The 71,483-nt window shown below is 35.7% G+C and overlaps 8 protein-coding genes and 1 long non-coding RNA gene across 10 annotated transcripts in view; 6 read left to right on the forward strand and 3 right to left on the reverse strand.

Moving 5' to 3' along the window:
- Nucleotides 1-2,198: 2,198 nt before the first annotated feature.
- Nucleotides 2,199-3,173, forward strand: LOC100250473 (pentatricopeptide repeat-containing protein At1g26460, mitochondrial-like). Its single transcript, XM_010658769.3, has 2 exons — nt 2,199-2,794; nt 2,898-3,173. Exons 1-2 carry the CDS (start codon nt 2,333-2,335, stop codon nt 2,970-2,972), a joined length of 537 nt encoding a protein of 178 aa, XP_010657071.1. The 5' UTR covers nt 2,199-2,332; the 3' UTR covers nt 2,973-3,173.
- An 8,062-nt stretch (nt 3,174-11,235) lies between these two features.
- Nucleotides 11,236-11,768, reverse strand: LOC132254815 (uncharacterized). Its single transcript, XR_009467194.1, has 3 exons — nt 11,716-11,768; nt 11,533-11,608; nt 11,236-11,424 (listed from the first exon to the last, which is right to left on the reverse strand). It is a non-coding gene; the product is annotated as an uncharacterized LOC132254815 (long non-coding RNA).
- A 541-nt stretch (nt 11,769-12,309) lies between these two features.
- Nucleotides 12,310-13,531, reverse strand: LOC132254775 (uncharacterized). Its single transcript, XM_059741268.1, has 4 exons — nt 13,442-13,531; nt 13,016-13,286; nt 12,532-12,914; nt 12,310-12,420 (listed from the first exon to the last, which is right to left on the reverse strand). Exons 1-4 carry the CDS (start codon nt 13,529-13,531, stop codon nt 12,310-12,312), a joined length of 855 nt encoding a protein of 284 aa, XP_059597251.1.
- Nucleotides 13,532-21,943: 8,412 nt separating this feature from the next.
- On the forward strand, nt 21,944-24,716 carry LOC100243833 (G-type lectin S-receptor-like serine/threonine-protein kinase SD2-5). The gene has a single exon (XM_002277607.4). The coding sequence runs from the start codon at nt 22,005-22,007 to the stop codon at nt 24,543-24,545; it is 2,541 nt and encodes an 846-aa protein (XP_002277643.1). The 5' UTR covers nt 21,944-22,004; the 3' UTR covers nt 24,546-24,716.
- A 12,474-nt stretch (nt 24,717-37,190) lies between these two features.
- On the forward strand, nt 37,191-43,038 carry LOC100254085 (uncharacterized). 2 transcript variants are annotated; one of them, XM_002277565.4, is made up of 6 exons: nt 37,191-37,509; nt 39,497-39,652; nt 39,766-39,898; nt 40,050-40,089; nt 42,386-42,528; nt 42,651-43,038. In XM_002277565.4, exons 1-5 carry the CDS (start codon nt 37,249-37,251, stop codon nt 42,471-42,473), a joined length of 678 nt encoding a protein of 225 aa, XP_002277601.1. In that variant the 5' UTR covers nt 37,191-37,248; the 3' UTR covers nt 42,474-42,528; nt 42,651-43,038. The 2 variants fall into 2 exon arrangements, with proteins under 2 accessions (XP_002277601.1, XP_059597217.1); XM_059741234.1 differs by having other exon boundaries at nt 37,215-37,509; nt 42,389-42,528.
- A 1,093-nt stretch (nt 43,039-44,131) lies between these two features.
- On the forward strand, nt 44,132-45,577 carry LOC104880832 (putative RING-H2 finger protein ATL71). The gene is made up of 3 exons (XM_010658767.3): nt 44,132-44,367; nt 44,508-44,563; nt 44,931-45,577. The coding sequence occupies exons 1-3, from the start codon at nt 44,296-44,298 to the stop codon at nt 45,373-45,375; spliced, it is 573 nt and encodes a 190-aa protein (XP_010657069.1). The 5' UTR covers nt 44,132-44,295; the 3' UTR covers nt 45,376-45,577.
- Nucleotides 45,578-53,010: 7,433 nt separating this feature from the next.
- On the forward strand, nt 53,011-54,457 carry LOC100853556 (E3 ubiquitin ligase BIG BROTHER-related). The gene is made up of 3 exons (XM_003633231.4): nt 53,011-53,246; nt 53,367-53,434; nt 53,551-54,457. Exons 1-3 carry the CDS (start codon nt 53,142-53,144, stop codon nt 54,050-54,052), a joined length of 675 nt encoding a protein of 224 aa, XP_003633279.1. The 5' UTR covers nt 53,011-53,141; the 3' UTR covers nt 54,053-54,457.
- A 2,854-nt stretch (nt 54,458-57,311) lies between these two features.
- On the forward strand, nt 57,312-59,461 carry LOC104880831 (uncharacterized). Its single transcript, XM_010658766.3, has 3 exons — nt 57,312-57,974; nt 58,158-58,225; nt 58,686-59,461. Exons 1-3 carry the CDS (start codon nt 57,441-57,443, stop codon nt 59,062-59,064), a joined length of 981 nt encoding a protein of 326 aa, XP_010657068.1. The 5' UTR covers nt 57,312-57,440; the 3' UTR covers nt 59,065-59,461.
- A 9,234-nt stretch (nt 59,462-68,695) lies between these two features.
- The window catches only part of LOC100853483 (U-box domain-containing protein 17), a 2,836-nt gene continuing 48 nt past the window's right edge, over nt 68,696-71,483 (reverse strand). The window contains exon 1 of the mRNA XM_059741177.1: nt 68,696-71,483. This exon is cut by the window's right edge and continues 48 nt beyond it. Coding sequence (XP_059597160.1) covers nt 69,009-71,165 — 2,157 coding nt within the window. The 5' untranslated portion in view covers nt 71,166-71,483 and the 3' untranslated portion in view covers nt 68,696-69,008.

Below are 71,483 nucleotides of genomic sequence, written 5' to 3' on the forward strand. Positions count from 1 at the left end.
GATAATAAGGCCACAGAATTATATTCTAAGAACAACCGAAGTTCGTCAAAGTCCAAACACATTGACATCAAGTTCTTGGTTGTGAAAGAAAGAGTTCAGAGTCTTCAAGTATCGATTGAACACATAAGCACAAACTCCATGATTGCGGATCCGCTCACCAAGGGTTTGCCACCCAAAGTATATCATGAGCACGTCACATATATGGGTGTTGTACACATTGATGATGTGCTAGTATAGTGGGAGTTTGTATTCAGATTTTGTGTTTATTTTCTTGATGTGATATTATGTTGTGTTATCTGTACAGATCTTGATTTTAAAGACTATTGTATTTGAATTCTCTGAATTGAAATGATGACTTTCAGAAGCAGTTTAGCATCAAGTGTTGAAAGTGGTATTTGACTATCTTTTAGTTATAAAGTAGGACCAATTGGAAATAGACATATTAAAGATCATATTCTATATAATTTCCATGCTACACATCCATACTTGATCCATGTTGCTAATTTTGTTAATGTTGTGATTGATGATAGGTCAAGTTATAATTATGATTAACGAATGTCGCTTTAATCCTATGTTAGCATAATTAGTAGGCCGGATTGTTTAAGGATATTTTGATAAGATAGCAAAGATGAGCTCAATAAAGTATTATCATGAACATTGTTTGTAATATATATGTGGTCCAAATGGGAGATTAATAGAATAAATGTGGACCGACATTATATTAAACATTGTCCAGGATTAAGCTATCTGTTAACATATAATTTCTGATTTTAATCTTGAGTATGGGCCACCTAATGTGTAGAGCCTAATGCCATCACAGGCTTTAGATGATGGGCCTAAGGCCCGTGAGACCCAATAATCAATGGGTATGGTCCCTAAGGCAGGAGGGTATAAAAGGGTTGAGGTTTGTGTCTTTTCACAATCATCACATCTTTGAACAGTAGAAAACAACCGCTCTCTCTCCCGCTCCCATTGCTTGAGAGAATACAATGTAAGAGGTGATGCCCTCCATTGCTCTTAGAAGATCCATACTGTCTTCATCGAACGCACAAATGGATTCAGGTTAGTACCATTTCTATAGATATTTGTGACATATTTTCTCATGTGATTCAACATCCGATTCTTGTATAATCATAGAATACAATCCAGAGTTTGACATATAAAACTATTTTTTGTTTTCTCATTACAAACATGTTTTCTTATTTATTGATTTATTTTATTTTAAATAATAGAAAACTTCTAATTTCAATTTAAATAATTCTTATATTTGTGAAGCAAATTGACATTAGAAATGCAGTTGAGTTTCCATAAATCTCGTTGCAATAGGATCATTAATACACTAAAAGTTTTTATATGATATGTTTGAATATTCGCTTTCATGTTTTCACATTATTGTATTTATTTATTTATATAAAAAAAATCTTATAAAAAGATTTATTTGACATTATCCATAGTGTAAAGTTCTTATTTAAAAAAATAAGTTTAAAGAAATACAAGTGAAAGTATAGGATTGAATTTTTTAATTTTTCTCAAAATTCTTTTATTAAATTATTTTGGTGTATTTTTACTTAAACTCACATACTTCAACTTAATAGATAGTCAAAGACTTGGTTACAAAAAAAGTAGACTTATATATTTAAAATTTGAGTTGATAAATATTTTTAATATTTTAATTTTTATTTTATTTTTAAAATAATTATCTTAACTCTATGTGGTAACTTTTCGAAAACACTTTTCTCTTAATCAATAAAAAAACAGGAAAATAAGTTTGATAATAAAAAAATTATTTTCAGTTTTCTATTCCACAAAAATATTTTATATTTTTTGTTCTTATTTTTTAAGGGCTGTTTTAAAAAATAATTACATAACCATGTAAAATGATTACAAATAAAACACTAGACATAAAAATTATTTTTAAAACATATTTAAAAAATCTTTAAAATGGATTAAAAATATTTTACGTTTCCAAACAAACTTTTATTTTACAAAAATTAAAGAGCAGTTTAAAAAAATTGTTTTTCAAAATTATTTTTTTAAAAAGCCCTTATTCTTAAAAATAAAAATTAGAATGACTTCAAAGGACATCTTTTAATTAATTTTAGGGAGAATTGTGTTTTGGGCCCAGCTGGGCCCAAAAATTAACAAATGGTCCATCTATGTAACAAAATTAATAGAAAGGCTATGAGATTTTGAGTGACCTATATACCCTTCTAATTTCCAAGTCAGATTGCTGTAAATTAAAAGGGAGAATTGTGTTAAATTTAAAATGCCATGTCACCTTCCCTTCTGTCAGTACTCTCGATGAAACCTCTGAACTGAGCGGAGCTTATCAATGGCGTCCCAAATGGCGATCCTCTCCAGAGCCCGTAAAACCCTCCTCAAAACCCTAAACCACCACAACAATCCCTTTAAAGCTTCCATTTCCACCTTCACATTCCTCTCCCTGGAAGCCCAACTCGCCGAGCCCAGCCTTCCCCCGCCATCTCCCACTCCACTTCCTCCCAACCCCGCCTCAGGGAGCCCGCTCTACAAGTATTTTTTATGGATGGATCTTTACTTTATTTATATCAGGATGCTGCAGACAGGAAAAGAATCTATGGCTGATGATGAGTCATATGAATTGGTTGTTGGTATGCTGTTTTTGACAGACGAGATTGATGCTGCCTTGAGATATGTTGATTTGACTTTGAAATCTGGTTATATGTTGTCAATGAGGGTTTTTGCTGAGTGTGTGAGAAGTTGTGTTAACAAAGGTAGGCTGGATGCTTTGGTGTCTATTATAGAGAGGTGCAAGGTACATGACTAATTAGAATTTTTTTCTAGATCATCTGTGTTAGGAGGAACACTTTCTGGTTATGTTTCTGTTTCTTACCTCGCTTCTCTGGAGTGTGTACCAGACAATGGATCAAAATAAAGCTCTTTCTCCCTCCTGGAACATGTGCATCTTCATTGCAGATATTGCGATGCAATAGGATAATAGCAAGTTAGCTTTTTATGCCCTGTAATTCATGGCCAGATGGATTGCTCGGGGTGAGAATGCAAGAGGTCATGTTCTACTCTCTGTGGATGAGGGGCTTGTTGTATCAACACTTGGAACTGCTGGTAGGACTTACAGTTCTACTCTTGTAGATGCATCATGGGCGATCCTACGAGATCATTGCGTCAAAAGAAGGCACCTCAACTAGAATCTTATCTTACAAAAATATATGCCGATGCAGCATTGGGGGATTTGCAGAGAGCATTCAGCACTCTGCATAAGTTTGAAACCGCTTATAGGAACTCCCCCAAAGAAGCAGAAGAGGATATATTCTCACCTTTTACATCTTTACATCCTTTGGTAATGGCAAGCTCCAAGAAGGGTTTTGAAACTTTGGACACGGTTTGTCTTCTTATCTGTAAAAGTTTCTGTTCTCACAATTCATTTCCTTCTTCTTTTTACTAGGGGGACATCCCTCACATTCATTCCTCATTTCCCTTCGTACACATTCAAATGCCTTGTGGTAGCCCACTTATGTTGCATAGGAACCTAAATTAGGTTTCATTTGCACCCTTTTCACTCAGCCATATCTTTGGAATGTGGTTAACCCGCCCATATGCACTCCTTTAGTTGCATTTATGTGCAATTACTCCAAGTGTACAAGGTCTTTACACCAAGTGTACAAGGCCAATGTACTAAATGTACAAGGGTGTACAAGGGTGTGTACCTTAAGGTAATTCAAGTGATTTTGAAGAACTTAGTCATCAACATTTTCCACTCGTCGTGCACATTCCTAACACATATCGGTTGACAACACACTCCTTCCACGTATATTATTTGATATCTACCATGTTAGTTCATTGTTTTAGCTCCCCCACATTACTTATGCGTAGGAATCGAAACGAGGGTTAAGGTTTTCCACCTTTTCCCTCATCCACGAGAATGGAAACATTGTTTCCCCACCCATATGCACTTGTTTGGTCGTCCCTTCGGTGGATTGCATAACTGTACAAGCCATTTACACTAACTGTACAACCCAAATGTGCTAACTGTACAAGTGTGTACAACCTTACCTATATTGAAGGATTTCAACTTTTTTTGAAAACAATTGTTGCTCATTTCCTTCTTCTTTTTACTAGGGGGACATCCCTCACATTCATTCCTCATTTCCCTTCGTACACATTCAAATGCCTTGTGGTAGCCCACTTATGTTGCATAGGAACCTAAATTGGGTTTCATTTTCACCATTTTCACTCACCCATATCTTTGGAATGTGGTTAACCCGCCCATATGCGCTCCTTTAGTTGCATTTATGTGCAATTGGTCCAAGTGTACAAGGCCTTTACACCAAGTGTACAAGGCCAATGTACTAAATGTACAAGGGTGTACAAGGGTGTGTACCTTAAGGTAATTCAAGTGATTTTGAAGAACTTAGTCATCAACATTTTCCACTCGTCGTGCACATTCCTAACACATATCGGTTGACAACACACTCCTTCCACGTATATTATTTGATATCTACCATGTTAGTTCATTGTTTTAGCTCCCCCACATTACTTATGCGTAGGAACCGAAACGAGGGTTAAGGTTTGCCACCTTTTCCCTCATCCACGAGAATGGAAACATTGTTTCCCCACCCATATGCACTTGTTCGGTCGTCCCTTCGGTGGATTGCATAACTGTACAAGCCATTTACACTAACTGTACAACCCAAACGTGCTAACTGTACAAGTGTGTACAACCTTACCTATATTGAAGGATTTCAACTTTTTTTGAAAACAATCGTTGCTCATTTCCTTCTTCTTTTTACTAGGGGGACATCCCTCACATTCATTCCTCATTTCCCTTCGTACACATTCAAATGCCTTGTGGTAGCCCACTTATGTTGCATAGGAACCTAAATTGGGTTTCATTTTCACCCTTTTCACTCACCCATATCTTTGGAATGTGGTTAACCCGCCCATATGCGCTCCTTTAGTTGCATTTATGTGCAATTGGTCCAAGTGTACAAGGCCTTTACACCAAGTGTACAAGGCCAATGTACTAAATGTACAAGGGTGTACAAGGGTGTGTACCTTAAGGTAATTCAAGTGATTTTGAAGAACTTAGTCATCAACATTTTCCACTCGTCGTGCACATTCCTAACACACATCGGTTGACAACACACTCCTTCCACGTATATTATTTGATATCTACCATGTTAGTTCATTGTTTTAGCTCCCCCACATTACTTATGCGTAGGAACCGAAATGGGGGTTAAGTTTTTCCTCATTTTACCTCATCCACGAGAATGGAAACATTGTTGCCCCACCCATATGCACTGGTTCGGTCGTCCCTTTGGTGGATTGCATAACTGTACAAGTCATTTACACTAACTGTACAACCCAAATGTGCTAACTGTACAAGTGTGTACAACCCTACCTACATTGAAGGATTACAACTTTTTTTGAAAAAAATCGTTGATGGTGGTGTTTACTTATTGTTGGTAAGTGTTATGACAAACAATTTCCGTCTCCTTCTATTCGCCTTGTTATCTTGGGTAACAACACATAATTTCAATAAGCCAATTTGTTGCCTTTATGAAAAACTCTCATTTGATGTTGATGTGAGGACAAATTTCTTTGAGGTTTCTAATTCAACAGCTTCATGCAAAATCAGATAGTTAATTCACATTTTATGGCTTTAGAGGTTTATTTTCTCATAATTTTCATCCTTCCAATATTCTTAAATTATTAGTATGTTGACTTCTTTTGTTTGTAAGACAGATTTATGACTCTGCATCAATGGAAAATTATGTGCACAATATTGAGTGACGGATAATAGGAGAACTTAAACGAGTACATGACCGTGTCATATTGCATCTTTTCATGTTCGTTTTTAGATGAAGCAAATAAATGATCTTTTATCCTTGAACTAATTGTTTTTCCCTTTATGTGTGCAGGTGGGTAGATTCTTGAAGTGGGAGCTTTGTCACGATTAATACAAATACTTCAAAATAAGAGGCTTAACATCATATGAAAGATGAGAAGAGAACAAACAGAGAAGTCTAGATGATCAAGATAGTTTATTTTATAGGAAGCCAATCTATGTTAAGAGTTGGATAATAAGATACCAACCTTCTTTTAAGTTTTTACATTGTAACTATTTTCATCAAATAGTATCATATACGTTTCGGGACATGTAATTATGCATTTCATTCCAATTAAAATTCCAATGTATTGAACTTAAATTTTGGTTATTTTGCAGTTTATCAGCACATGTTTCTTGTTTTTAAATTTTGTTTTCCCTCCGTTTATATTGGTTGTTGGACAAATAATGTCTCATTCTCATTTCATGTCGTTCTCCAAGTTTGCTGAAGAATTTCTTTACTTGCTGATTTTGAAGAACTTACTCATTTACTTTTTCCAATATTCAGGGACATTCCTCACACATATTACTTGAATGGTGCCTCATTGCACGCATTTTATGTGATGGCTACCATGTTAATTAATTTTATTAGCTCCCATACTAATGATGCATATGAAGCAAAACGAGAATTAACTTTTTCATCCTTTTCCCTTATCCATGAGAGTGGAAGCATTGTTTTCCCACCCATATGCACTTGTTTGGTCGTCCCTATTATGGATTTCTCCAACTGTACAAGGCATTTACACTAAGTGTACAAGGCCAATGTGCTAACTGTACAAGGGTGTACAAGGCTACCTAACTTAAGGGTTTTCAAACGATTTTCGAAAAATTCTTTGCTCATTTATTTTTTCAATATTCTTTCAAACCTCCCTTCTTCCTATATTCATCCTCCTTACTTTCGAGTGACATAGTATCTTCTAAATGCCTTGATTTATGTAAGTGTTGTATGTGTGCATAATGTTTTTTGAATTATTACTATTACTTAAGTCTTGACATAATGGACATGTTGATCTATTAGTTATTGTATTTAGAATCTTGAAATTTTATCCGAATGCATTATATAACTGGATATAATTGGAAGGACCCCTTCCATATATGGTTGCATAATTGAAGTAACCCCTAGCCCTAGCCTTTATGTGAGGGCAGTGATAACTTTCGAATGGTGCCTTCCATTATCCCCTTCACCGGCCCTGTCTCAGGCCCTTCGGACATGGATTGAAGGCAAATCAAATTGAAAACTTACAAAGCGATGTCATTTCAATATGCATGATTTCTAGTTCATAATTTAACCCCATTTAATGCAAAACCACAGTCATACACTGTTGACTCCCCAAGAGGCAAGGACCTACTTGAGAGATAATGAGTCGGCCACCTCGACCGGTACACGACCGGTACACGACCGGGAAAGTGTAACCGGTCGACCGGTGACCTACCTGGACGCCCTGTCGCACACACCCTCGCCTGTAACAGCCGATCAGATGGATCAGGCGAAAGATGGAGGTTGTACTATATCATACAAAAATTTTTTGCACCCACATAATTTTTTGACATACTTAATGTTTTGATTTTGGAAACAAATAGTTAAAAAAATTGCACTTGGGCCCATTAAAATGATAATCATTAAAAGTAAACGTATAATTCACATAAGACAAAAGAAATCATATATATATATAGTCAGCTGAAATATAGAGGAAACATAGACATATATATACATAAACATAGACATATATATATATAGTCAAGTGAAATATAGAGTAAACATAGACAACAGACACAAAGATGGCAATGATTTGCATGTACTTATGCTAATCCTATATAGCTATCGCTGCTATCACGACTTAGGAGGTGGTGGTGGAAACACGGATTGGATGTAAGCCATCATGTCCTCATGCTGACTGTCCTGGCGATCAAGCCTCTGGAGGATATGCGCAAAGGTAGCCTGCTGCTGATCCATGCGATCCTCAATACTCTGAAATCTCTGCTGCATAGACTGGAATTGCTCGGTGAAGCCTGTTTGATAATGATCCATGCGATCCTCCATAGAGTGGAATCGCATATCCTTGACAATTGCTAGCTCCTCAATCCGAGCGCCCAGTGAGCTGATCTGAGCACCTAAATCAATCCAAGCCTGACTAGGTCCGTATGGAGCTTTATGAGGTGATGTTTGCGCCTGAGGTGGATTAGTGAATGATGGCTGCGAAGATGTTCTGGCTGTGTGCATTGCCTCAAACGTCATCCCCCCTGATACCGTCGGCCGCAACTGGCAGCCCTCGGACTGCTGTGCAGGTATTTCAACCTCAGTCTGTGTATGCTCATAATCTCTCTGAGGGGCAACCCCACCCTCCATCTCCCCAATCTCCGCCTCCTCCTCAACGGCAGGCTGTGGTACTGGTCGCTCCACTTTCCTAATCCATGCTCCTTCGGGCCCCTTCTCAAACTTCATACGGGCCAACGATTGCTCATCATATGTGTCATAACTACTTGGGGCCTCAAAGTCCTGCTCCTTGCTCAAATCAACCCCCGCATCCTTGAATACTCGTGTCAGAAAACGGCCATAGGGGAGAACACGTGTGGAGCTCTCGCAGCATGCAAGCATGTGCATCATCATCACATATCCAACGTCAATCCGTCTCCCCCTCATAATCGAATCAATGATAAATGCCTCCAGATATGATACCTCATCTCGGTGGCCGCCTCGTGGCAAGAGAATGTATAGGATCATGTGGTGAAGGATGCGAGATCTGACTGTCAGGCTATGTGCTGATGGTTTGCCCATCCCCCGCGCATCAGCAAGGCCGCACATCCTCTGTATCGCCTCTGTAGGCTCGAAACCCGCCACAGTGGGCCAACCCTTAGACTCATATACCCTGAGTCCGACTGGAGCGATGTCTAAAATGCGACATATGCTCTCCGGGTCAAGCTTGATCTGCACACCTCTAACGGTCGAAACAATCGGCCCTCCGTGTCCATATGTCACTCGTGAATAGAATGCCCTCACTAATGTCGGAAATATCGGCTCGAAAATAGTGACTAATGGCAGCCACCCCATACGTGCGAATAGTCCCTCAAAGTCGAAATGCTGTAGTTGGGAGAAATTAATATTTCTCCCTGGAACAACCTTCCTGTGGGAAAACTTCTGCTTGTACCTTTGATATTCCTCCATTGAAGTGAAAAGACCGGTGTCAAACCTTGCCTTTCGGCGGGCCTCCGCCTCACCGGGCTGAGATGGCTCAGCAGGGCGCTTGCCCTGTGCCCTAGAGGCAGCCGTATCTCTCCTAGGCGCCATGAGAGAGTGAAACTGAATGGGACGACGGTGGTAGAGAAATAGAGGAGCAGCTCAAAGTGATAACAAACCGAAGCAAAGGAGATTGGCGCGCTGGAATAGGTGAGAAACCGCCTTTGACGCGCGCTGATCAAGGACCCCTTCCAATACACACGGCCGACCTCCCAAATATCATTCCACACCCTTCAAAACCCACTCCGAAGCCATGAAATAGCTACAATGCCGTTCAAAGTAGGTTTCCCACCAAGCTGAATACCCAAAACCCTTGAAGGCTGACAATGTCAAAATGCCGCGCGGGGGGTATTTCAAAAGACAACCCCACGAATGCCTCGCTCGCTCCACTCGCGGTTGACCCCCTCTGTAAGTAAGAAGCCGAACAGTCGCTTTGGCTTGGAAAGTGTTAGAGTTGCTTTGACTCTTACAATTCCGAGACTCTATAACAATGATATGAAATTGAATTTTCATTTATAATTGATTTAAATTGAATACCTATGACTCTGCAAACATATATATATATATATATATATATATATATATATAAGTGATAATTTAAATTTATAAATAAATAATTAAATAATTTAAGGAAATTTCATATTGAGATATAAAGTTTTCTTAAATTGTTGGAATAGTAGAAGATAATTACATTTTGTAAATTAAACTAGATAAAATAAAAAATTATTGGAAATTTGTTTTTATTTTTTTATTCTTTTGGGGTTGGCTTAATGTTTATTTTCTATTTTAAATCTTATTATTGAATATAATAATATTGATTTAATGGATATTTTGTTTTTATTCTTAAAAAATAACATTTACGACTCCTAAATTTTTAAAAGTAATTAACATGTTACAAACTAAATTGTAAATAACCATTTTAGGATCTTAGACTAACTTAATATTTAGTTTTTAATCAATTTCTTTATATGATATATATATATATATATATATATATATATATATATATATATATATATATATATATATATATATATATTGTGTACAATTTATCTACATACCCTTTTTTTTTTTCATGAAATTTCGGGATAAAATGACATATTTTGACATTTGGAGATGGTAAATTATTGATATTGTTAAAGTAAAACTTAAAGGTTTAAATCCAGATATAATTGAATAGATTTTATTATTTTAAAAAATATACATGAAATAAAATAAAAGTGTTTCATAAATTTTGCTAAATATATAAAGTCTATTTGGTAACTATTTTCAAAAACAATTACGAGAAATGACTTTTGAAAACTAATCTAAGATGTTTTCTAAAACAAGGTCAATTTAAGAACCAAAAATATTTTTAATATTTTTAAATATGATTTAAAAATAATTTGTATGTTTAATGTTTTATTTTTAAAAATAGCTAACCTTTTTTCTCTAGCTATTATATGTTTTATCAATAATTACAGACAAAACATCAATTTTTTCATAGCAAAAACAATGTCAACATATGTTCGACCGGTCGAAGACATGCGCGCTATGTGAAACGACCGGTCGACCGGCCATCTTCAACCGGTTGATCCCCGGTCGCAAGACAGCATTTCATTTTCTCTCTCTCCCAGTAGCTGTGTGTGACCGGTTGAGTAATCATATTGTCCGGTCGATTGGCGATCGATCATAGGTCGAGGTACCGGTCGAGTGCAGTTTCGACACTCTCTCTCTCCCAGTGGCTGGTTGGTACCGGTGGTCAACCGGTCGATATCCGGTCGAATACCGGTCGGAACTATTTTTTACATTCTCTCTCTCCTAGTGGCTGTATGTGACCGATTGAGGATGGTGGCTTCCCGGTCGTGTGTACACCATTGACCGGACGTTACCCGGTCAAATACCTGTCGAGGGTTTAGTAACCGGTCGACCGGATTTGTTTCCCCGGTCGTAAACCCAGTCGATACCCGGCCGCGACAACTGTTATCTTCTTTTTTTTCAAAATGTTTTGTATGAAATTTTTCTTGCTGACGTAGTACCCCTCATACAGTGTGTCCTCCAAATGCAAGTTATCAAAGTGGAAATACTTATGTAAGATAGATGGATAATTTGTTTTTTATTTGTCAAATAGATAAGCCATAATATTCGCAATACATTGTCATGTGTATGTACTTTTTCCTGTATAATGTACAATCAGCTTTAAAAATCCTCGTCACATCCTATTGAAAAGTGTATCTCAAACTGCCATGAATCGATGCCGATGCGCATTATGTGATGAAAGCAATAATCTGCCCAGTAGCTTCAATCTATACTTCTTCATCTTGGCCTGCACTCATTCATGTTTAAAAGACATATAAGGAAAGGTTAAATAAGTTGCCGATGCTATGCAATTTTTATATAAATGATGGCATAGTGAAAGCCTATATGTACATACCACATCGATCGATTTGGAGAGTCCCCCATTGGACCAGTTGTCCATGAATTTCATAATAAAAACGCCGCAGTCATTGCTAACACAAAGAGTAATGTGTAAGAACTTAAAAAGCGTGAAATGGGGAGTATAAAATTTGGAAAATGCTATGAAATCAAATTAAACTTAATTGTGGTAAACACTAACTCATTTGGTTGGCATGGTACGTCTGGCATGACAAAACTGTACATGTTCAAGTCAACAGCAACCATTTCTTTCTTGTCGGCAACAAGCATTAGAACAACCTTGGCCTTAAAGAAGCAAAGTAATTGACATTCAAACTTACAGTATGCTGTACAATGCAACTAATATTAGGGGAGTGGAAGGAACCTTACCAATTTTTGTTGTATTCCAGTCATACAACTCCTTTTTCGTCCAGGCCGAGAATCCAGGAGCTGGATTCGCTTATTATGCAAGTCATAGACATAAAGTGTCCAATGGTTTTTAAAAAGGACCGGTAAGTAGACCTTCATGATGCCACATACAATGGATTAGCAAATATAATGGGTCAAGGAGATCAGATGATGCCACATAAAACATTGGAATGCAAGTCTGACCTGAGTAACATGCTGATACGAACCATCAAAGGCATACATATATGGATCAAAACGCGCAACAATTGCATCGTGCGTCAAATATTTTGCATTGGAAAGAATCACCATGTCCTGTATATCAAATGAACGTAGTTAATGCATGGAAACATGTGCAAACGTGTGGACATGTTATCATAACAAGGGAAATTCAGATGTAAGGGCCATTAAAAGCATTCGTTACAGCTATGTATGGGGAGAGAAATAGTTTTGTCCTTGATTCATCATCGAATTGCAACATTCGGCAAAATGCATCCACGACCTAAAAGAAGAAATGATTAAAATGTAATCGATATTCAGATTGACTAATGAGATGTTACATCACATTAAAATTAAAAATAATGCAAACTAGTGGAAAAATTGAAATATTAACATCATTGCCAATCCAAGAGTCTCCCTGGAAAAACGCGAGGTTGCCTCTGGTTAAACTTGTGTCGTGCATGGAAACAAGCTCTTCGCTGCCAACAAAACCATATATGTTAGGGTAATACGATTTGTTGCATGTGGAAACACTTGAAATTGGAGTAGTATATGATATAACATGCCTGGGGTCCAACTCCCCATCAAATACAGTTGCAGCTGCCGCTTTTAGGTCCATCTTTATGGCAGAATGTCGCGTTTGTGCCTGCGCTATGAATGGTGACAATACATTGGGAGCCATCCGACGGACTCTCCGTTGCCTCCCAATGCTATGGGATCGGGCCACAGTCATAGAACGCAAAGGTAAGGGGTCAAGGACGACAACTTCGTCATCAGCTGTTTGTTTGGAGTATCAACAGATTAGTTAACTGAACCCCAATACAATTTGACATATTTTCTACCACTAATGCAGTAATGAATGTGGCCCAAAATGTTACCAATAATAGGTGGATGGCGAATAGGAGTGTCCGGTACTTGTTCGGTGGAATGGGTTGGCATGTCATATCGGGCAGCGGATGAATCAGGCTCGGCATCAGGAAACTCATCCGCTGCATAGCCCGAGTGAGCAGCAGTAGGTGAATGTACACTTCTTTTTCTTCGACCATCCAATCTTTGGATCAGACCACGCATGATGCCAAGCTGGTGCTGAATGCCCTTTTGATAAGAATTTATTTGGCGTTCAGCTGCGTAGTACTTATCCAAGATTTCCTGTCACATGAGAACGAATTGGCATAGGCAAATTTAATTTCAAACTACTTAAAAGAAAATTGGTTAGAAGTTATTAACAATATAGCGATGATAACCAAATTGTTATGTGATTCAGATGGACTCAATGCATAAAGTAACAAGTAGTTTTAGCATACATTACTACTTGTCGGTCCACTGTCATCCTCGACATGTGTACGGGGCGGTGACGATTCAGCAAACGCCTGCATTATGAGAACATCAGGCATGTTAAGAACATAGAAACATTGGAGGTATTCACATTGCATGTAAATCAATATATAACAAACTTCATGCCGAATCAATGACTACCTCGCCATGTCCAAAACTCCCAAACTCACTTATCTCAGCAGATAAGCGCTCCTTTATCAACTCATCTGACCATGCTGAGAGTAGGGGCACTGTCATCGGAACATGAACGGAAGGAATTTTGAATTTCATTACGTAATGGAGCTGCACAATGGAAATAAACATATGTATAATTCTTACTTGTTGGTACTGATGTTAAAAAAGTCAAAGTTACCAATTAATGAATGTTAAAGCAGGCCAATACCTGGAGGAAAATAATGCAACCATGAACCCAGACGCTGTTCCCTTGCTTAAATCGTCTTATACCCTCCACAAGCTGGTCAACAACAAATTGGCCCCAATTAACATCATTTCTGAAACCATTTTCATGGATGGTATGCCACAAGTTTCGGCATCCATCAATCCTTGAGGTGGGGGCTAATAGCGTCGCACAAGTGTAGTAAATGAAGCATCTACGGAACTCCTCCCCAATTGGTAAGTTGAGGAGTCTCTCCTCACATGTGTTGAGGGTACCGAATGGATGATCAGACGGGGTAGTAGCAATATCTAGAATCCGGCCAGTCGTCGGGAGGCCAAAGACAAGGCCGACATCAGCAGCTGTCAGATCATACCTTATGTGGGATGTAATCTCAATGCGTTTGTACCCAACATTAAAATGGGCAATCAGCCATGTACAGAGATTATGCCGGATCTCCTTGCAATTTAAGTGAAGAAGACCTCCAAATTGAAGGTCTCGAACCACGTCCAATTTCTCAGGAGGGAGCCTGTTGCATAGTTTTAGAAACCGAGAAGATGAACAACGTGTGTATAATCTGGTGGACTGCATTGAAATGGTTGGAGGTCATTAGTAGTTTACAAATGAATTTTATATATGAAAAAATTAACATCAATAGGAATACGTAAGCGTTGTGAATAAAGCAATAAAATTGAATGAACAAACAAACATATTCATGTGGGATCATAATTTACGATTGGATGTTTATGTTATTCAATCTTTAACATCAAAAACAACTATAGGTCGTAAGTTGGGAAAAATATGAAGTATCCGAAATAACTTATCAATATTTAAAAAGAAGAAAGAATGCATCACCTCCGTAGTGGCCATAGAAGAATGAAATGATTGTTGTAAGATTCAACCTTGGAAGAACGGGCACCTGGAAATGCATGTTATAGCAGTTAATGATGACGTGGAGAAACTAATAATAAAGGGAAAGGTCAATTGACTATTTGGACAATTAATCTTTTTGATTAATTTGGTAATGGTGTTCCATAATCATAGTTGTAAGGGAAAAATAAATGAAATACATAACAATATGACATTTTACGAAAACGCGTAGAGTTTGGAAGGAAACACGTGTATGATCGATTATCCAACCAGCAACCAGATAAATTACTAGATAATAACCATATGGACAACGTGTGTAACAAGTATATCTAATTGAGGACAAATTGAAAGACAATTTTTATGACGTCTTAGAAATTGATGGCACATTAAAATAGGTGCAAGCAGAAGATAATGTGATAAGAGGACTAATTCACAACTTGGAAATAAATAAAGGGGTAGTCTCGCTTTATTGAAAAAAAAAATTTTGTCACCCCAATACGTAAAATAATGTAACAGAAATTGTCATCCTTAATGAGGCTCCAAATAATAAATGCTCGATAATGTAGAGACAGAGATGGAATTAAATAACAACTAAAAAGAAACCACATTCAAAGTGCACTTTCAATTAAGTTGGTTATTGAAAGCAACTCTAAATAAGAAAAATTCCAAAATAGTGCATCGTGCCTATAAATAGGGCAATACAGAACAACGAGAGTCAACAACCCCATACCATATACCATACAACAGCATGTATGGAATGATACAAAATGAGGAAATTGTACAACCAAATAAAATGCAAATGTCACGGCAATGGATTATTACATTTAGAGCGGTTGTGACCTATTCCATTGCATCGAGAGCAATGAATTGCTCTCTTATGACAAAACTGTGATTCAATGCGCAATCGTCGGGGTCTTCCTGGAGGGCGTCTCACATGAGGGGGTTGGCAAGCAGGAAAGGAGTTGCCCGCGCAATCTATAACATATCCTCGATCGTCACAAAGTTTCGGCATATTGTGTGTTGGTAATGGTTGAAACTGACCCGAGTAAATCAAATCTTGCATGGAGACATGAAAACATGGGTCAATATAGTCATACACGTCGTGTCTCAGTGTGCGGATGACAGCACATACGTGTGCACATGGCAAACCGGACATTTGCCATGTCATGCAAGTACACGTCCGTTGATTCATATCGACAACCAAATAAACCTCTCCAGTAAACACCTTAAACGTCCCTCCCAAATAGGGTAGCACACTAATCGGACCAGACCTCATGATATTTGACATTAACTTCTCTTCAGTTTTCGGTCCAACCACGCTCTTCCACTTTTGTGTATCACGCATATGGCTGTCCAACATGGCTACAAGTTTATCCATGTGCATTAACAATAAAGTATAAATTGTTTGGTGACGCTCTTCTCTTAACCACGCATTGAACGCCTCTGCAATGTTAGTTGTCATTTTGTCCCAGCGCTTTTTAAGAAACTTTGACATTGCCCAATGTTCGGGATTGTTTTCCGCAACCCATTTTGCTAGGTTCTCATTGAAGCGCACAAGTTTTTCAAATGCCTCATTGTAGTCTATTTCCAACCTAGCATACGCAATGCTGTCCAAAAGTAGCAAAGCATCTTCTTTTCCTTTCTTTCCTCGAATGGTTTGCTTATTGAAGAAGCTAGAAAAGTTTTCCTTCACATGTCGATAACAATACGCATGATTTCCTGTCCCAAACAACTCGGAAACACTACGCAAGATTCCCTGATGTCTATCTGATATAATAACAACTTCTTTACCATCTAATACCCCCTTTAATTTATCCAAAAACCAATACCAGTCCTCATAATTTTCTGAACTTACCACACCAAGGGCCAGAGGGAACATTCCATCATCTGCATCATATGCAATGGCAGACAAAAGAGCTCCCTTATATGGACCGCTTAGGTGGCACGAATCAATAGCCAATACAGGTCGACACCCCATGATGAACCCTTGAATTGAAAATGCATGGGCAATGAACAATTGCATGAAGTGACCTTCTTGGGAAGTGTACTCCGCAATTGTGCCCGGGTTTATTTCTCTTAGCCTATGGCATAACCAAGGGAGAAACGTGTAAGAGTCGCGTGGTACTCCATATATGCGCTCTTTTGCCTTCTCTTTAAGGTGCCATGCTTGGTTATATGTCAATTGAACCCCATGATCACGTTCAAAATCCTTACAGATTTGACGAGGAAGATAGTTTGGAGTGGTTCTAAACACATCTTCAACAACAACCGCACCTCTCTTTGAAGAAACCTTCACCTTAGATGAACACTCATCCTGAGCTATATGATTATGATTCACTTGGTAAGTATGAACTCGCAAGATGACATTTCCCTCGACAGCGTGAGTTGTTATCTTCCAAGGACAACCATCAACCGAACACTTGACAGACATATGCGTAGGGGAATTTTTCGTGTACTTGTATTCAAACCTTCCACCTAATGACATCTGGTAAATTGCATTGCGAAACTCCTCGGCATTTTTAAATGTATGTCCCGACCCTAATATTGCCTCACGAAAACGAATCGATTCCAAAGGGATGTACTCAGTATCTGCAGCACGCGACGCAAAACCTCTTGATAGCATCATAGTGTTACGAATTGGATCGCATGATGCATTAGAGGACAGGAACGTGATAGGTGGATCTCTGCATTGACATATATTAACATAATTAGACTACGTGATGTGTAAAATTGATATTCACAATTTTTTAAATAAACATTGATGTTAAAGTCCATTACCGAAATGCCAACTGTGAATTCGGGATATTTGCTTCAATGGCTTCCACAGAGGGTAAGTCTACTAGGTATACATTTGCAAAGTCATCACTATGGGAAACCACGTTATCCAAATCATCCTCATCTTCTAAATCTTGGATGACTCTGGGATTGAACTTCAACGTGTAGTGCATCTCATCACGTCAAGGGAAATGTCAAATTTCTCCATGATTTTTTTGGTGAAATCTTCAAATGCCATTCCTTTATATATGTGAATACCTTTGCTTCTTCCACCCAAGTATTCCCATTGCCCATCATTTTTTTGGACAAGTTTGCCACCCACAAAAATGTAACAATATATCCTATTAGTTGCGTCCATTAACCTATACAAACATAGCACAAATATCATATTATAGATCAAACAATTATGCATATTATAGAAAATGGCCTTCATATTTTCTCTCATTTGGCCTTTTGCTTTCAAGTTCAGACTATTACTAGTCGCCATGTCCAGATTATCACGCATCATTTATGCATATACTTTTCCAAATGTTACTTCACTTATTCTATTTTTCACTGGTTGGTCGACTCTTCCTCTGTTTTTTGCAGATTGCTATGACCCTCTAGATCCCAATAGGAACATCACAATTACTTTTCAGACTTATAAATGGACACATCATGCCAATGTCATTAGTGTTTTGGCTCATACTCAATAGACAACTTCAAATTTAACTTAATTTCAATTTGCTTCAATTGTATGCTGAAAATAATATTGCATTTGCTGCATTTGATATTTAGCAATTGTGAATAGTAAACATGGAAAGAGGTATTTGGCCACTACAATGATTGTTGGAAACCATTCTGGATTTCAACGAGAAATCCCTTAATTGGTTTCTTATGTATTGACTCCCTTAATATTGGATTTCAAAAATAGAATTAAGACTCATTAAACTGCCTTTGAACTGATCTGTTTCTTTATTTCGCATTTATATTCATGTTAGCTACAGATTTCATGATGTTCGAAATGATAATCTATCTACACATACTAGGTATCCCACAATATCTCATACTAGAGGGTTCAAAGAACTTGGGTTTTTTTCGAAAATAGGTAACAGGCGAACTAGCGAACTCAACTAGATTGCCGCACGAGGAAGTAAATATAATGCTCAATGATATAATTTGAACGAAAGGACAAAAAATATGTTTGCAAAAGAGAATCTATTTGCATTTACTTATGATATATTAGAATAAAATTGCACCTATCAAACTAACTTTTCAATTCAATATGCAATGCTAAACCAAACAAACATAACTGAACCAAGTAAAATGCATGGAAAATCAAAATATATTTTTATGTCATCTTCAGCATCACAATTATCATGAATGGCAATCGAGGGTTCTCATATTCATGGACAAACAAGTGAATCATGGTGACATCACAGTTTAATAAAAAGAAGTGATTTTTCCATGTCAAGGCTATCAATCATGTAAATCGAACACAAACATAATTATCTAAACAATAACTTTTTTCATACCACGACATGCATATGCAATTAGCCCATGCGGATCCTCACTATTTCAAACTGTGAGCCATGTCTTAAAAACACCATAACCCACGCCATGTCTTAGAGCCAGTTACGGGGTTTAAGCTTTAAGCTTAAAATAAAATACTACTTTACCTGATGGTCAGAGAAGCTCCCTTCTCAATGCTCAGCACGGGACGACACCCACGGTGGGGATTAATGGCACACTGAAATCGCCAGATAAATTTGGGCAATGTATTTGGGCTGAAATGAATTGGTCGGGATAGCCGAAATGAAGCATAAACTGAAATTGTTGAACCTACTAACCTCAACTCTCAACTACTTCGCCACGGAACCCAAATCCGGTGCTGATCGTCGACAACAATGGATTCACAGAGGTGAAAAACTCCACCGTCTACACCTAAAATCGGATGGCCGGGAAACTCCACATGAAGATAGGATTAGGGCATTCTTTGGGCGGAAACGAGGGAACACTCAGGAATGTGAAAACGCCTCTCAATTTTGGGGAAAACGAACTGGAAATCCAACGTCGATTTTGTTTTTAATCGGATGGTCGGCAAACTCCAGATGAAGAGAGGATTAGGGCATTCTTTGGGCGGGAACCAGGCAAACACTCAGGAATGTGAAAACGCCTATCCAACGTGGATTTTGTTTTTTTTTTTTCATTAGCCAGCCAAAGGGCATTTTCGGCATATTATAAATTGTATAGCCTTCTTATCAATTTTGAGACTTTGACTGGGTGTTGGGCTTAATTTTGTTACATAGATGGACCATTTGTTAATTTTTGGGCCCAGCTGGGCCCAAAACACAATTCTCCCTTAATTTTATTTATATTTTAAGTACTATTTTTAAAAATAATCATGAGAGTACACAAAATGATTAAAAATAAGTATTGTATATTAAAATTATTTTTAAAATATAGGTTAAAAACATTCATATTTTCAAACATGGTTTTGTTTTACGAAATAATAAAGAATAAATTTTAAAAATTGTTATAAAAAATTTCAGAGCAAAAGTTTCTGATTTTGGATTGTCAAAGCTCATTGACAACGATCAAAGCAAAGTTGTAACAATAATGAGAGGAACACCCGGGTTCTTAGCTCCAGAATGGTTGAGCTCAGTCATCACAGAGAAAGTGGATGTTTACAGCTTTGGTGTGGTGGTATTGGAAATTCTGTGTGGGCGAAGAAACATAGATCGATCCCAGCTGGAAGAGGATATGCATTTACTAAGCATATTCAAGAGAGGCAGAAGAGGAGCAACTTGTGGATATAATTGATAAGCACAGTGAGGACATGCAAGAACATGGAAAGGAAGTAGTGGAAATGATGAGGGTGGCTGCATGGTGCCTGCAAAGTGATTATGCCAAGAGGCCTTCCATGTCTGTGGTGGTGAAAGTTTTGGAGGGTTCAGTTGGAGTAGCAATTAAGTTGGATTACAGGTTTTCATATTCACCATTATCAGGAAAATATCTGGCCCAGGGGTACAAGGCTGCTAGTGCTACTCCTCCATTACTGCCATCCACTTTGTCAGGACCCAGGTGAAAGGGAGTCCCTCCTCTGTGAAGTTTCATTGTAATTTTAGTTTGTATTGTCAGTGTAGGCCAAAATTCCTGGGTTTTGGATCTCCATTGTTTTAGCTTTTTCCAAGGTGAGAAGAGGGCCTTGGTTTAAAACTCTCTTAATATTTGAAATAGTGAAATTAATATTTGTAAGATCAAAAAAGCTTCACCAATAATAAAGCAAATTTTCTTTTCCTTGGAGATGTTGTAATTTATACCTTAAGAAATGCCAGTGTTCTACAAGACTTTAGGGTGATGTAAAGCTCTATTTGAATTATGGTAGCAAAGAATGGGATGAATTACATTCTTCTTTTCTAAAATTTGCTTCTCAGGAATGTTCATTGTAGACTTCTAGTACTCAAAATTGAGTCATCCATGGAAAATGAAAATATCAAAGGGCAAGCATAGTCATCCATGATATGGCCTTCCATGACTAGATGAAAAAAATAATATTAAAAATAAATTCTGACTAGGGAAAATAATTGTGACAAAGTCAATTTAACCCTAAATCCACGCCAAAGAAGACTCTAACAAAATGTCCTTGACTTGAAGCAAACAGCCGGGTGAGAGGAAGAAGAAATACGAAATCATAATGTTTATAAAATATGTTAAATAAAATATTTTAATATTATTATTGCATTTTCTTTAAATTAATGTGACTAAAATATAAGGTAGTAGCTATTTTTCTTCTGTCACATAAAATTAATTGAAATATCTATCGTATATAATATTTCTAATACTTGAAAAAAAATTCAAAATAATTATTTTTAATCTAAAATCACTCCAAACAAGGTCTTAATATATCAACATTCATATTTTCCTAAGAGAGAGGGGCCAAATTTTAAACCCTTTATCCTTTGTAGCATTATTATAACTTGACTTGACCTTAAGATTATGTTTAGTTCCCGAAAAATAGAAAAAAAAGAAAAAAATTGCTAAAAAAAATTATTTTCTTATGTTTGGTTGTCCTATAAAATATTTCAAAGAAAATTAAATATAATTCAAATTAGTTACAAACTTATGGATTTTAAAATTATTTAATCTTTATATTGAGGAGTTAAAATAAATAAAATGAGTTTGAAGTAACAAATAAAAATAATTTATCATCTTTAACTCTATTTTTTATTTTCCTTCACTTTTTTTTTTTCCCTCTCTATTGTTTTTCCTTTATATTTTTCCTAAAATTTTCAAAAAAATCAAACAGAGGCTAAATTCCACTATATTGTTTGGAAGAGAGACAAAATTTAAAACTTATGATTTCTTCTCAACAAAAATCCTTTATGTTTCATATCATTATTGTAGCTTGACTTGACCTTTAAATTCCACCGTGTTGTTTGCAACTTCGTCCATTTTCTTAATCTCTTGTTCCTTTCCTTCAATGTTGTGTGGGTGGAAATCTAAATCCAGCTTCTTAATTATCCGGAAAAGCAATGGCCTGGCATGGATTGGAGTCTTGTTATGTTGCTGTTCTTTCCCTCCTCGCTCTCATCTCTCTCTTTCGTGGTGCTACCCAAGATTCGGACGATTATCCTAATATTGCACGTCTTTCCAATTCATGGATTAACGTTCATCAAGAAATTATATATTACTCGGATGAGGCAGTCACTGTGCTGCCCATTCTTGACATCGAAAGCGAAGGTGCAGGGTTCTGCTTTGGATTCTACTGCCGCAATTCAAGAAATGAATGCCTCTTGGCTGTTGTCATCTACCACCCCTACAGTTTCTACAGTTCCCTTCTTATAGGGTATCCAAGACTAGTGTGGTCTGCTAATCGGAACAATCTTGTCCGGGTAAATGCTACTTTACAGCTAGCTGGAGGAGGAGACTTGATCTTGAAGGATGCTGATGGAAAATTTGTTTGGTCCACAAACACAACAGGAAAGAGTGTTTCAGGCTTAAAATTGACTGAAGCCGGAGATGTTGTCCTCTTTGACACAAACAATGCTACGGTTTGGCAGTCTTTTGACCACCCCACCGATGCTCTACTTCAGGGCCAAAAGATGGTTTCAGGGAAGAAGCTTACAGCCAGCTTAGCCACAGATAACTGGACTGAAGGTATGTTATCACTTTCCGTTACTAATGAAGCTCTGGTAGCTTATGTAGAGTCCAATCCTCCTCAATTCTATTATCGTCTTGAGGGCTCGGATACAGACACAAAAGGTAAAACAAAACAAAATTATATCTTACTCGGGAATGAAAGCCTCGATGGGTTCATACATGGTGCTGACCCAAACTATCCAGATTCAACGATTTCCATTCCTATAGACTTGTCTGCTCAGTTCATCAAACTGGGGCCGGATGGTCATTTGAGAGCCTACGGGTGGAAAGAATCTGACTGGGAGGTGGCTGATCTTCTGACTGACTGGTTATCATTTCCAAATCATCTAAGTGATGTAGATGATTGTCAATACCCGCTGGTGTGCGGGAAATATGGTATTTGCGAAGAAAGACGGTGTAGCTGTCCCCCACCATCTCCTGATGGAACAAACTATTTCAGGTCAGTAGATGACAACCTACCCAGTCATGGATGCTATGCAACTAAACCCATTGCTTGTGGCTCTTCTCAATATCATCAACTGCTTGAGCTTCAACACGTAGGTTACTTTGCCTTCAGTTCTGACATTAGCAGTACAAATGTAGAAAATTGCAAGCAGGCCTGTTTGAACAACTGTTCATGCAAAGCTGCTCTTTTTCAATATACAGACGATCCTTTACATGGGGATTGCTGCCTTCTATCTGAGGTCTTTTCATTGATGACCACTGATCGGGGTGATATTAAGTCATTCACGTTCCTTAAAGTGGCGATTTCTCCTATTGATATTGGAAACACAATTCAGAAGAAAAAAGGACATGCTAGAGTTATACTCGTATCAAGTCTTGCAGCTTTCTTTGGTGTCTTTATTTTTATGACCACTTGCTTCTTTCTTTTCAGAAAGAAAAAGGATTCTATTGAATTTGAGGAGGATTACCTAGATCAGGTATCAGGAATGCCCACTAGATTCTCCTTCCAAGACTTGAAATCTACAACACAAAACTTTAGTTGCAAGATTGGGGAAGGAGGATTCGGGTCTGTCTATGAAGGCACTTTGGGCAATGGTGTCAAAGTCGCAGTGAAGCATCTTGAAGGTTTAGCTCAAGTAAAGAAATCATTCTCAGCTGAAGTTGAGACGATAGGCAGCATTCACCATGTCAATTTGGTAAGACTGATTGGATTTTGCGCCGAAAAATCACATAGGCTCTTAGTCTATGAGTACATGTGTAATGGGTCCTTGGATAAATGGATCTTCCACAAAAACCAACATCTTTCTCTTGGTTGGGAATCCAGAAGAAAGATCATCCTTGACATAGCGAAGGGACTAGCCTATCTCCATGAAGAATGCAGGCAGAAGATATTTCACTTGGATATCAAACCCCAAAACATCCTTTTGGATGAACACTTGAATGCAAAAGTTTCCGATTTCGGACTGTCAAAACTGATTGACAAGGACCAAAGCCAAGTAGTAACAACAATGAGGGGGACCCCGGGTTACTTGGCTCCCGAATGGTTGAGCTCAGTTATCACAGAAAAAGTGGACGTCTACAGCTTTGGCGTTGTGTTGTTAGAAATTCTGTGTGGACGAAGAAATGTAGACCGATCTCAACCTGAAGAAGATATGCATTTACTCGGTATTTTCAGAAGGAAGGCAAATGAGGGACAAGTGTTGGATATGGTTGATAAAAACAGTGAGGATATGCAGAGACATGGAGCAGATGTTTTGGAGCTGATGAAGGTTGCTGCATGGTGCCTACAAAATGATTATGCCAAGAGACCTTCCATGTCCGTGGTGGTGAAGGCTTTGGAGGGTTTGGTTGATATTGAAGGTGACCTGGATTACAATTTTTCGTTTTCACCATTAGCTAGGGGCATTGCTCACAAGGTTGCTGCTGCTGCTACTCCAATTATGCCATCAGCCTTATCAGGACCTAGGTAAACGTCAACCTACCTAGCTGTAACTCTAATTAAAGTGTGATGCTTTTATGAAATTTTATTTAGTCTTTATTTGGTTGTAACTGAAAATTTGAAAATTTTCATTTTCACCTGCTCCCTTTTGAATTCAATGAGCTTTAGTCAAAGTAAACAAGGTCATTGCAAAGACGACTGACAGCTGCATTCTCCAAGGCCATTACTCCCTTTGGCCCCACTTCATTCAATGTCTTGACTAACTGTTCCAAGTGGAAAAATAAATAAATAAATAAAAATGATGAATTGACCAATGTTTTAAAAATCGGACCGGTCTCCAACCGGTTCAACCATCGACCGGTCTCCAATCCGGTCCGATTTACCCTATTAGACTGTTTAGACATTGAACCGGTCACGAACCGCCTAAACCAGTGGTTGGACCGATGAACTGGACGGTTTTAATTTAACCGAATGGTTCAAATTGGCCCATCATTTTGCAAACATAAGACCTTATTGAATAAAAGCTTAATAAAATACCATACTGGGCCATGGCAAAAAACCATACTGGCCATGTCTTAGTGACAAAGCCCATACACCCCACTCATTTTAAGTGGGCTAAATCTTTGAGCCCACAAGATGGGATGGTGTTGTTGCTTTCAACAAGGATACCTTTTATAGGCATCCTTTGCACCCTTATTTCTCTCGATGTGGGATTGCAAACAAATATTAATGAAAAGAAAGCTAACAACTTCAGCCTAGAGGATTTGAAGCTGTGAACTTGACACCACTCGGCTACAAGCGATTTTATATTAGATTTGCCAAACAAAATAATATATATTAGATTTTAAATTTTTTTATAATATTAAATAAAAATAATATAATATTTTAAAATTTATAAAATTAGTTAAAATTTTCATTTTTAATATATTCACATTTAAATATTATATACATTTCATTTAATAAAATTTAAAATATTAATTTGATATATTCATATATATTTTAAAATTTTTATAATTATTTTTAATTTTAATAATATATAAATTACATATTTATGACGTCACAGGTTCGACCGCGATTCGACCACCGGTTCGACCGGTGAACCGTGAACCGGTAACTTTTCCGGTTCAATGACCGGTCCGGTTCTGAAAACATTGGAATTGACATCGCAATTTTGACTCATTTGGTATGAGTTAAACCCAATTTCATTTTTTTAAATTTAGGTTAAATTTAAATTATTCAAATTATATTTAGGTTAAATTTTTATTAATCAAATTATATAATTCAAAATTTATTTATGTTTTTTAAAAAATAAAATTTATTCATATAAAAATTTAAATAATAAATAAAATAAAATTTTAAGATAGCAACAATATAATAAATATAAATTTATATATTTTTTAAAAAATAAAAAATATATGAAATAATATAATTTAATAGTTTTTTTTTAGGATAAAATATAAAAAATTGAGTTTAGATGAAAAAAAACTTAATTCAAACTGTATTAAAAATAATAATAATAATTCGGATTGACTCAAGTCAACCTTGAGTTGCACCCCCTAAAAAACATATCTCAACACAACAAACAATTAAAGGTGATAATTATTTTTCATATAACTTAAAGGAGATTGTCATTCTTCTACTTCCAAGTATCATATAACTTAAAAGTCCAGTCAATAAAAATGTATGGTGGTGCATCGATCTACAAACCAGTGGCTCGGGTCTCTTATGTGGCTTCTGCTGCCACTTTGAGAGCAATTCATGTCTCTTTGCAGTCTTCATCTTCCAAGATGAAGACTACCCTCGACCTGTGTGGTCTGCTAATAGAAATAGTCCGCTCAAACTTAATGCTACTCTGGAACTCACTGAACAAGAAGATTTGATCTGGTCCACAGACACATCTGGAAAGAATGTTTCAGGCTTGAACTTAAGACTAAAACTATGCTCTTCAACACAGAAAACTCTGTCGTGTGGGAGTCTTTCCATCATCCAACTGACTCTTTGGTTGTGGATCAATGGTTGCATGATGGGATGAAGCTGACGGCCAGTATGTCGGATTCAAATTTGACGGAAGGTTTGCTTTCAATTTTGCCTATAACTCACTGATTTGCTCATCAGATAGAGTCCAATCATCCGCAGCTCTATTACGAATTCAAGAGTGGAGGTTCCATTCGTAATAGAGAAGCTTTTTGTGGACCCCGTATTTCGACTCATGCATTTTCACTCGATGACGAGCTCGATTTTTATTTGAAAAATGGTTTTATTCATTAGAAAATGATTTGGAGTCGTCACTTATTTTTGTTTTATTTTTAAATGGTAAACAAAATAAGAAAAAAAACTCTAAGTGTGACTTCTTGTTTTGGAAAAAGTGGTCTATGAAAAACTGGATCGGACTCGGGGGTTAGGTTACTTATTGGGAAGGTACGGTATAAACCGTAGCACCCCTTTAAGTCTCCAAAGTCAAGTCTCTACTAATAAAATGAAGTTGACGTGGCAATCAATAAGAAAATCGATAGGTACTCAAATCAATCATGCACATATGAGAATCAAAATATGTATAAATAATGACCAAAATGGGAATGGATGCTACCTGGGCCACGAGCCACAATGCGTTATCAAGACATGAGATTAGTGCACAATTAATGAATATAAAATATAGCACGTATGCTACTAAATCGAGTATGAAATCAAATATCACAATTCAATTCATTCAAATTCATTTTTAAAATTCGGATGTCGGGTTTCCCACCAAAGCCCATTTCACTTTTACATGAATCAATTCTATAAATTCCATCACTTGAAATTACAGAATTGAGTCTTGCTTATTTCAAAACATTTTAAGAACAAAGGAAGTATGAAAATTGCGTACCAAAAATAAAAGTGGCAGCAAAATTTTATTAAAAAAATTGATTTTGGAGTCTAAAGGAGCTCTAAGGACGAAAGATGGGGGAGTTGAAATTATTTGGAAATCAATATTTGAAAAGTTATTTACAAGATGGTGTTTAGGAAGATTATTTTCAAAATGAGGGATGAGGAAATAGAAGGTGACGTATGGTCTAATAACTCTGCATACTATACAAGAGTGGGTCCCCAGGTTGTAACTCCTCTGCCTATCTCGACAAGGAACAAATTAGCATGGCCATGGTAGCAACCCTCAAACTCTATGATTTTCTCATTACAACAACAGTTTCACTAGAGTTTGGAATTGTAACAATGGCAAACTCCTGACCTACAACTGGGCTGTGGCCTCAACTTGATTACTCTTTGAGGGGTTCGGGTGATGTATCATCCAAGCGCATCCCAAAAGCGCCAGCAGATATCGGTCTTTCGAACATAATAGAACTGGGTTCATAAAATCTTAGTCCTTCACCAAAATCATTGCATCTGGGTCCCCATTCGCATTCGAATCAATAGTGAAAGACCTCAACCAATTTTCAGTAGCACCGTGACCAAAGAGAGTCTTCTGCTGTCTGCGCTCCTCATTTTCTCTCCGCCAGATCGATCTTCATGAGCCAAAAGTCTCACTGTATCATCTTCTTTGAGAAAGTTTGCCCTATTTTTCCCTACACTTGCCCTTCTCTACAACATTTCTTCCTTCTTCCTCTCATTCCCAACTGCTGCTCTGCATTATACATGCCCTTTACGACACTATTTAAAACGCTGATTCTCACCATCCTTGCCAAGTAAGGCTGCTGGAAGTTAGTAGGGACAATCATCACTAGGATGAAGATGAGTTGTAGGGCTTTGGACTATCATTTGGTTTACATGGGCACTTTTCCCATAGCTTGCTAGTTAGTGTGCCAGAGAGCTTTTATTTCTTTTGCTTTGTCTTCACTCAGATGACTAGCTACTTCGAACTCTATTTAGCTTGTTTGACTTTCTCACGCAGATAACAATTATATCCTTTGCTATCGAGTTTGCCACCTTCTCAAACTCACACGAGATTGTTGCAGAATACATCTAAACCTGTGGTTGTGATAGAACCCTGCAAATCTGCGTTACCTTATCATGAAAGCTCTTCTATAGCATGTAGTCTATCTCATCCAAACCACTCCCAGTTATGCTCACACCAGTATGTTTAGTGGCAATGGGAAAGTGAACAAGGAATAGATCCAGATAGTATAATTGGAGCTTCTTCAGACTGGCTTTGCAAGCCTCTATAACATGTCCACAATCTGAATTCCTGAGCTTGGTGGTAATGAAAAGGTCTTCCATCTTGACAAGCCCAGTCTGAAATACTGCCGCAAGTAACTCCCTAACTTCTACTTCATTCTAGTAATCAACAGCGCAGTCGAAGTGGCGATAACCAATCTTGATGGTGTTGATGAGGAGATTTCTTTAAGGACGTTAAGTTCCAGACATGGAACACACAATCCTGACCACGTCGTCGACATTAATTATATGCGTTGGTGTATCGTTCCGAAAATTTGCCAAGAAAAAGACTTGAATTTTTGCTCTACAATTTCGATTGCAAGAGCAACTGTCCTTCAATATTGTACACCTTCATTAATTATTTACTATTTATATCTCTATATCATTTTATATGTACACCTTCATATTTATTACATAATTTTTATAGTCAATATTGTGTAGTACTATATGTTTGCAAAACTTTAATTATGAATATGTAATAAAGCAGTTACTAATTAAAGAGTAATAAAGATAAATGTCAAACTCAGCCGATACTATAGAAAGGTTGACCAGTTTCATACCCGTTTCACCAACATTATTTGTTAACTAACTATTTTAGTTCACCCGTACCCGATCGGAGCACGTTCGGCTTCTGAGAGTCCAACAGTTCATTTCAACAGGGAAGAAGATGCTTATGGATGTGTTATATTGGTTTCTGCCAGAATCGGCGAGCAGTTCGCGACTGCAAACTGATATCCAGTCGCCCGGTATTTATTTCATGGACAGAGACCTGGCAGCACATACTTAGCCTCGACCGGTAGTCGACCGATCATCGTCCGGCCGTTGACTGGTCATAGACCGGTCTATGATAACCGGTCGATCGGTTGTTGCCATTTCTGCTTGCTATGAATATCGTTGACCGGATGTCGACCGGTCAATGGTAACCGGTCGACCGGATCCATCCCCGGTTGACCATCTACGGGTAGCTCATAATTAATTAATTAAATTGACAAGGGAATTAAATTAATTATGAGCAATGATATAGAGATATAAATAGTAAATAATTAATGAAATGAATTTAATATTAAAAATATGGGCTATGAAATTATCTTAACAAACATGATTAATGTATTTAATGACTTAATAAAATTATCAAGTAAAGAAATTCTTCAGCAAACTTGGAGAACGACATGAAATGAGAATGAGCCATTATTTGTCCAACAACCAATATAAACGGAGGAAAAACAAAATTTAAAAACAAGAAACATGTGCTGATAAACTGGGAAATAACCAAAATTTAAGTTCAATACATTGGAATTTTAATTGGAATGAAATGCATAATTACATGTCCCGAAACGTATATGATATTATTTGATGAAAATAGTTACAATGCAAAAACTTAAAAGAAGGTTGGCATCTTATTATCCAACTCTTAACATAGATTGACTTTCTATAAAATAAACTATCTTGATCATCTAGACTTCTCTGTTTTTCTCTTCTCATCTTTCATCTAATGTTAAGCCTCTTATTTTGAAGTATTTGTATTAATCGTGACAAAGCTCCCACTTCAAGAATCAACCCACCTGCACACATAAAGGGAAAAACAATTAGTTCAAGGATAAAAGATCATTTATTTGCTTCATCTAAAAACGAAAAGGAAAAGGTGCAATTCGACACCCTCATGTACTCGTTTAAGTTCTCCTATTATCCGTTACTCCATACTGTACACATAATTTTCCATTGATGCAGAGTCATAAATCCGTCTTACAAACAAAAGAAGTGAACATACTCATAATTTAAGAATATTGGAAGGATGAAAATTAAGAGAAAATAAACCTCTAAAGCCATAGAATGTGAATTAACTATCTGATTTTGCATGAAGTTGTTGAATTAGATACCTCAAAGATATTTGTCCTCACATCAACATCAAATGAGAGTTTTTCATAAAGGCAACAAACTGGCCTATTGAAATTATGTGTTGTTACCCAAGATAACAAGGCAAATAGAGGGAGACAGAAATTGTTTGTCATAACACTTACCAACAATAAGTAAACACCACCATCAACGAATTTTTTTCAAAAAAAGTTGAAATCCTTCAATGTAGGTAGGGTTGTACACACTTGTACAGTTAGCACTTTTGGATTGTACAGTTAGTGTAAATGGCTTGTACAGTTATGCAATCCACCAAAGGGACGACCGAACAAGTGCATATGGGTGGGGCAACAATGTTTCCATTATCGTGGATAAGGGAAAATGAGGAAAAACTTAACCCTCATTTTGGTTCCTACGCCTAAGTAATGTGGGGGAGCTAAAACAATGAACTAACATTGTACAAATAAAATAATATACGTGGAAGGAGTGTGTTGTCAACCGATATATGTGAGGAATGTTCACGACGAGTGAAAAATGTTGATGACTAAGTTCTTCAAAATCACTTGAAATACCTTAAGATACACACCCTTGTACACCCTTGTACATTTAGTACATTGGCCTTATACACTTGGAGCAATTCCACATAAATACAACTAAAAGAGTGCATATGGGCGGGTCAACACACCCATATGCAAGTCATAGACATAAAGTGTCCAATGTATGTGGCATCATGCAGGTCTACTTACATATTTCATGAAGTTCGAAATGATAATCTATCTACACATACTAGGTATCCCACAATATCTCATACTATAGCGTTCAAAGAACTTGGGTTTTTTTCGAAAATAGGTAACAAGCGAATTAGCGTACTAAACTAGACTGCCACACGAGGAAGTAAATATAATGCTCAATGAGATAATTTGAACAAAATGACGAAAAATATGTTTGCAACAAGAAAATCTATTTGCATTTACTTATCATATATTAAATAAAATTGCACCTATAAAACTAACTTTTCAATTCAATATGCAATGCAAAACCAAACAAATATAAGTGAAACAAGTAAAATGCAAGGAAAATCAAAATATATTTTTATGTCGTCTTCATCATCACAATTATCATGAATGGCAATCGAGGGTTCTCATATTGATGGAGAAACAAGTGAATCATGATGACGTCACAATTTAATAAAAAGAAGTGATTTTTCCATGTCAAGGCTATCAATCATGTAAATCGAACACAAACATAATTATCTAAACAAAAACTTTTTTGATACCACGACATGCAAATGCAATTAGCCCATGAGGATCCTCACTATTTCAAACTGTGAGCCATGTCTTAAAAACACCATAACCCACGCCATGTCTTAGAGCCAGTTACGGGGTTTAAGCTTTAAGCTTAAAAAAAAATACTACTTTACCTGATGGTCAGAGAAGCTCCCTCCTCAATGCTCAGCACGAGACGACACCCACGGTGGGGATTAATGGCACACTGAAATCACCAGATAAATTAGGGCAATGTATTTGGGCTGAAATGAAATGGTCGGGATAGCCGAAATGAAGCATAAACTGAAATTGTTGAACCTACTAACCTCAACTATCAACTACTTCGCCACGGAACCCAAATCCGGTGGTGATCGTCGACACCAATGGATTGACAGAGATGAAAAACTCCACCGTCTACACCTAAAATCGGATGGCCGGGAAACTCCAGATGAAGATAGGATTAGGGCATTCTTTGGGCGGAAACGAGGGAACACTCAGGAATGTGAAAACGCCTCTCAATTTTGGGAAAAACGAAATGGAAATCCAACGTCAATTTTGTTTTTAATCGGATGGTTGGCAAACTCGAGATGAAGAGAGGATTAGGGCATTCTTTGGGCCCTAATGAGGGAAACACTTACGAATGTGAAAACACCGCTCAATTTTGGGGAAAACGAATTGCAAATCCAACGTGGATTTTGTTTTTGTTTTTACATTAGCCAGCAAAGGGCATTTTCGGCATATTATAAATTGTATAGCCTTCTTATCAATTTTGAGACTTAGTCTGGGTGTTGGGCTTAATTCTGTAACATATATGGACCATTTGTTAATTTTTGGGCCCAATTGGACCCAAAACACAATTCTCCCTTTTTTTTAAATAGTCGTACAAGTTTTAAAAAGCCCACACCTTTCCGTTTAACACATTTAAAGAGGATTTACCTCCTTAGCTATAATGATTTTTTATACATCTTTGGAATATATTCTACTGCATATTCGTAATCAATGCAGAATTTTTTTTTATTCCATTTCGTTATTGGGAGAATCATGATTACCCGTGCCATTAATAAATAAATAAATAAATAATTTTTGAAAAGTTTAGGAAAATAACCTTGAAAATCATCAATATTCCAAAATTACCCTGCACGGATAAGTTTTTTTTAACTTTGACACAACAAATTAAAAAGCTTGTCATTATTATTATTATTATTATTATTATTATTATTATTATTATTATTTAATAAATAAATGAATAAATAAAACTTTGACACTTGACAATCAACTATACTACATCTATTGTTTTTTTTTCTCCCCTTCTTTATAATATTTCTATCTTCTTTTTGTTTTGATTTTTTTTTAATGTGTTGGCTTTAGGATGTGTTTTCAATTTTTTTTTTGTATTTTATTTTGCATATTTAGGATTTTAATTATTTATTGAAATTTTAAACATAAAATGATAATATATAATAAATATTTAGTGGGAATAAATTTAATATAAAAATAAATATATGATGGACAAATATAGAGATTTAGGACCCGGTTTTAATTTTTTTCTTCCATAAAATGTTTAATATTTTTAATTAAAAAAGACAAAACTTGATTGTAGTTTCAATATTTTGCTTTATTAAAATTTTTTATTTATATAAAATAAAAAATAAAGTATATTTTTCATAAAAAAAATTGTACATAGTCATTTATATTAATTTTATTCAAAATTAAAATACTTGCATATTGATCAACTCAACGGTAAGAAAAGATGGTACAAAAAGTAATACTAAAGTATGTTAAAAATACCACTCAAAGTGGTATTTTACTAATTTTACCATCTTTTCCAAAAGTTGTGTTTATTAATTTAACATAAATGACTAAATATAGTTTTTTTTTTTATATATAAATTAAAAATTAAAAATTTTAACAAAGCAAAATGTTAGAACCACAACCAAGTTTATCTTCTTGAATTAAAAATATTAAATATTTTAATTAAGAAAAAAATTAATTACAATTAAGTAAGAATCATAAGCAAAAAATTAAAAATCATGATAATTAGTTCCAATTTTCACATGAAAAATTAAAAAATTTAAAAATAAAAAATTAAATAATATAATAAAGATGGTTCTATTTAATATATATATATATATATATATATATATATATATGTATGATGAGATTTATCAAATAAATAAATATTTTATTTAGCATGAATATATAAAAATCTTATGTTCTAAACCTCTAATTTTGTTCCTTATATATTTTTTTATATTAATTTTTCTCATTAATTAATTAATTATTTATTTATTTATTATTATTTTAAAGCGTCTATAAATAATTAATATGAAAAAATGAAAAGTGAAAAAAAATGAAATTAAAAAGATTTTATAGCAATGTGTAACTAACATATTAAAAAAATGGGCATTGTTGGTAAAAGAAAGAAAAAAATGAAAAGAATATGTCACATTCATTAATCGTGTGTTAATTTGTTAACAATCATGAAGTTATCTTCACTTGTCATTTCAAGGTCCAAAAAAACAAAAACAAATGGATTAGTTGGTCGGAGAGAAAAAGACTTAATGGGGGTAATTTTGAAATTTTAATAATGTTATTATTGTTTATTGATTTATTTTTAAAAAAATTCTTAAAATATATTCATGATAGTTTTCAAGGTGGCCTGTCAGTTAACTTGTTCCTTGTCCTTCAAAATCTCATGCAAGTTGTAAAGGATGTCAAATGCAGTGGCATAGGACTAGTGTTGTTGCAACATACTTTTGAGTGACCCCAAGGTATTACACTTTGCCATCTCATCATCCCTCTTCCTCTTTTGATATGCATCATTTTCCTCTAAGGGAGGAGGTCATGAAGTTGGCTTAGGCGCTAGATCAAGACTAACCCATTTGAGTCGCTTTGTAGTGAAAACTATATATCTACTTCTCTTCCAATCCACACAATTAGGTTTAATTGATTTGTTTTGGGTTAGAATAACAACTAATAGCCTATACAACTTTAGACAATTAGGTTTAATTGATTTGTTTTGGGTTAGAATAACAACTAATAGCCTATACAACTTTAGACATTGTGGAAGTCTTTTAACCAAATATCTCTATGTTATATTTAGGAAGTATTTTTCAAATTAGTTTTTGAGAATAATTTTTTGTAAAACAAAAGTCTATTTAGGAATTCAAAATATTATTGACCTCTTTTTTATATTTTAAAACATGTTTTAAAAATAATTTTTCTTTGTAAGACATTTACATAAATTCATTCTTTTAATTTACTATACTCACAAGTTTCAACAAGTGTAACTAAATCATATATGTCAACAACACAATGTGAGCGTCCGACAGTGATTGAAGGACTAAGTTTGAAAGCACTAAATGAGACTCTTGGTAATCGTAGGCTTTAATGAATACATGATATAAGAGAAAGATTAGGTGTCCAAACCAAAATGAATAAGTCTTTGTGTATAATAATGATATGGGTTGATTTGTCAAACACTCGAATTAGCAAAATATTGTTCCCTACTGTTGGTACGTGACCAATAATGTTTTTTCCAATTAACTTCTTCAAGAAAACAACGAGCATACCTGCAACAAGGTATGTTCAGATGGTTTTTTTCAGTATGCCCCTCCGAAAATTAAGTTAGTTTTTGGAAGAAACAAGATATAACTTTTTTAGAGAGCTTAGTTTATATCTGAAATTAATGTTTGATGGCCTTTTATTCTAGCATAGTTGTAATGTTTTATGTGTCTCTTTAACGTTTTAAATGGACCCATAATTAGCCTTACCAATAACAACTTTTAGGCTTAAAATCAAATGTTTATATTCATGATTGCTCCAGACATAATGGTTTGGAACATTTATTACTTGCATAATGAATAGGGACGTTACCCAAATAACCCTTTGTTTATCTAATACCTAGACGAGAAATAGATTTATACCTCGATGGATGCAAGGTCCCACACCTACCTTATGGGGAGCCTCTTGCCCCACTAAATTGGATATTACTTAATTTCCCTTTCTTATGTTTTATTTTCAATCATTCTCCATATTTATAATAATATTTTTTAAAAATAATATTAAACAAAATGAAAACCACTAGAAGATATTATCTAAAAATATATATGTTCTATTGTTAAGAATATAACACTATTTTTTGTTTTCTCATTACAAACATGTTTTCTTATTTATTGATTTATTTTATTTTAAATAATAGAAAATTCTAATTTCAATTTAAATAATTCTTATATTTGTGAAGCAAATTGACACTAGAAATGCAGTTGAGTTTCCATAAATCTCATAGCAATAGGATCATTAATACACTAAAAGTTTTTATTTGATATGTTTGAATATCTACAATTTGCTTTCATGTTTTCACATTGTTGTATTTATTTATTTATATAAGAAAATCTTATAAAAAGATTTATTTGACATTATCCATAGTGTAAAGTTCTTATTTAAAAAGATAAGTTTAAAGAAATACAAGTGAAAGTATAAGATTGAATTTTTTAATTTTTCTCAAAATTTTTTATTAAATTATTTTGGTGTATTTTTACTTAAACTTACATACTTCAACTTAATAGATAGTCAAAGACTTGGTTACAAAAAAGTAGAACTATATATTTAAAATTTAAGTTGATAAATATTTTTAATATTTTATTTTTATTTTTATTTTTAAAATAATTATCTTAACTCGTGGTAACTGTTTTCAAAAACACTTTTCTTTTCCTTAATAAAAAAAACAAGAAAATACGTTTGATAATAAAAAATTATTTTCATTTTTCTATTCCATAAAAACATTTCATATTTTTTGTTTTTAAGAACAAAAAATAGAGTGCTTTCGGAAAACATCTTTTAGTTTATTTATTTATTATTTTTTAAGGATTGTTTTAAAAAATAATTATACAAACATGTAAAATGATTACAAATAAAACACTAGAGATAAAATTTATTTTTAAAAATATTAAAAATATTTTACGTTTTTAAACAAATTTTTATTTTACAAAAATTAAAGGATAGTTTAAAAAAAAAATTTTAAAATTATTTTAAAAAAAGCCTTGTTTCTTAAAAATAAAAATTAAAATGACTTCAAAGGACATCTTTTAATTAATTTTATTTATATTTTAAGTACTATTTTGAAAAATAATCATACGTGTACACAAAATGACTAAAAATAAGTATTATATATAAAAATTATTTTTAAAATATAGGTTAAAAACATTCATATTTTCAAACATGGTTTTGTTTTACAAAATAATAAAGAATAAATTTTAAAAATTGTTATAAAAAATTGATTTACATGAAATGATTTTCGAAAATCGCCAAACAGTGCCTAAGAATTTGTTTTTGGATTTGTTTTTATTCCGAAATCAAATAATTTTAGGACTTATCGGAAAGTGTCAATCCAGATGATGACGTGTGTATATTGATTGGACTATTTAATGTCTGTGACAACGCTCCATTTTGTGTGGTTTTCGCCTGAAAATGGGTTCACTTTTTGGGGGCGCCGGTGGAGGCCACGGCGGCTTGTGGTGGCGTCCATTTGAATCTCAAAAACGGCAGGGGAGAAGAAGAAGTTCGAAACCTTCTGATTCAGTAGATCGAACCAACGGCGGAGGTGGTTACCGGTTCCCTCTGAAACAAGCCCTGACCGCCGGTTCTCTTGCTTTCGCCGGAGACACCATCGCTCAACTCAGCGAACGCTATAGAAAGAGAAATGCTCTTTCTGATTCTGGTTTTTCCAAGGTCAGTATGTCATTCGTAGTGCCTGCTGCTTGTGGTCTGTTTGGTTGGCGAGAAAATGTAGGAAATATTATGAAGTTGAAGTTCTGAAAATTTTCACTGCTAGTACCGAAATTCTTCCTCATTATTATTTTTATGGTATGTTTGATTCCTGGGAAAATGTAGTAAAGGGGAGAGAAATTGTTGTTCTGAATCATAAAATTTTCAATTTTAGTGAATCAAACACTGTCACTGTATCATTACTCGTACGATTCAGCAGCTCTCTTATTTTCTATTGTTTTCTCATCAAACAAACAGGAGAAGCTTTGCTCTCTTTGGTTACCGGGAAATGTAGGAAATGTCTAGAAATTGAAGTTTTTGACCTTAAGTTTTTTGCATTCATTGAATCAAAGGCATCCTCTTAAATGTGCCTAATAAGAGAAATGAGATTCGAAATGCCCCTTATTTTCCCAGTTTTCTCATCAAGAGAACATATTTAGATTTGTAGATTATTGTTGATCTTCGTGCAACGATTCGTGGTGAAGAAATTAGAGAAAAAAAAAAACACATGGTTTGGCGGATTGCCTAGGACCACTGAACAAGGAAGAAGACTTTCACTATATATAAAATTAGGGTTGCATAAAAGGGTATTTATACTAACTCTTATGGAATGAAACCTCAAAAATATCCCTGAACCGTACCAATCTATCATTCGCCTTTAACAATAAAAATACAAACTTGAATGGCAAATGTTGTTGTTCCACTCTGCTCTACCCTGGCATTTGCCCTTTTTTCTCCATATACATCTTTCCCTCAATATGAGCCACATACTACAACAATTATGCTACTAACAACTATACCAAATGCTAGTGAAAGTGATAACTTGGATAATTAGAAATGTTTCAGTTGCAAATTAGATATGAAAGCCATAATAGACAGCTTCTAAACCATCAGGACTGTGACAAGGTCTGGTTGGTGGATTCCTTTTGGTTCTACAGTTTAGCTGCCTGGCTTGATTTGGAAAGGCCATAATTTGCATTTGTATGCAGAATTTTCACACATGAGAGGATTATGAGAACTATGAAATGGCTCTCAGGAACTTGGTTGTACCTTTTTAACGTTTCTCTCTGAAAATATTGAACATTTGATACAGACTATCAAATCAACAATATGTAAGCCCAGGGTCAGGCAACAATATGTAAACCCAGGGTGGGGCATGGGAAGTTTTGATTCCATCATTCTGAGAGTGAATAGCTTCTCATATATTGCACCAGGACATCGGGAAAATTGAAGGTTTATCCTATTGCTGCTGCCTTTTTTTCAGCTTTTGGGCTCTCCATGGGGACCAAACCTTGGGGTGCATTCAACCCCTAACCTTGGGGTGAGGCCTTTGGACTCTCCTTGGGAACATAAACCTCAGGATGCGCTGATTGTGTCTGCCACAACCAGCACTGGGTAATTTGTACATTCAACCAGCATAAAAAATTGAACCCAGGACCGTGTGCCTCTACCACACATTCTGACATTTGCCCTAATCAACTGAGCACATTGATGCGTTTCTGGTTGCTGGAATTGTTAGAACTATGTGATACAAACATATATAAGTTCTTTCTTTAGTAGTAAAAGAAAGGACCTCTGACTGATTCAGTGTTCAAAATCTTGGGTTGTCAAGAGTGCATATGCAGACTTGAGCTCTGAGATTGGGGAAGGGCCCCTTGGTGCAATAACTCAGGAATGGGCCACGCTAGGTAATGGCATTTGAGTTTTGTATTTCTTGCTATTGTGCAGTTGAAGTTGTTGGATGCAAATCTCAGTTTGTACTTTTTCTTTTCTATTTTGTTAATATTTTTTACTTTTATCATGTTGTGTTGTCTTTTTGATAGTAAGACAGGGAATTGATTCCTTGCGACAACCTTCTCAATGCATTCATGTCATTCTCAAGATTCTTTTTTGTAACATTCTCTTTTTATCTAAATATGGGTTTCTTCTTTGACCAAAATGCTTCTCTCAGGATATCATGTGGATGCTCTGTTCAAACCATGATTGGCTCCGAGCCCTCCGGATGGCTTCTTATGGGTTTCTTCTTTATGGCCCTGGTTCTTATGCATGGTATCAGTATCTTGATCATGCTTTGCCAAAGCAAACTGTGGAGAACCTGTTGCTGAAGGTATTTTTTTCTTTTTATTTTCATTTCAATTTATTTTTTCTTTCACAATGACAACCCTGAAAAGGGAAAACCCAGATTCTTTAAACAATACCTTAAAATTCACTCCCTTTCAGGTCTTATTAAACCAAATAGTGCTTGGTCCATCTGTTGTTGCTATTGTTTTTGCATGGAACAATATATGGCTAGGAAAGTTCTCAGAGCTTCCAAATAAGTACCAGAAAGATGCCATTCCCACACTAATTACTGGTAAACACCTCTTTTTAGAAATCTGTTTAGCTTGACAATATGGATTGATATTTCATGTAGTTTAAGTTTTCTAATTTTGATTCCTGTGCAGGATTTAGATTTGGTTGATTTTTTATGGAGTTTTGACATTCTAATTTTGATTCCTGTGCAGGATATAAGTTCTGGATCCCTGTCAGTGCATTGAACTTTTGGTAAATTTTCTCAATTTTTCCATTTTGAATTGATGTATTGAGGATCTATTTGGACATAAAAAGGTACTATTAAAAGTGTTAAAAATAGATGGAAATTTGAAATTCTCTTATTTGTTTTGTAATGACAAATATGAAGGACAGTAAAATATGATGAAAATTATTTGAAAACTAAAACATTTTCAAATTGTTCGTTATCATCTATTTAGAAAAGGAGTAAAATAGAGTAATTTTATTTTCTTCTCTTTTTCTTTCTTTTCCTTTTTTACCTTTTTTGTATGTTCCCTTACAATTTTTGAAATCCAAATGAATCATTAACAAATTATAATGATCCTTGGTATGCTAAACTTACTTGGTGCCTTCAAAAATGATGAAACTACAGATCTATCCCTCAAGTTTACTTTGAAATAGTTTGGGATAAATTTTACTAGGAAAAAGAAAGTAATCATACTATCCACATTGCCCAATATGGATGTCCTTAGCTTGTGCCATATGGTTTTAGGGTAAGTCTTACAATTAGCACAACTCTTTGAGTTTGGAATGACCACAACCATTGTATTTAGTTGCCACCTTGCCAACTTTGAGCAATCTTGAGCAGATTGTTGGTGATGAGAACAAGGAAACAACATTTATAATATCGTATGGGAAAAGCTACCCATTTGACACTAAATTTTAGGTTATTAGATAATGAGCCAACAATATATATCAAGTTGACTTATTAGGCTAAAACTCTAACACCTCGCTTCATAGAAAGCCATCTTTGAGTTTGCATATGGAGTCAAAAAATGAGGTAAATAAACATCCATGTGGTTCAAACTCATGATCTCCCATAAGCAAAAGTGTTGATACCATGGTAAGCTACCAATTGACTTGCCCTATGAGCCTTTGTAGCTTAACATGGCATTAGATTCTTGATTTATGAGAGATTATGAATGCAAATCTCACTGATATTTATTTTCTCCATATAATGAGCCCATGTGTAAGCCTAAAATAGAAGTGCATCATGAAATGACATGTCCCATCTCTAGAGCATTCCATATCATCGTGAAATGATTAATGTAGAAGTTACTATTTTTAAGCTCTATGAAAGGGCTTGATTTCTAACCAAACAAAAGAATGAAGAAATTCCCACTCTCCTAGAATTCTCTTGTATTACTACCCTCTTCAATTCCCTCTCAATTTTCAGTTTGCTCTGCTCTCTCTCAAACTCTTGATACCTCACATCTCACATTGTTGACCTCTTATAGTTAAGAACCTCACATAAACATGGTGAAACCTATGAATAGGTTTACATATACGTTATTTCACTAATAAGTCCCATTTTTGCAAGTGATTGACGTTAGCATTGAAAATAAAATTTAAAACTTATGCACCATGCTAATACCAACGTATTTGTGTTGTATAATTAAACTTGGTGAGAGGCTGAAACAGTGAAGGGAGTTAAGTTTTCATCACATGGTTAGATACCCTTCCTCAAGCAATCTAGACCCCTTTATTATTTGCATGAATATAGATATACTAAACCTAAGCATGAAGGTGAGATTGCTTGGACAATTTCACGGAGACATTTTGTTAGCTTTTTCTGCTCCATATGAATGTTGGTTCATCTATTTCATTAAGGTTTTGTGAAAGGTTTCTTTTCATATGTATGAAAACTCTTTTTTGCCACTTTTTTAGGAGCATGGGGATTCATTTTGCATTTCTATTAATATATATATATTTTTTTATAGTAGATTGTAGAAATTGACACTTAAATGATGAACTTGCTCATGGTGAAACATCCTTAGTCCTTGATGAATGTATTAGAGACAAATTTAAACAGAATGGAATGGAAACACTGGGAAGAAAAATTATGAATAAGAACAACCTCATGAAGGCTTGCAACAGAGATTTTCAGTAAGAGCATCATCATGTGTTCAAAATACAGGTATTATCCCCTTAAATGCTGGACCACAAAGGCACACAAATCTTCTCTCATGCAATCTTAGAGACAAATCCTTCAACATCAAATCATGGTTCAACATTGGAATGATGAGACCTCTTAATAAAATATAATTAAACACCATGATCTTCAAACCTCCATCTTTATTGCAACTTCTAGAAAGGAATTGTTGCTTGCATGTGTTTGTTTTGGTTCATTTGAGAAAACCTTTTTTTGGTGCCATGAAGTTACTTCTCTCTCTCTTAAATATTTATTTTTTATTTTTATTTTACCTCTTTTTAACAGATGAGTAGTGCAGTTAATCGGAAACCTTTAGAGTAACATCTTTTTTGTTAATTCTATTCAACACATCTACAGGGTGGTGCCGCTTCAAGCCCGTGTAGCTTTCATGTCCATGGGCTCCATATTCTGGAACTTCTGCTTGTCTGCAACAATGAGCAAATAATCTTTTGCTGAGAAGTTTTATCAATGGCTTGAAATAAAGAAATTTTGAGCACTGGGTATCTAAACCCGAATCAAACATTTTTTCTGCTCTTGAGTTTAGTGGCTCAAGTGTTTATTTATTTATTATTTTTGCTAATTCTTACCGTTTGTAACTTTTGGAATGTGGACCAATGGGCAGGTACACCCTTCTTCTCAGTTCATGAGGAAGGCATGACGACAGGAAGAAGGATCCCAGTGTCCATCAAACCTCTGGAGAAGTTGCTTGCAGAACTTACAAATGATCGTGGATCAAGTGAACAGCTTGCCTTTCCTGTGGGTGCAAGATGAATTGTTTTCTTGCTTTATGAATCTGTGTTCACTGGGGAATGAAATACCTGATGATTTTTAGCTTGTTTCATACACATAATTACTTTGTTTTCATCTTCATCTGGATTCTGGATGCTGGTTTTTGTTTTCAGTAGTTAGGAAACCTTAGCTAATTGTGCTCTTCCAATCGAGCTGAAGGAACTTGAAAATTGAATGGAAATGAAATCCCTTGGTCCCTTATTTTTCAGGGCACTCAGAAATGGGTTATCAAAAAGACATAATTGAAAAATAAGAGTTCAATGAAGAATTTTATTTTTTTCCCTGCCCCACAAAATCTTTCAGCCTAAGCATGGCCCAGTGAGCTCCAGGAAAAAAGTGTATAGCCTTTGGAATATAACTGAGCATATTTTGTTGGTAAAGTGTATTGAATATTGAAAATAAGATTCTTTATTTCCTAATCACATCAATTATTTCCTTGATTTTGTTGCTGTCTATCAAATTTTGAGAACACTGCAAAACATTGTACATGTCTCACAAAAAAAAAAGGATCAAATCAGAAGATATTCACTGCCATTGATAAAAGAAAGTGGCATATATTTTGAAATATTTTTCAATTTGTAGAAAATATTACACACCATGTTCCTTGGAAGAATCATGGCGTGTAAGGATGGTAATTCGTGTTGGCATTCACGTACATAAATCTAAGTACGATCTAATTATTAAAAAGGTAGTACATCATATAACTTATTTAATCCATTTAATATTTAGATACTATTTATTAATTAGGTCTGAGTTTGACTTAGTTTGAGTTGATATCATTAGTTTCATAACTTAACATATTTACAACTCAATTGACCTATTTATTCAAAATCAAACTTTAAACAAGTCAAATTATATGGACCAATACAAATTTAATTAGGTCTGAGTTTGACTTTGTTTGAGTCTCGATATCATTAGTTTCATAACTTCACATATTTACAACTCAATTGACCTATTTATTCAAAATCAAATTTTAAACGAGTCAAATTATATGGATCAATACAAATTTAATTCAAACGTAATTATATTCAACCCAAACATATGAAAAATGTGTATTTGTACTATTTGACGAATCTTATCAAACTTTGTAATTCATGACGGCATAACTTTATCGCAGTTTTCAATGTGAAGGTATTGCGACTTCCATGTTGCCATTAACCATTAGTACAGACAAAGCAGAGTGGAAGAACTGGATTCCTTTCTTGACTTCCATTCAATCTTTTTCTTATAAGCCTCAGCCACTCAGCAAGGGCATCTTCTAAATGGGAATGGAACCATACTTTATATAAAGATCAATGAACACCAGAGAGCAATAAAAATGGGACATGGAGAAAGAAATTGTTCAGAGTGAATTTCAACACTTACAAACAGAAGGGAATATTAACTATATATGCATATCAAACACAATACCTAGAGCCACCATAGTTTCTCATTGCAAGGAAATCGACTTTCAGAATACTTAGGAGAAAGGAGAAGCCATGAACCGCACTACTAGAAGGATGCTGGGAAACTCCAATACTACTGAACAAGACTTTTATCCTTCTTCTTCTGTAAGTGTCGACTCTTTTACCTATCTAATGGAAATTTCTCAGAACTGCTTCCATGTAAACCAAGTACAGCAAACAACAACCATCATCATATATTATCCCTGTAATGTGAATATTTTCTGATAAAAGAGTATTGAAAACAGGATACACTGAGGGCAATAGACGAGGCCATCAGATTAAACGGCCTCCGCTTAACAAGGTAATGTATTACAGATTTTCCTTCAATCCATAGGGCCATTTTGATAGGAAATAATTTCTTAAAATCCTAGGATGATCAAATCTTTAGCAGGCATTAGATGACGGGAAGCTTCTTGTGATTTTCATTCCACACCCGACTTGGTTTTCGGTCACATGCTCTACAACCTTATGTAGCACCATATCAATAGTACCCGGTCGTGGCCTTGGTGATTGATGATGAATACATCAAGTAGTTATAACACCATAATTTCTTTATTATTGTGACTTTCTGTCTGTTCATCTCATCACATTACATACAAAGTTTTTTTTTTTTCTGTTTTCTTTTTATCTTTTGGTAATTCCTGATCTGCTACATATTTGGATTTCAGTTTACCAGCACAACCTCGTACACCACATCAAATTCTTGTATTAGATGATGATATTGCGAGAGGGTTGAGCCTCAGGTCGAGACAGCTTGTCTCAGAATCCTATCCAAGCCTTGCTGGCCAAAGAACTAGACAGGTTCCTACACATCAAGAGCAGTCCAGATTTACTCACAATGAGCAGAACAAGGCCTTCAAGAAGCTAAGGAAAGAATTTTATATTCCTAAGCCAAAGAGGATTGTAATGAGATTGTACTACAGAGAAAATCCCAAAAATTATATCAATGAGCAGAATGAAGGTCGTGAGAGGTGTGCCATTTGCTTGGAAGATTTCGAGATAGAGGAGGTGCTTGTCACCCCATGCAACCATATTTTCCATGAGGAATGCATTATTCCCTGGGTGAAGAGCCATGATCAGTGCCCAGTCTGCCGGTTTGCCGGTTTGCAATAGGTGATGGAAGGTGAAACAGAGGTGTTTTTTTAAAACAATTAGAGGTCACAATTCCCCTGTTTTTCCTTTATGGATTGATCTTATTCAATCCAACAAACGAACATGCAAATCACAAGCAACAATGGATGTACCAACATTCTCCCAAACAAGTTATTCAATGCAAGTCATATGCAAATGAGACAACACTCCTTAAACATGATATATAAGACATTGCATCAACATAAAAATTTTATTTCACATGCCCTCTTCAAATTGATGAACGAGGTTTTTTTATTTTTTATTTTCTCATTCTTCCTTTTATTCATTCATGTACAAAGTATATATAGAGGGTAATCACCATTCTAAGAATGAGAAAGAATGATACAAGAAAGGAATGATATAAGGAAATAATGATACAAGGAAAGGAATGATATAAGGAAAGAATGATACAAGGAAAACATTCCTAATATCTCAACACTCCCCCTCAAGTTGGTGCATAAATGTCACACATGCCCAACTTGTGTAAAAATTTTGAGAACACTTGTCTTGAGACAGCTTTGGTGAGGATATCAGCCAATTGATCTTCTGATCGAATTTTAGGCAATTCCACAATCTTATCATCCAACTTCTCCTTAATGAAGAATTTGCCCACCTCGACATGCTTTGTACGATCATGTTGTACTGGATTATGTGCAATGTCACATGCGGCTTTATTGTCACAAAACAATCGGATTGGTTGCCTAGATAGGTAACCTAAATCTTGTAAGAGGAGTCTTAGCCATAATGCCTTACAAAGTCCTAAAGCCATACCCCTAAATTCCGTTTCTACACTTGAACGAGCGACGACATTCTGCTTCTTACTTTTCCATGTCACAAGATTACCACATACAAAGGTAAAGTAACCAGATGTAGACCGCTTATCATCCACTGCACCAGCCCAATCAGTATCAGTATATACTTCTATACTCTGATGATCAACATTTTTAGCGAACAAAATTTCCTTCCTAGGAGCATTCTTCAAATACCTTAAAATACGCATGACTGCATTCACATGTTGTTCTCCAGGATTATGCATGTATTGACTCACTGCACTTAGTGTATAAGCAAGATCTGGTCTTGTATGAGCTAAGTACATTAATCTCCCCACAAGTCTTTGGTATCTTCCTTTATCGGTTGATACTTGATTAGGCAAAACACACAATTTCAAACCTTCTTCTATTGGTGTATCAACAGGTTGACATCCCGACATTCCAGTCTCCTGTAAAAGATCTAAGGCATACTTTCTTTGAGACAGAAAAATTCCTTCACTCGATCGAGAAACTTCAATCCCAAGAAAGTATTTCAAATGACCTAGATCTTTCATTTCGAATTCTCTAGATAGATAATTTTGTAGAGCTTTTCTTTCTTCAGGATCATTTCCTATAACTATCATGTCATCCACATATACGATGAGTGCCGTAATCTTACCATGTTGCTTTTTCAGGAACAAAGTGTGATCTGAATTACTCTGACGATAGCTAAAAGCTCTCATTGACTTTGTGAACCTTCCAAACCATGCTCTCAGGGATTGCTTCAACCCATACAATGACTTCTTCAATTTGCATACCTTCTGACATTGCTTTTTTGACCCCATGCATCCTGGTGGAAGATCCATATATACTTCTTCAGATAACTCGCCATGTAGAAAGGCATTTTTTACATCAAATTGTTGTAATGGCCAATCCAGGTTTGCAGCTAAAGACAGTAATACTCGAACTGTGTTGATCTTAGTTACAGGTGCAAATGTCTTTGTGTAGTCAATTCCATAAGCTTGAGTGTACCCTTTTGCTACCAATCTTGCTTTAAAACGTTCAATACTACCATCTGCCTTGTACTTCACAGTATAGATCCAACGACACCCAACTGGCTTCTTTCCTGGTGGACAAATTCATCATTAAGGAGAAGTTGGATGATAAGATTGTGGAAAAAAAAAATAGTAGAAGACACTGAAAGTACAAACAAGCACGCCAAGTTGTAGGACAATGTTAGTTTTCCGGCAACTGTCCAAGATTTCAGTTCCATGGCTCTGATACCATCTTCAAATTGATGAACGAGGTTTTTTTATTTTATTTTTTCTCATTCTTCCTTTTATTCATTCATGTACAAAGTATATATAGAGGGTAATCACCATTCTAAGAATGGGAAAGAATGATATAGGGAAGGAATGATACAACGAAATAATGATATAAGGAAAGAATGATACAAGGAAAACATTCCTAATATCTCAACATGCCCCTTGACATCAATCAACAAAAACTAAAATATATCTTATTCTATCAAAGATCCAGTAGCCAAATTTCAGCTCATACTTCAATTAATTCAATCAACATAACATAATTAAAAATACCATAAGTTCATGAAAGATTAATCAAAAGAAAAAATAAAAAAGAGAAATAATGACACTAACTTTTAATGTGGAAAACCTCAAAAGAGATAAAAAAAAAAGAAAAAAGCAACGGGTCTTAAGCAATCAAATAATCCACTATGAAGAAAAATTAGCTAAGTATAAGGTTTTACTTGGCACAAGTCTTTCATCCTCTCTTGGACCACTTGCCAAGAACCTTCAAACCTCAATTACCCCCTTTCTTCTTTAGGAAAACACTTGGAGTCCACTCCAAGATTTGATCTCAACTTCTTCTTGAGTCTACACAAGAAGAATCTTGGGTTTTACCCCAATAAGTTGAATATGAGAGCAAGGATGAAGAACATAGTGAATTAACCCATTTGAACAAAGATTTGTCACTTAAAAACCGATTTTCAATTCAAACCAAAAAAATTTCTCACAAGACAAACACTCCTCAATATGGTAAGGGAAACTTAAAGCTCAAAAACCCAAGGTTTTCATCCTCACAACTACCCTCACCACATCTAGAAAGAGAGCTTAAGTATTAGGGTTTTGAAATCTATCCTATGGTTGAGAATGATTTGAAAAAATATGAAGGAATCCAGATATGATTGAAGTTGGATTGATTAGACAAGAATAGAAATGACCTAGGTACAACAGAGACTATTATCTTTAAGTTCGATTAATCAGAAATCGATTCAAATGACTTAAAAGTTATGTTTGCACTCCTTAAACAACCACTCAAATTTTTAATAAAATGATAAGAGTTTAAAAACAAGATTGATCAGTGTTTGCCATCATCTAACATCTCAAAAGCACTTACCACTCCTCTAGCCATCTTCAAACATGAACAACTTGGAAAAGGTAAGTTTCCAAGGAAGGATTTTAGGAGTATGAGCTAAGAGACATAATGAGAATTTTGACTCGGAATTACTAATACACAAAATACACTTACAAAAGGAAATAGGATGCATTACCCTTCAACGACAATACCTCAGTGGTCTATTTGCAGGAGAGATCATTTCCATCATAGAGATCATGAATAAATATTTTGAATTTGGCAACACAAACCCATTATACGATATGGAATGGAAAAGAAATCTGAGGGATAATTGTTTAAACCCATTTCAACCATGGGTGATGACAGTTGAGAGCAATATTAGACCAAAAGTTAAGGGCTACCCAAATTGGGAAGAGAGTCCACTTAGTCTTGCAACATAAAAGGCGGATAACTTATTTTGTACTTAAGAATATGTAAGAAAAAAGAATGATTGGATTAAGAGAAAATTCATTAGAGCAAAATCATAATTCTTGTAGCCCCTTTTTGAATAGTCATTTCATAACAATTGTAATATCCCATATCCTATAAGGAAAAAGTTCTTAATGTAATATATGTATGATCCATTTTTAACCATGTAGACGTGTTTTAAAATTGTAAGGATCTCTTTGGCCTAAAACAAACAATATCTACACAGTTGAGAACAAGTTGTTACAAATGGTATCAAAGCTAATCTTTGATTCTGGTGTGAGAGTTTGTTTAGCCCCATAAAGAATGTGTTTATTTGACTCCTCAATTTTATGGGAAATAACAAAGATGTTGTATCTTCATAGATGTATGATTGCTTAAATATGTTTTAAAGTCTTGAGGGTCCATTAGATTGAGAGCAAGTCATTACAAATGATAGTAGAGTCGATCCTTGACCTTAGTGTGGGAATTTGTTTGGCCCCGCAAGTGGTAGTTGTTTGTTTGACCCCATAATCATGTGGAATGCAATGAGAACATTATGTCTAAATGAGAATGATTAAAATATCTCACATCAAATTGGAGAAAAAGTTATATATATATATATATATATATATATATATATATATATATATGAGTTCCTTTTAACTATGTAAACGTGTTTTAAAGTTATGAGGGTATCTTTGATCGAAAACGAACAATATCTATATGATTGAGAACAAGTCATTATGAATGTATCAGAATAGATCCATGAGCTTAGTGTGGGAGTTTGTTTGACCCTGTAAGGGGTGTTTGCCTACTTGGTTTTGCTATCTTGTGAGAGACAATAAGGATATTACGTCTACATGAGAGGTTATTGTGATATCCCATATTGGATAGGGGAAAATGTTTTTGGCATAATTTGTGTATGAGTTTCTCTTAATTATGTAAATGCATTTTAAAACTATAAGGGTCCATTGGCCCCAAAGGGGACAATATTTACATGGTTAAAGTGGGTCATTGCAACAACCAATTCCATTTATGTTTATTATCATTCATCTTTATCTTTCAATATTTTAGTTTTGTGCAGTTCTTATCCATTTTATATTGAACTTCTTACTAACCTATTATGCAATAAAGGAAATGAAAGATTTGTGGAGCGATGTCGAATTGGTCAATGATCTGATTTGTAGTGAATGGTATACAAATGAACTTATATAGTAAGGAAGGAAATCTTTTCTTTTCAATGTCTTTTTTATGGTATCAAAGCGTAGACTCTAATCTATAGTTCTTTTTTCATGGCTCAGCCCACCAATTCTTCATAAAATTAAAAGAAGGTAATTTCTATTACAGATTCCTTCTCAAATCCAAACACATTGCACCACTCTGATAATACAACAATTGTTCTTATATAACCTACTCTTAATGTAGACAATTATAATGCGTGGTACAAATCAATGCTTATGGCCTTGAGGGTAAAGAACAAATTGGGTTTCATAGATGGAACGATTAATTTTAGTTCCAAATACGACTTCCCCAACTTTTGAATAATGGGTTTGGGCAAATGACATGGTTACTTCATGGTTCATTTATTTGATGGTTTAAGAACTTTTAGCAAGTATTGTTTATCCAAATACAACCCAAACCATTTGGAAGAATCTTATATAACATTTTTCTCAACCAAGTAGCACAAAGATTTATGAGGCAAAAAAGGCAAATTTTAGATTGTAGACAAAAAGACTTTTTTGTGACTCCTTATTATACTTGTTTAAAGATTTTTATGAGATGAATTAGTACTATTTATAAATATTTCAAATTGTTCTTATGGAGCTACAAGGCAATAAAGAGCTATTGCAATAAGATTGTACAATGTAATTTTTCTAAGGACTCAATGATGGGTATTTTGCCATTTGGAGTCAATTTTTGTTACAAGAGCAACTTTCAATTGCAAATAAAATATATTCATTGTAATTATAAGAACAAATATTCATTGTTATTATAAGAACAAAGACAACGACTACTCGTCATCTCAACAATATCTAATCAAATGAAGGGTCTACACAAGCCATGTCTAAAGGCAAGCGTACAATAGCCAAAATATGAAATTGGGTTTTAATTTTTCAACTTAAAGCAAACCTAGATTTTAATTTTTCAACTTAAAGCAAACCTAGACATGGGCAAACACCTAATCACAAAGGCAAACAAAAAAAATCATCCAAATATTTGTTGCAATCACTAGAGAAAGGAGAATCACCCTATTAATAAATGCTACAAACTACTAATAATAATTCTTTTGAGGCTTCTAGTTCTTAGCCCCATGGTTTTGTGACATCATCTGAGCAATCGATGACATCTAGTTTGGGAATTGAGCAATCAAACCATACATCATCATCTACAATAACACAAGGACAATAGATCAAGTTCTTGCCATTGTATAATGAGGTAAAATGATCTCTTGACTTATTTTGAAGATATTCCTCTTAGTTCTTCCCTTAATGATACTTAGAGATAGTGGAGCCACAAATTAATCATATATGTTCTTCAACTTAACTATTTCAAACCTCATTACAAACACCTCTCTATCAATTATTGTTCAAATGATCAATGATTCTATTGCACAAATAACAAAAATTAGTTCCACTTCAATTAATTTTGTTCTTCAGCTTAATTAATGAACCAAAAATTATTTGGTCCTATCAATGAACCAACATTAAGTTTTCTATTTTCTTTCTTGTAATAAATTTTTGAACATGAACTTGCTTAATTTTAAGGTCTTTTAGGATGGATATAATTGACATCATCAAAATAAATAAATAGGAATCGAAAAATAACGTGTATAAACCAATGCATCTTATATTTGATTGCTTTCATAATTAGTTTCATAATAAAACCAAGTATAAGAAAATCACTTTCCTTAATATTATTTTTCTTTCTTTCATTTTTAAAAAAAATAAGTATAACATAGAAAGTTAAATAAATTGTTTTCATATGGTTCTATAACTTATTTCATTTAATTTTTTTCTCTTTTATATAAAAATGCGATAATTTAAAAATATAAAAAAAAATTGAATTATATTTTTTTCTTCATATTTTTCATAATAAATCAAATATAAGAAAATTAATTTCTTTAACATTTTTTTCTCTTTTTCTAGTACTTTCCTTATCACCAAATACAATATTCCTTAGTAATTTAGGTAAGAATTTGAATTTTAAAAATTTGTAATATATTTTTTTGGGTATTATTTAGTTCCTTCTTTGATTGAGGAATGTGTATAAATTTATGAATTTAATTTGTTTGCCAATTGGATGAATTATAAGCAAAAAAAAAAAAAAAAAAAGTGATTGCTAGTGGAAGAATTTAGATTTCATTTTTAAAATTTGTTGAATTTATTTTAGATTAATTTATTATTCAAATTAAATAATTTTTATTTTATTGGTTTGATTTTTAAGTAATAATTTATAAGAAAATAGATCTAAATTTTCGTGAGAATTAAAAAAAGAGTTCTCCAAATTTTTAAAAAATGAATTTAAAATTATTGTGTGTAAAAGGTTGAATTTAAGTATTATAATAAAGTTAGAGGGTTGAAAAGAAAAAGAAGAAAAAATAACTTTTAAAAGTGACAAAGTTTGATATTTTTTCTATTAAAATAAAATTCTCTTAAAAAAAAGAGTAAAATAAACTACTTAAAATAAGTTAAACAACGAGAGAGAGAGAGAGAGAGAGAGAGAGAGAGAGAGAGAGAGATGTTTTATACTTTTCTGATGGGGTATAACGTACCCTATAGTTATATTCCTTTTGGAGGGTATTGGTTTCTTTCAAGTTCCAATCTGGATGCCCATCAATGAAAATGCGAAGTGACGCAAACAGTATTAATCCAGAATTGGATTCTTTTCTTGACTTATGTTCAATCTTTTTCTTCTCTGTCTCCCCCACGAAGCAAGAGCATCCTATAAATGCGCAGAATCTTACTTTATATAAAGAATAAAGACATCAGGAGGAACACTTAAAAAGCAATAAAAACAAAAAAGAATACGGGAAGAAAGATATATTCAATGGGTGAATTTCATCTCCTTCAAAGAGAAAGGAATACCAACTATAAAACTCAGTAGCCCAAAGCTGCCATTGTTCCTCATTGCCAAGGAGTTGACTTACAGAGATCAGAAGAAAAGAAAGGAAACGCCATGAGCCGTGGCACCAACAATTTGACGAGGATGCTGGGAAATCAGCAAACTCGACCAGACTATAGTGCCCGTCTTCCTTGGTATCTTTCCCATGAAGCCACTTCAGTAAGCCTCTCTTTTACCTATTAGCTATATATGTATACACCAAGCCTGTAAGGTTAATAATTGCTGATCATAGAAGGTGATTAGATTTTAATCTTTGTTGGTTTGGTGTGATTTTTCCAGGATGCCAATTATTTAGTACATGATCCATGGAGCCCATTAGAGGAGAGACTGCTCCTCAGCTTGGCAGGGTAAAGCCATGGAAGGCCTTTCTTTTTCTTCTTCTTCATCTCCCTCTCTTTTTCCCTTTTTTTTTTCTTTTTTTAATCCTCCAGCTGATTTGTCTGTCCTCAAACATGGATTTCAGTTTTCCACGACAACCTCCACCGCTTCAAATTCTAGTCTTGGATGATGAAATTGCAAGAGAGTTGAACCGCAGGCCCCGAGAACCGCTTACAGCCATTGCTGGGCCATGGACAAGGCAGGCTTCTCCGTATCAGGAGCAATCCAAATTGACTCAAGATGAGCAAAAGGTAGCCTTACAAAAGCTAAAGAAGGAAATCTACAATCCTATGCCAAAGATAATTTCCAGGAGATTGAGCTTGTTTTACCAAGACAATGACAGCTACCATGTGAGTGAGAAGAGAAAGGAGCATGAAGACCTGAAGAGGTGTGCCATCTGCTTAGAAGATTTCGAGCCCAGAGAGCAGGTGCTGCTCACCCCATGCAACCATATGTTCCATGAGGATTGCATCGTTCCCTGGGTGAAGAACCATGGCCAGTGCCCAGTATGTCGGTTTGCAATATGCGACCGAATGAAACAGAGCACAGCACCCTCGAACAATAACATGCCTGTGATCTATTTCTAGGTCAGATTATTTCCTATATGGACCATGGATAAAGCTTTTCGGTCAGGCAATGCAAACCTCATAATATGCATGATATCAAACGGGAAAGACATCCACAGAAATTATTGGCCGTAGTGCTATTGCCATTCATCGTGTTGGCCATCCGGAAAAAGCTTACCTTCTTGCTTCAAGATCATCGTCTGCGCAAAGAACAAAGAAAAGCAAGGAAGGAAAGATAGTCATAGCGTGGAAATTAAGGAGATTTGATAAAGCAGTCATCTAGGAATTAAATAAGAGAATAATATGGGCCTTGGCTAGTTACAGCTGAATGCCCAAAAAAGGATACCTGTAGCTGATCATATTTGTATACAACAATTAAGAAATATTACCTTCATTTCAGTTATCATACTAATAACTTCATTGAAATTCTTTGTCACTTGTCACCTAAATTATGTGCAACCTATTTTGGTTTATTCTGCCAACATAACAAGAAGTACACAAAGAATAAAAATAAAGGCACTCACAGTTATAAAATGGTCATTTATTTACATAGTAAATCCTACCAATATTATCAGAATCAGACCGATCATTGAATTTGAAAAATTATAGGTTCATAATTCACTAGTCGGATCAATAGTTAAATAACAATCGAATTAATGATGTAATAAATATATAATTTATATATTATTAAAATTTAAAACAATTATAAAATTTTTAATATATATGTATATATTAAAAGTAAATCATATTTATTTTTTATTATTGATATTATCAAATTAAATCAATATATTAATATTTTAAATTTTATTAAATGAAATATGTATAATATTTAACTATAAATATATTGAAAATGAAAGAAAACTTAACTATGCAAATTTATATATTCTAATTTTATATTTTTAAAAAAAATATTATATTATTTTACTTATATTATTTAAATACAAAAACATTAAAATTTTTTTTTTTTTGTAAAGAATATATTTTGAAATTTGTTTGCATTATTGAATGATAAAAATGTAAGCAGCTGAGTAGCAAACACTTAATATATAAATAATAATAAAATATTTTTTAAATAAAATAAGTTATAAAAAATATAATAATTTAATTATTTATAAAATATATTTATTTTAATGTAATTAAAAATTTTAAAAGTATTTTTTAAAAAAATTAAAAAAAAAAAAAAAAAAGTTAAACGAGGCGAGTATGAGAATTTCTCATATCCGACCTAGCCCGACCCATCTTGTTTAATTTTTTAAATGGGATGGGGATAAGAATTATTTTTAATAAATAGGGCGGTTTAGGATGAGGGCAACCCGTTTCGAACCCGTCCCGTTGTTATCTGTAATTATAAGTGATAAACAATTTTCCTTAAGCCATGCATCCCACATCAATGATTATAAGTGAGAAACAAGAGAAAGAGACCTTGGACTTGTGCGCAATAAAGTCGAATACATCCAATGTTTCATTGGGCTGGGGCCAACTGATAGCCCAGGGTAAGATCTATTTTAAGAGCCACATACCTTACAAGCAAACAATAACAACCGAGTAAAAGGTTTTATTTAGCTCAAATCCGCTCATTTTTCCCTAACCTCTTTATTACTACATTTTCACTTCAGCTACCCATCTTCTTTTTTGGGAGCATACTTGTCATATCAAACTTGGTCTCGATCTCTTTTTAAACCATACAAGAAGAAAATAAGTTTTACCTCAACCCAATAACCATAAAAAGGGAAAAGACAGAAAAACTAAATGAATCAGTGCTTTAAAAAAAATCTATTCAAAAATTGTTTTGAACTTCAAAATGGGTTAGATTTTCTTGGAAAACAAATACGATCTACTTCGAATGAGAGAATACGATGGATGTATTTGATGGCTACTAGTGTTTTTCCCTAGCCCTAGAATGAAGATTTTGGATTTAAATAGGAAGGAAAACCCTTTATACAATGCCTGAAAATTGTTTTAGCTGAAGATGGATCAATCCTATGTAAAATCTATATCAATCTTGAAATTTAAAAAATACTTGGCAAAAAACAAAACAGCTACCTTAAATCTTCCAAAACTTCTTTAAAAGATTTCCATTAATTTAGAAAACTTGACTGATGCGATTCCATTCATCTACTAGTACTTCAACTCCATATCTTTGCCTCTAAAAGCTTCCAACATCTTGAAGTTTTCTAAAGGATTTGGAAGACCCAAGTTGGGATTACAATTTGGAATATGCAAACGCTGCCAACAAAATGTATATACAGTCTCCTATAAACAGGCATTGATATGTACATAAACACTGAAAAATAACAAACTGGACTTGAACTTAAATTTGAAGCTGTGTTACCCTTGAATGTATGTCCTACTCCACCATCTCAACAGAGAAACAGTTCTGCAACAACCCTGCCAGTGCTGCAACGGCCACCTTTTTTCTTCTGTAATTCTCTTTTCATAGCCATGAACTGCAGAAAGGCTAAACAGTACAAGGCATGAACTGCAATTTTCCTCATGGCCATGAACCTGCGAGAGTGGATTTATTGTTGAGGACAGTACAAGGCATGCTTCAATAAATAATTTGATTTTGTTCTATTTGATTTTTCACTGCATTATTATCATTGTTCTTGCTTAGTTCAAGCTGTCTATGGCTTGGACATATGATAATTCCAACTTTTAGCCTGAAAAACTGGTAAAGCATGAATCAAGTTAAAGAGAAAAACATGGAGACCTGAAATGATTCCAATGTTCTTCCTGCAAAGTAGTCTCTCAAATGATAGTCCACAAATTTTTTAGTTGAAGGAAGCATCGATTCTCTGGGTGTTTGGATTTTTCTTTTCTTTTTCAAATTGAAACAAGTCAAGATGCCTAATTTTTTACCAGGCTAAAAGTTCTCTATCCAGTAGACTTCTATGAAAACTGTTCATGCATGGGATGACAATTTCCTTGATTCTTACCTCCAAAATTTTTCTGGAAAAAGCATGATTAAGACCAATTTTTCCTACCCTAACATATTTTCATAGCAGCTTTCTGATTTTATAGTGATTGAGAACTAGACATCTACGGCTATTTCAAATCTATCGCCATGCTCCTTATGGAGGTTAAGAAGAAAAGACACACAAGTAGTTTGGAAGAATTGGGTTCCTTTCTTGACTTCTGTTGAAGCTTTTCCTCCTATCCCCATCAATATGGCTATCAAGCAAAGGTGTCTTTTGATTGGGGAGACAGCTTACTTCGTATTCAAAACTGGGAAAACATGAACGAAACCTCAAATCCAACAGAAAAATGAACATGACGAAGAAAGATATATTCAAAGAGTGAGTGCCACCACCTCCAAACGGAAAGGAACTTAAGCCATAAAACCAAATAGCCACCATTGTTGTTTGCTGCCAAGATATTGATCTCTAGAGATCAATAATTAGTAGCCATCATGAGCTACGGTCACTGGTCACTCGGAAATTGGCAGACCGGAGCTTTACCATGGAGGAATTGGCAAACAGGAGTGACCAATTATGCCAGGAATCGGCAGCCTGGAGCCACCAGTAGTGCTAGGAATTGGCAGGTTCGAGCAGAACCAATGTGGAATTGGCAGACAAGGATGGCACCACCAGGGAATTGGCAGACTGGAGTAGCACCACGGGCAAACTGGCATACTGGACCGGCACCATCCTGGAACCGGCAGACTCAAGTGGCCAGGGGTGTTGGGAACTGGCAGAATGGAATGGCAACAATGGGTTATTGGCGGACTGGAGTCACCGATGGTATCGGACATTGGCAGACTGGGCTGGCACCAGGAGGCAATTGGCATATTGGACCAAACTATAGCCCCTGGGATTGGCAGACTGGACTGCTGACAACAGAGGGCAATTGGCATACTGGACCAAACTATGGTGCATGGAATTGGCAGACTGGACTGGACTATGGCGCATTCTTTCCCTGGTCCCTTGCCTTCCCAGCAGCTTGGGTGAGCAGTAGTTTTTGCCCATCTAGTATGAATAAATGAAAATTTTTTTGCTTCCATTTCCATGTTTGGCTAAAAAATATAAAGCACTGTTATACCATCACATATCATCATATCTGCAAGGTGGATATTCGGTGATAAGAGATCATTAGATTTTAATGTTAGTTGTTTTGGTGTGTTTTCCAGGATGCCAGTGGAGCTGCGCAGGATCCATGGAGGCCATTAGAAGAGAGCATGCCCCGCATCTTAACAGGGTAATTCCAGATTCTCCATTGTTTATCAAAATCCTAAGATGATCCACTCTAGTCAGGCATGCAGGAGGTAAACATAGAGTTGTTTTAGATGCTTGAATGACTAGTTCTGCATGAGCTAAAAATTATAGTAGTAGATTTGGTGATCAACCATGAACAGCATCAACATAGAAAATAACCATTAAAAAGTGAAGCAATAAAAAAATTTAAAATATTAAAACAGGACCTTATAAGTTAATTATGATTCTAGCTAGTTTTTCTGATATTTAGTGTTATATTCATATAGCTAATGCTAATCCCTAAAATATTTTCTTTTTTCATTTTTCTTTTCTAACTTTAATGGTCTCATACATTTCTCATCATATCGCAAAGCTTTTTCCATCTCTTGCTCATTTGCTACCATCAATTATGGAGCAATTCTCAGTTTCCCACCACAACCTCATCCCACCAGTCCAAAGTGCAGTTTACAGGCTACCCTGGAATTTCCAGACCAATGGCATATACAGATGCCTGCACATGAAGAGCAGCCCAGATTGACTCGAGCAGAACAGAGGGCAGCCTTGGAGAAGCTAAAGAAAGAAATCTACAAGCCTCTGCTGAAGAGGAACGGTGACAATGTTGGGGAGGATGTTCATGAGAAGGAAAAGGAGAAAGACCAAGATACTGAGACGTGTGTCATTTGCTTAGAAGATTTCAAGCCTGAGGAGGAAGTGATGCTCACACCGTGCAACCATATGTTCCATGAGGATTGCATCGTTCCATGGGTGAAGAGCCATGGCCAGTGCCCCATCTGCCGTTTGCAATTCGTGAGGTTGCTCTTGAACAGAAATCAACCACAGTGATCTACTCCTAGAACACCTTATTTCAATCGAGCCATCCTATCATGAAAATATCATCAGCAGCGCTATCACTGTTCAGGCTCACCTAAATTTGTGACATTTCCTTTAGTTTTCAAGATGAAGGTGTCTTCTCCTTGCTCAGGATCATTACTTGAGTTATGATATGAAGGAAAACTTGGGACAAAGCATAGGGAGGTGAGCATAAGCCAAGCTCTATTTGACTATGAAGATTCATAATATTTGAATAAGAGAAGGTAAGGCTCTAGATAAAGCTAAACGGCCAAAAAGGATTTGCATAGCTACCCTTGAGCAGTTGGCTTATGAAAGGAATGTTTACACAACAATCGCTATGTACATTACCATACTGATAGCAATGATATAATTCCCGTTATATTGTTAATAGCTCTATTAAACAGTACAAAATCATAATCATCCCATTTCCTTCCCTTTTTTTGGTTCTAAATTTCGTTTCTCCAAGTCTATGACCTATTTCAGAAACAACCTGATAGGGCAGTTCCAACCAAGCATCTGAAGTGAAAACCAAAAACAGGGTTTGTAAGGAGTTTCATTTCATAGTGATCTAGCATACCACAAGTGACTAATCTACCTGAGTCACGTAGTCTACCATAGCTTCCTGAAAAATAATGCTCAATATGCAATTTTGGCAAGCGCTTTCCTTTGTAAACAGGCTCCATTCCTTAAATCAGACATGTCAACTAATTTTAGGCCTACAAGCTCATTAAATCACATAAACCAGAAACCAATAGATCGATGTACTTAAAATCAAAATCATACAGCCAAGCACCCCAAGCAACTTCAACCACAGCAAACCATGAACAAACGAACAGGAGTTAACCCGCTTGCAGTTAGATGCTTCTATTCTAGCAATGCCTTCTACAAATGGAAGCTATTGGTTTCCAAAACTGCATTTAAATAATGACACCAAGTGTGATTCAGTTCAGTTCATGCAGAGCAAGATCTTGGCATACCTGTAAAATGCAGTTTTACAAGCAAATTGACCATCATATCAAGTCATAGGTTACAACTTCGAAGCAAAAACCATTTGCTTGAATGCTCCTGAAGATGAAAGGAGCAAACTACTCAAGTGACAATGTTAGCCTTCCCAAACACGATGATATGGCGTATTCTATGTTTGTATTTTTCTTAATCTCGACATACCACAGGAATAAGCAAGCATTATCAGTAACAATGAAACTGGGGCAAAAAGGATGGTAACTTTTATATGCTTTATTTTCAAACCAAGATGAATGTGCTGCATCCAATAGACTTCTCTACAACATTCTGCAGCAATATGCAGCAAAATTTGGCTAAGGATGACAAATTCCTTGACTCTAACCTCCAAAAATGTTTCTAGAAAAAGGGTGTCCAAGCCAAATATTCACACATGGACAAGAAAAGCAAAAAAGAAAAAAAAAAATATTCTATAATTTCATTTTCATTTCCATTTGGCATCAACAGTCTTCTGAATTTATATTGATTCACAAGATACATTATCCTTCTGACTCCACTGCCATATTGTGGAGGTTAAGATGCGAAGAGACAAGCAGGTTGGAAGAATCAGGTTCCTTTCTTCACTTCTGTTGAAACTTTTTTTCCCTTCGCAATCCAGATCACCACCAAGAAAAGGTGTCTTTTGATTGGGGATAAGGTCATACTTTGTATAAAGATTGGAAAACATCAACAAAACTTCAAAGGGAAAAAGGTTGAACATGATGAAGAGAGATATATTCATGGGATGAGTGCCACCACCTCCATACAGAAAGGAACTTGAGCTATAAAAGAAATAACTCAGAGCCACCATTGTTCTTCACTGCCTGGCATCCCACCAGGGAATTGGCAGACTGGAATGTTACCTCCAACAAATCTGCAGATTGAATTTATTGATGGGCAGATTGAAACTGAACCACAGAGAAATTAGCAGAATCAAATTTAACAGTGTCACCACCTTCACCGCAAAAATATCAGCATGTAATCTGCAACCACGGATACCATCAAGAAATCAGTGGACTGGACCATTACTACTGAGAAATCCGCAGTCTGGATTGTTACTTACCAAGAATCAGCAGACTAGATAGACTAGACAAAGGTGCCTAACTTCTTCCCCTCCCATCAGCTTTGGTAAGCTGTAGTTTTTTGCCCAACCAGTACACAAAATTCCTGATTCCATGTTTAGCAAATACACAAAGCAATGATACACTGTCATTTACCATTATGCTTACAGTGTGGACATTTAATTTTCTGATAAAATATTATTGGATTTCAACATTAGTTATTTTGGTATTTTTATGTAGGATGCTGGTGAAGATGCAAAGGATCCTTGGAGGGCATTAGAGAGACTGTGCCTCATCTTAATGCGGTTTTCAGTCATTCCCAAAGTCCTAAGGTAGTCGATTTTCAGTCAGGCATGCCCAAGATAAACATAGAATCCTTTTAAATGACTTCAAAAAGGACTTAAATGATTTTAACTGTGTTTGCTGCAAACCACTAGTTCAGTTTTCAGCCAATACATTCTTTACAACCCTGTTTATCACCACATCTACATCAGTACTAGGTCATCAGCTGGGTGATCAAAGGTAAACAGCATCATTGTCCTTAAAAATTGGATGGTTTTGATCCCTGCCTTTATATTAATTAGACTGAATATGGTCTTCATGACAATTAGTTTCATTTGAAAATACTCAGTGGAAAAATACTGAAGAAACAGAATAGAATTTCAAGAAAGAATATTCTTTCAATTTTCACCACATTTATACATATGGATTGCTCCACATCTTCACAATTGGCCTTCACTTCCAGCCAGAAACAATCCTTAGAAAGCATTAAAAAAATGACCCTCATAAGTTAATATTGATTGGAGTTTACCTGATATCTTAACTATACAAGGTACTATATTCCTATAGCTAACACTAATCTTTAAAATACTTCCATGGCCTTTGTAGATTTCTTTTGTTACATTACATAGGAAAGCTTTTTCCATTTCTTACTGATTTGCTACCATCAAATATGGAGCGATTCTCTGCTTTCCACCCTATCTCATCACCAGTTCAAAGTCTTGAGTCTTGGAAAATGACATGGCAAGACAGGTGATCCTGGAACCCCACCATACTTCATGAACCAAGGGAACATGCAGACCCCCGCAGATGAAGAGCAGTCCAGATTGATTCGGGATGAGCAGAAAGAGACCTTACATAATCTAAAGAAAGAGATATACAATCCTGTACTGAGGAGGCTTGTCAAAATATTGTGTGAATGGCCGAATACCTTGGCCTTAAGTTTTGTATATTATATATAGACTTTACAAGGATGTTATACATGGAAAGCAAATAAAAGCAAATAAATTCTCGCATGATTCTAGCCCTATACATGTAAACTATAATCTGTCAAATAATGTATGCTAACTGTACAGAATAATAAATGGAGAAATAAGGAAACAATTGTGGGCTAAAATAAGGAAAGAAGTGTGGATGTCCTTTGACAGCCCCCCTCAAATTGATGTAGGTTGATTAACAAGCATCAATTTGCTACTTAGCAAGCAATGTCGATGACGAGGGAGAGCCTTGGTGAAGATATCAGCAATTTGTAAGTCAGTGGAAATATGTGGAAGAGTGATAACATGAGCTTCAAAGGCTTCCTGGATAGAGTGACAGTCCACTTCAATATGCTTTGTGCGCTCATGATAGACAGGATTGGCCGTGATCTAAATAGCACTTGTATTATTGGCATGTAGAGGTGTAGGATCGGTCTCAGAAAAATCTAACTCCGCAAGCAAACCTCGAAGCTAAATGATTTCAAAACAAGCAAGAGACATCGCCCGGTACTCAGATTTCGTAGATGACTTAGAGACTCTATCTTGCTTCTTACTTTTCCAAGAGATCAATGCATCACCTAAGAACACATACCAGCCAGTGATGGAGTGACGGGTATCCGCACAACCAGCCTAATCAGCATCACTATAAGCAGCAAGGCAAGTAGAATTGCCTACAGGGAAGAACAAGCCACGAGTAGAAGTGCCTTGAACATAGCGTATAATCCTACGGACAGCAGCTAAATGAAGATGACGAGGAGTCTGAAGGAACTGGCTGACTTGCTGTATAACAAAAGAAATGTCCAGTCTAGTAATGGTGAGATAAACAAGGCTACCCACTAACTTCCTGTATAAACTGGGATTAGCAAGTAAGTCACCCTCCTCTTTGCGAAGCTTGACATTTAATTCCATGGGAATATCAACAGAAGTAGCCCCTTGTAGACCAGCTGTAGCCACCAAGTCACTCGCATACTTATGTTGATTGAGGGAAATACCAGAGGGACTATGATGCACCTCAAGACCAAGAAAATATGTGAGAGACCCAAGATCTTTCATATGAAAGGACTTAGAGAGATGAGTTTTGAGTTGGCCAAGTAAAGCAGAATCGGAACCAGTGATCACAATATCATCAACATAAACCAAAAGAACAACAATACCCATGTCTGATTTCCAAAGAAACAAGGAAGTGTCATACTTGCTTTGCCTAAATGAAAATTGTAATAAAGTGGTGCGGAATTTATCAAACTAGGCCCTCGAAGCCTGTTTAAGACCATAAAGAGAGTGACGAAGCTTACACACATGTGAAGTCGGAGAGGGAAACAATCCCGGGGATGGCTTCGTATAAATACACTCTTTAAGATCCCCATGAAGAAAAGCATTTTTTTACATCCATCTGATGTAGTGGCCAATCACTGGAAGCAGCAAGAGCTAGAATCGTACGAACAGTAGTCATTTTAGCCACAGGAGCAAAGGTCTCTTCATAATTGACACCATATTCCTGATTATTCCCAAGTGCAACAAGCCGAGCTTTGTAACAATTCAAACTTCCATCAGATCGGACCTTGACTGAGTAAACCCATTTGCAACCCAGAGGAACAATAGTGGGAGGACAAGGCTCAATGTCCCAAGTGTGATTGGCCTCTAGAGCGGCAATTTCTTCCTGCATAGCTTGTTGCCAACAATCATGTTTGGTAGCATGTGAGTAGCATGTGGGAATATCAAAATTAGACAATGCAACAGTAAGGGCTGAAATAGTATTGCCAGAACTGGAAGAGGGAAATTCATACCTATTCAGAGGTACAGACACTTGAGGAGAGCAACGTACTAAATGTGTTGCAACTGACTGAATCTGGAGCATGGTAGGATCAAATATCGGGTGAGCCACCGAAAGAGACTATGGACGGGAGCGTCTCGTATACACAATACCTGGTTGAAAGCGAGAACTGACTGGATGAAGATCTGAGAATTGTTGCTCAAAGGAGAGGAGGACCACAGTAGAAGAGGATGGCACAGTAGAAGATGATACAGGAAAGAAATGTTGATTTTTAAAGAAAATAACATTCCTAGAAATATCTGTACAATGTAATGTAGGATCATAGCAAACAAATCCCTTTTGACACATATTATATCCCAAGAAAGCACATCGACCAAATTGAGCAGATAATTTATATTGCTCATGAGGAGGTAAATGAACAAAGCATACACAACCAAAAATACGAAGGTGATCATAACTAGGTTGCTTAGCAAATGAGTGGAAATAGGGAGACTCCATATGTAGGACTTGAGAAGGTAAATGATTAATCAAGTGAGTAGCAGTTTTCAGAGCCTCTACCCAAAACATGGATGGAACAGAAGATTCTAACAAGAGAGTACGTACCACATCTAGGATATGACGATTTTTGCGTTCGGCAACTCCATTTCGTTGAGGAGTAGAAGGACATGAACGTTGATGAATAATACCCTTAGAAGCCAAGAATGCTTGAAACTCAATAGACAAATACTCACCACTGAAATCTATGCATAATGTCTTAATAAAAGTAGAAAATTGATTGTCAACATACGCTAAAAACTCAGTGAAAGTGCGAAAGACCTCAAATTTAGAGCGAAGAAAGTAGACCCAAGTAAATCTGCTATGATCATCAATGAAAATCACATAATATTTAAATTTCTCATGTGAACTAACCAGGGAAGGTCCCCAAACATCACTATGGATAAGATCAAAGCAGTGAGATGCTCTACTTGCATGCAAAGGGAAGGGAAGAGTTTTACTTTTACCAAGTTTGCAAGAATCACACTCAAGAGATAAAGAAGAACGATCCTTATTATCAGGCAAATCAGAGTTCGATACATGAGATAAGATCTGAGTATTGGGATGGCCTAAACGACGATGCCACACCATACTAAGTTCTGAAACATTATTACAAGCAAAAGACTTGATAGAAGAAAGTGGAGAAAAATCTGGAACAGATAAAAATAGTGGAAACAAGCACCCCACTTTAGGTCCTTTTGCGATCGACTCTCTCGTTACCTGGTCCTGCACAACACAACCATTACCAGAAAAATTAACAGCACAATTGTTATCAACTAATTGGCCAACAAATAAGATTCGTGGAAAGCTGAGGAGCAAGAAACACATCAGTGAACTTAGAAAAGGCATCGCCGATAGCAACTATGGGCAAAGAGCTGCCATTGGTAGTCTGAATGGAAAATTGACCAGCGTAGGGTCGAACATGACACCAAGCGGTGGGATTATTAGTCATGTGATTAGAGGTCCCCGAGTCCACATATCAGAGTTTAATATAATTGTTACCTTAACCCCATTGCTGATAATGCTGAAATTAACATCCGTTGCACCATTTCTAGGGTGCAGTAATCTGGTGCAGGAAGTGCAAGAACAGAGCACATAGCTAAAGGAGAATCGTGTGCTGCAGAAGTTGCTACAAGAGGGACAATAACCGAAGTCTGAAATGCTTGGGTCTGACGATTCTGGGGGCAAATACGACATTCTTTGATAATGTGACCCTTCTTCTTGCAATAAGAACAAAACTTCTTAGGACAAGTGGCAGCAATATGCCCATATTCCTTGCAGCAGAAACACTGCAAGTTTTTAGAATGCATAGGTGGTCCGTGTCCTTGGGCAGCATAAGCTACAGTTGTCGTCCCGGAACTGCCATGAGATTGCTCCAAAATAGCTTGAGTACTAAGGCGTTGCTCTTCGCGAAGTAACTCACTAAAACAAATATCAAGAGAGGGAACAAGAGATCTGTTCAGTAAAGAAGAGCGAAAAGATTCATATTCCGGACGTAGTTTCATAAGAAACTGATCATGTCGGGTAGTCGCGTGAATAGTCTGAATAGTTGAGAGAGCGGCAATAGGAATATCCGTTGTAACCAAATCAGCATATTCATGCCAAAGAGTCAGAAATGTTGAGTAGTAGTCCTGGATGGAAAGACTATCATGTTGAAACATGACAATCGCATGTTCTAACTGAAAGCGACGAGCATCGTTATCCTGATTATAAACTTTCTTCAAGTAAGGCCACATAGATTGAGCGGAGCGATGGGGCCGCAAGTGGGTGACAATATGAGGCTCCACTGAACCAAGAAGCCAAGACATGATGCGTGCATCAAGCACAACCCATGAAGGAGAAGACCTAACATCCTGAGATTTGTCAAAAGTGGATGGTTTTTCAACATCCATGCCATCAATATGACCCCAATGGTATTTTCCCTTGAGAAAAAGTTCAAACTGAAATGCCCAGGTAGAATAATTTGTGCATGTAAACTTAACACACACAGGTGCAGAATTCATAGAAAATAAATAGAACCCGAGACAAAAGGATGGACCAAAAAAAATCCCAGAAGAAAACTCCACGATAGCCACAGAAATACCGAGAAAAATGGTTGTGGTTGGGTGCAACACAGATCAACACAGACTTGACCGAAAGACACGAGAGACACCTCCGAAACCGAGAAGACAGAAAAGAATTTGAGAGAAGAAAAATTAGCAACCTTACTCTGATACCATGTCAAAATATTGTGTGAATGACCGAATACCTTGGCCTTGAGTTTTGTATATTATATATAGACTTTACAAGGATGTTATACATGGAAAACAAAAAAAAACAAATAAATTCTCGCATGATTCTATCCCTATACATGTAAATTATAATATGTTAAATAATGTATGCTAATTGTATAGAATAATAAATGGAGAAATAAGAAAACAATTGTGGGCTAAAATAAGGAAAGAAGTGTGAGCTAAAATAAGGAAAGAAATGTGGACAGCAAAGCTGTCTTTCGACAAGGCTAACAAAGAGATTCAACATTTATTACAAAAACAACGACAAAGTAAATGGAGAAAAATGAAATGTGGATTTATACAAAGTCAAACATTCTTTTGAGTAATGACTGAGAGATTAAAAATGCTTGATTTGATGTGTTTTGAGAGCTTAGGATATGAACAAGATTTTCTTAGTAATGTGTTGTGTTTGTTAGATGATGACTTTGCATATGCACTTGTATCTTTCATTGTCTCATCATGCTGCACACTCCATGTTCTGTATGAAGAGAGGATTCAACATTCGATTGAGAAAACAAAGTTCATCTTATGGCATCCAATATAGACGAGTAAGAGACATTAGATTCTAGATCAATTTTGGACTTGATCTATATCCAACATCCATATTTGGATATGGTAAACTGTTTAAATTGAATTCAAAATTTATTTTTGAATTAATATGTTAATACTCATCTTCATAAGTGGCTTGAATTGAATAAAAACATGCCATATTTTGAATTCATATGGTTGGAAAAAGAGATATCACTCCATTTGAATTCAAGCAAACCTTATCTTATACTCTATAAATAGAGTAGTCATTGCTAAGAATTATCATCCATCCAAAGTGAGTGTGAGTAATTGAACTCAAGCTGATAGAAGACTCTCATAGCTCTGTGTCTGTCTCTGCTTCTTGGAAGCTCATAACAGGAAGCACAATTGATATTAATCCCACTTAGCTATCAGTCCCACTTTAGCTAAAAGGTATTCATATGAAAACTGTTCAAATTGTTATATGTATGATGTTTTTTATCACATACATATTATAAAAAATTTAAGGACAAAGCAGTCTATATCACAACTTGTACATGCCCTCATTACAAGAACAGTAATGATGAATTAGGTATTACCTAATATATCAACTTTTTTAAGCTTACAAGATCCTTAAATAACGTACCAGAAACCAACTAGATACAACTTCTTAAACTCAATATCACACAACCAACCACCACAAGTAACTTCTATGAAGCAAACCATGAACAATTGAATATGAACAGTCTTGCAATTAGATGATCTTATTCTAGCAATGCCTTCTCAAATTGGAAGCTATTGGTGATCCAAAGTTGTGATTCACTAAAAATCAACAATGGCAAGCGTAGTCAGGTTATGCAGAGCAAGATAACGAGATTTATACAAGCTATGTTAGGTTCTCGGATCACTCGAGGAAAAATGCAAGGGAAAGAAAATAAAAAATAAAGATAAAGTTAATAAATTATTTTTATATGCTACTTTAAACTCATTTCACTCATTCTAACTCTTCGATATAAAGATTAAATAATTTGAAAATGCATAAGTTTTTAACTAATTCTAACTATATTCATTTTTTTTTTTTTTTGTATATTCCATAATACAACCAAATACGAGAAAAACATTTTCCTTAGCATTTTTTTTTCTTTCCTTCTGGGAACCAAACATAACCATAAGGTTTACAATTTTCCCAAACAAAATGCTTTGTAGTTCTCAGGTCTATCATTAATAAACAACTCTTATGCATATATAAACAAAGCTGACCACTGTATCAGATTATACAATGGAATATTTGAAACAGAAACCATTTGCCAGACAGCCACTCATGGTAAAGAGGAGCAAACAACTTAAAAGTAAACAAGCACTATACTTGTCTAACAAGCAGACACTTGTATTGCTTACTTTGTATTGTTATTATTTTTTTCTTTTCTTTTCCCTTTTTTGTTTCTTATGAATATTATCTCAGCATATCAGAGAAGGAAGATGAGAGCATGGCCAACAAAAAGGAAAAAAAAAAGACAGATAATAGTGGAGGCAGTTACCCCCATAGAACGGGCACAGATATGGACATTGACACTGAAACATCACTAGTGAAACTTGAGCCCAGATTTGCTGATGAGTTACTGCTGAATGTATATCCTACTCCCCACAACCCATAAGGCAAGGCAACTGCCTCATACTTCTGGCAAACTCTAGCAAGTGATGCTGCCTTCCTCCTTGCCCTCTTCGTGCCTGTGTACAGCAGAATGTGGAGCAAGCTGGAAAACGCAGGCACCTTAGCAACTTTCTGGATTATAGATGGTCCACCATTTCGACACAACTCAAGTATTGCTGACACAGCATTCTCCTTCCCCCTTGAGGTCCCATGCCTCATCATTTTGATCAATCTTGGCACTGCCCTTTCCTCCTTGTTGACTGCTTGGGCTCCTATTGGCTGTCGGACCAGCATGCCTAACACACCCAATGCCTCCTCTGCTACCCCTTCTGTCTCCATTGCATCCACCAGAGCCGTAATAGCCCCTGCCTCTATCATTCTGCTGCAATTATCCATATGGGTGGACAAATTAAAGAGTGCAGTTACAGCATCCTTCTTCCCTCTCTGAGTTCCCTCCTTCAGTAACTCTGCCAGTGCTGAGATAGCCCCATTTTCATCTGTAATTCTCTTCTTGTAGTCATGAACTACAGAAAGGCTAAACAGTGTTGCCGCAGCGTTTTCCCTTGACTCTTCTGTGTGCCCAAATCTAAGTACTTCAACAATCAAAGACAAACACCCTGGTTCCTCCACAATAAGGCTTTTATTATCTTCATAAAGGGATAAATTCAGTATTGCTGTCACAGCATTCTCTTGTGCAGCTGGATTAGGAGATGACAGTAGCCTTTGAAGGAGTGGGATTGCCCCTGCTTGTGCAATACAAACACGGCTCTCTCTTCTAGTTTTTGCTAGCAACCGCAGCTCATGTGCAGCAATGATCTTTGCACCATCTGACCCACAAGATAGCTGCTCCACTAGAATCTTAGCAGTGGCTCTATTAACTTCAATCACAGCCCTGGTAGGCAGAGCCACTGAAATAGTCCCCGTGCTTTGATCTCCAGTTTCTATTGGGTCAAAGGATATTCCATGAGCGATGCACCACTCAGAAATTAATCTTCGAAGAGCTATATTTGGGACAATGCGGGTGTGGGCAAGCATCTGCCCAGTTTGCGGGCAGCTATAGTTACCTTCTTCCATCCACTGAGTTATTGAATATCGATCATAGGTGTGCCCAGTGGATACAATCACAGGGTCTTGCATCAAATCCAATGAAATTGGGCAACAAAAGTCCTTTGGAACTGTTCCTAATGTCTCCATGGTCTCTTGAGAAGCCACACCCTTCCTTTCTTTCTTACAATTTTCCAAACACATTGTGTCGTCATCTCCACCAAACCCAAAAATCAAGAAACTACAATATCGGGTGAGCGCAACAGCACCCTTAATCACTGATGAAGTGGGTTCGACATCATTCTCATGATTATAAATCAACTCCTCAAGAAACTCAATCTCACTTCTACAACTCTTCTCATCCCGAATCCCCAATCCTTCCACAAAAAACATTTGAAGCTCTGCTTTATCCGGTATCCCTCCTACCTCAAATTCATGGAGAAAATTATACAACTGAACCCTCATTGCCTCATCATGCTGATCAATGAACAATTTCTCTCTTTTCAATTGCTTCTTCAAAAGCTCCATTAATTCCTTAACATCCTGACACAACTCTATTTCTTCGCAAGGAAATACATCTAAAAACGTCAAAATATCCTTGTTCAGGTCAAGAAAATGAGTGGAAATTGTTGAATTCTGAAGTAAAAGCCATAACCTGCTCGATTGCGAGCAATAATCCAATAACATCTTTGTTCGAGACAACATAACATACATCTCCTTAAAGCATAGAATTGCAGTGAAGAAAAAACAGCCAGACCCCAAATCATTGAAATGCTCAAAGAGCGAAACAAAGATATCAATCTTCCGGATTAAGGATTGGAAATTTTTCCGATGACAAGGAACAAATGTATCGGAGAAAGACAAAACAAGTTCTTTGGAGCAGATTGTTAGTGTCTGGAGAATCGTGGACTCATTGACTTGACTGGGAGCCAAGAAAGCTTCCAAAGAAGGTGATATTCTCCTCCTCAGGGATGAGAACATGGTGGGTGTAGCCATATATTGATATTGAAATGAAACCTATGAGTTTTAAAGGGTACCACCCATGGTTTCGTAAACTACTTGTGGGTCGTCGTCTTCTTCTCCCCTCTGAGTCAAGTTTTCTCCTCAAATCACCACTTTTTTGCTTAAACTACTCATGGGTCTTCTTTTTCTTCTTCTTTGTATGTGATCACAATTCAAGTTTTCTCTATAATTTCCCGATTCAGCAATTTACAAATGATATTATGTAGCAAAGAAAGACAAGCATTGTACAAATTAAAGAAAGAGACACAGATTATGCTACAAGTTTACAAGGTTCAGAAACAGTGAATTCAT

This window comes from Vitis vinifera, chromosome 12, assembly GCF_030704535.1.
Source record: "Vitis vinifera cultivar Pinot Noir 40024 chromosome 12, ASM3070453v1".
NCBI classification, from domain to species: Eukaryota; Viridiplantae; Streptophyta; class Magnoliopsida; order Vitales; family Vitaceae; genus Vitis; species Vitis vinifera.

Bases quoted from the DNA above. Each gene is read 5' to 3' on its own strand.
- LOC100250473 (XM_010658769.3), top strand. From the start codon at position 2,333: ATGGCGTCCCAAATGGCGATCCTCTCCAGAGCCCGTAAAACCCTCCTC. The intron at 2,795-2,897 runs GTACATGACTAA...AGTGTGTACCAG, and splicing joins CTATTATAGAGAGGTGCAAG to ACAATGGATCAAAATAAAGC.
- LOC100254085 (XM_002277565.4), top strand. From the start codon at position 37,249: ATGGGTTCACTTTTTGGGGGCGCCGGTGGAGGCCACGGCGGCTTGTGG. The intron at 37,510-39,496 runs GTCAGTATGTCA...TGCTTCTCTCAG, and splicing joins CTGATTCTGGTTTTTCCAAG to GATATCATGTGGATGCTCTG. The intron at 39,899-40,049 runs GTAAACACCTCT...ATTCCTGTGCAG, and splicing joins CATTCCCACACTAATTACTG to GATATAAGTTCTGGATCCCT.
- LOC100243833 (XM_002277607.4), top strand. From the start codon at position 22,005: ATGGCCTGGCATGGATTGGAGTCTTGTTATGTTGCTGTTCTTTCCCTC.
- LOC100853556 (XM_003633231.4), top strand. From the start codon at position 53,142: ATGAGCCGTGGCACCAACAATTTGACGAGGATGCTGGGAAATCAGCAA. The intron at 53,247-53,366 runs GTAAGCCTCTCT...TGATTTTTCCAG, and splicing joins TTTCCCATGAAGCCACTTCA to GATGCCAATTATTTAGTACA. The intron at 53,435-53,550 runs GTAAAGCCATGG...CATGGATTTCAG, and splicing joins CTGCTCCTCAGCTTGGCAGG to TTTTCCACGACAACCTCCAC.
- LOC104880832 (XM_010658767.3), top strand. From the start codon at position 44,296: ATGAACCGCACTACTAGAAGGATGCTGGGAAACTCCAATACTACTGAA. The intron at 44,368-44,507 runs GTAAGTGTCGAC...TATTGAAAACAG, and splicing joins ACTTTTATCCTTCTTCTTCT to GATACACTGAGGGCAATAGA. The intron at 44,564-44,930 runs GTAATGTATTAC...TTTGGATTTCAG, and splicing joins AACGGCCTCCGCTTAACAAG to TTTACCAGCACAACCTCGTA.
- LOC104880831 (XM_010658766.3), top strand. From the start codon at position 57,441: ATGAGCTACGGTCACTGGTCACTCGGAAATTGGCAGACCGGAGCTTTA. The intron at 57,975-58,157 runs GTGAGCAGTAGT...TGTGTTTTCCAG, and splicing joins TTGCCTTCCCAGCAGCTTGG to GATGCCAGTGGAGCTGCGCA. The intron at 58,226-58,685 runs GTAATTCCAGAT...TCCAAAGTGCAG, and splicing joins ATGCCCCGCATCTTAACAGG to TTTACAGGCTACCCTGGAAT.
- LOC132254775 (XM_059741268.1), bottom strand. From the start codon at position 13,531: ATGCCTGATGTTCTCATAATGCAGGCGTTTGCTGAATCGTCACCGCCC. The intron at 12,915-13,015 runs GTAACATTTTGG...CCAAACAAACAG, and splicing joins TCGCCATCCACCTATTATTG to CTGATGACGAAGTTGTCGTC. The intron at 12,421-12,531 runs GTTAATATTTCA...TTCTTCTTTTAG, and splicing joins ACTCTTGGATTGGCAATGAT to GTCGTGGATGCATTTTGCCG.